This window comes from Lagenorhynchus albirostris, chromosome 5 (assembly GCF_949774975.1).
Source record: "Lagenorhynchus albirostris chromosome 5, mLagAlb1.1, whole genome shotgun sequence".
NCBI lineage: Eukaryota > Metazoa > Chordata > Mammalia > Artiodactyla > Delphinidae > Lagenorhynchus > Lagenorhynchus albirostris.
In genome coordinates, this window is record NC_083099.1 from 17,376,465 (window position 1) to 17,430,209 (window position 53,745).

Consider the following 53,745-nt stretch of genomic DNA (forward strand, 5'->3'; position numbering starts at 1 on the left):
CAGTGGTTAGGACTTCGTGCTTTCACTGCTGAGGGTGCGGGTTCAATCCCTGGTCAGGAAAATAAGATCCCACAAGCCACGCAGCGAGGCCAAAAATAAATAAAATAAAATAAAGGAAAAAAGGGATAAAATATTGCAAGCAGCCTCTTATTTTAAAAAAAAGAAAGAAAAGGAAAGGGAACCCTTGTACACTGTTAATGGGAATGTAAACTGGTGCAGCCACTGTGGAAAACAGTATGGAATTTTCTCAAAAAACTAAAAATAGACCCAGCAATTCCACTCCTGGTATATATCCCAAAAAACCGAAGACACTGATTCAACTGATATATGCACCCCAATGTTCATAGCAGCATTATTTACAATTGTCAAGACATGGAAACAACCTAAGTATCCAACAATAGGTGAATGGATAAAGAAGATGTGGTATATATATATATATGTATATATATATATATATATATATATAGTGAAATAATACTCAGCCATAAAAAAGAATGAAATTTTGCCACTTTCAGCAACATGGATGGACTTGGAGGGCATTATGCTATGTGAAATAAGTCAGATAGAGAAAGACAAATACTGTGTGGTATCGTTTATATGTGGAATCTAAAAAATACAACAAACTAGTAAATATAGAAAAAAAGAAGCAGACTCACAGATCTAGAGAACAAACTTGTTACCAGTGGTGGGGGGAACATAGGGGCGGGGGAGTGGGAGGTAGGAGCTATTGGGTGTAAGATAGACTCAAGGATGGATGGAAAAACATGGGGAGTATAGCCAATATTTTTTAATAACTGTAAATGGAAAGTAACCTTTAAAAATTGTATAAGAATAAAAATTTTTTTTTAAAAAAACACAGCAGACACTACCCTTTCTGATGCTCCAGTCCTGGAAGTGGCTCTTGCAGTAGAACTCTAGGCTGGGGAAGAGACTCTTAGCACAGTGTAATTCAGGAGACAGCCTAGCAGGAAGGGATGGTGGTAACATAAGGACTGAGGGCTTGAGGTGGGCGAGGAAAGAGAGTGGGCGTGAGGGAGAGAGTCTGTGGAGGATGCTGCCTGCCCACCAGGGGTGGTCACGAATGTGCCTGATGCCCGTGACCATGGCCAGGATCCGTGGCAGCTGACTTGACCAGTGCCACCACTCCTGAACCTTCTCCTCCTGGTGCTCCCTGGATGGACTGGAAACGTCCTTGAACCTGAAGTGAACAACTGTTTGACCCTCCTCTGAGTCCCACCTCCCTTCTCTAAGAATGGCCAGGATGTAAGAATCAAGGCAGAAAAGTTTTACTAGCCTTGAAAAGAGTCAAAAAAGTCTGCCAGCCAGAAATGATGTCCAATTATCTCTCAGCCTGTTTGTCAGTCAGCATTTACACAGCTCTCCATAGTCACAGCGTGGGGAGCTGATGGCAGTCAGCAGTTAGCAGTCGGAACAGAGAACAAGACTAGGGTCATGGGTCCTGTTTTCAATTCTTCTTAAGATCCTGATTCATAGCCTGAATGGATCAGCCCCGAGCCCATTGCCTACAGGTCCAGGCCTCCTGCACAGTTGCAGGGCCGAATCCAAAACTTGACATCAGCTCCTCCTGGCCTATCAGGCTTGAGTCTGCAGCTCAACGGTTTCTCCTTTCCTCTCATGAGTCCTGGCAGACACAACAAACAAATCAAATCCTAAACAAATGAGAATGCCAAAGCTTACTTGACCATTCAAAGGTCAATGCAATTATAAACATCTCTGTACTTTCGACTGACTGCTTCATTATTAATATGAAAGTAAAACTTGTTCTGAGCTCTCAGTGTGGTAAGTGTTCTGTAATGGCATTTACTGATATGGCCCTGATATAGAACACTTGGGAACAGATATAATAAATAAAGCATGTTACAAGTATGCTTACTTTAGGTTTGATTACTTTCCAGTCGGACAAGCATGGGTTTGAACGCTGCTTTGCCACTTGTTTGAAACGCTTCAATTCTCTGAGCCTCAGCTTCTGCATCAGAAAAACAAGGATATTACACCAACACCTAGGATTGTTGCAAAGATTAAATGAAATAAGATTTGAAACAGGTCTAACAGAACATTTGAAAATGTAACACGTGAAAATATAACATTCGAAAATATAAATAGTAGCTATTATTTATGCTGTGTTAAATAAAAGTTGCAGCATGATGTAATCAGAAGATCCAGATAAACAGAGGGACTCTTAAAAAGTTTTTTTCTTCCTTTTTGCAGTCAACAGTGTTCATTGGTTACATACGCTGTACCAGACACCATTCTAGAAGCAGGAAATACAGTAAGGAACAAGACAGGTAAGGTCCCAGCTCTCCTGGAGGTTACCTGAGAACGGCAGGGAGACAACAGAAAAATAAATAATTCATAAAGAAGATAATTTCAGATATTAAACAGGGTGATACAATAAATAGACAGCAATTGGTGGGTTATCAGGGTCTAATTAGGGAATAAAGTTCATAATTGAGGTGACACCTCACAGAAGGAGGAGCCACAGGAATGTGTGTGGGGGGGGAAAGATAGAGGAAATGTCAAGTGCCGAGGCTTGAAGGGGGATCAAGCCTGGTCTGGTTGGAGAGAATGGAGACAACTTTTCTTAGAGTGTAAGGAGGGAGAAGGAGAATGGTGTGAGATGAAGTTGGAGAGCTAGGCAGCACTTTTGAATTCCTAGCTCAGCTCTGCCACCAGCAAGCTGTTATGCCTTCGATAGAGAGCTTGAGCTCTTGGAGCCTCGGTTTTGCCATCTGTAAATTGGGGGGAAGTGGTGGAACTTGGCATTGTTAAGGTCATTTCAACTCTATGATTTGCACAGTATATAGATTGAATGCTGTGTTACTCTTTCTATGATGACAACACTGGGGTCAGTTATAACTCTTGCAAACTGCCTGGTTTTGTTTGTTTGTTAGTATTTTGATCTTTAGGAAAGGGTTACCCCGTAAAACCAACCAGGCCCCAAGATGTGGAACGCTTTACTCCCCTGATCTCAAAGCATCCTTTGAATTAGTTGTGCCCAAAAGACTAACTGACCACAGATGGTTTTTGGTTCCTGGTTTTGTTTTCGGCAAACCACTAGCAGCTTACAGACAGTACCAGGAACCTAGTTTTCAATTTTTTATTTTAATTGTTCTGTACTGTGTCTTCTTGACATGTTTCCAAACAACTGGGGAGCATGTATTAAGACACACAACTGAGTTTAGGAAAACTTTAAGACAGTTTCTGTTTTGTTCAATAGAATTAACTCACATGGAAAATCATCCTGAATGGTCACATGAGTGTTGAAATGCTCTTTGTAAAGCTTCATCATCTGGAATATAAAGAAAACTTTAACAATTTTCTAGTAGTAGTCTCTTTGAGGTTTGAATATGCAGTTGGTCCACCACCAGGACAAATTTACCTTTAGGAAATGACAAACCATTCACCATCATCACCAGTGACATTGCTAATTTAAAGTCAGAAGAGACAACTAAATAAAATTCCAAGCCATCCAGATCAAGATGGTTGGCACTCATCTGAGATGCCTCTAGGGTAACAAATTTACACCGAAACTATGCTGATCAAATTAGTAACTAACTACCCTGCTTAAGAGGCATTTTTCAAGTCCTGGTAACTTCTTTGGTGAACTACTCCAGAACTTAAAAAACAACAACAAAAACTTTCCAAGTTCTCCTTATGCCTAACCTGAATCCGTTATATTGACTTCCAGGTTGTTCCCTCCAATTCTGCCTATGTGGTGGAAGGTAAGCTGGTGATCTTGGCCTGTTAACCTTTTACAATAAATAGCAATAACAAGCAACACACATAATGTTTACTAATCTAGGTTCTTGACAGAGTACTCATTTAATACTCACAACAATCCCATGAGGTAAGTACCGTTATAAACCCTACTTTACAAGGAGGAACACTGAGGTGCAGAGGCCAAACTGAAGCAGAGCTGAGATTTGAATCCGTGGCATTTGACTCCAGGGTCCGTGCTTTCAGCCACTCCACCATTTTGCCTCTCTCATAACCTACCCAGGTTGCTCTTCACAAATCTACCTCTTTTTTAATTTAAGTGATTCATGAAGAGAAACCAGAAACCTTCTTCTTTTTTCTCTCATAATTTGATAAATAAATGTATCATTTCCTTCTTCCTGAATGGAAGCCTAAGATCCGTGCTTTGTCTCAAAACGTTCAGAAAGTGTGTTTGATTTATTCATGCTTTGTCCTTAATGGAGAAAAAACCTTGCTGGGTCAAACTAAGCCCATGCATCTCCCACCATCTGATTGTTTCAGAAAGTGCGATCCAGCACTGGAGTTACAGTCGGAATTCTGCCTGTCCTCTGGGAGAGCACAAGAGGCCACAAGATTAAATGCACAGCTGAGGCTGGCAAAGTGGATTGAAGAAACCTGATGTGTTGTTCAGGTTTATACAAAAGCTTTAGAGACAATCTGGCTTTTCCTCTTCATTAAAATAACTGCTCTAGGCAAAGAGGTGGTAGCTCAATATTTCTGTCTATCTGTCTATCTACACCTCACACACACATGCACACGCACACGCACACAAACACACACATCTTCTTTTTTGTTTTCCTTATTGTAACTACAGTTATATTGTGATCATTTCCCGTTTAGTCTCCCAAGTGTCCATCATAAATAGAAGAGCCCACTCTCCTCATTGTCTGTGTCCTCAGCAAAATTCCAAACTAGAAACCTAAAATAGAGAATGTATATAATTTAAGTATATGAAAGATTATATTTGATATCTATCTATCTATCTATAATGGAACTGTATTTCAGGCCACAAACTTAGTGGCATAAAATATATAACTTCGTTTAGTCTCTTTATAACCATACTTGGTATATCTTATGTGGAAACAACCTCAGTCGGAAGTTTCCCTCTCCCTTCTAAGTTGCTGGGCCCAGGTATTGGGTAGCAGGGGGCATCTGGTCTGGGTCATTGTCTATCCAATGATGGCTATTCCTCCAATGAATAAAATCCTCATTCCTGTCTTTTATCCCATTGCCCATGCAGGGAGGCTGCAAGGCTCCCAGGGTTTGGCGCTGTCAGAGGTCAGGGCATAGCTCTGTGAGGCTGCCTGGGGCCATGTACCCAGCACTCCGGCACATGCAGGTGTTCCAGGTGACCCTGTGTCTGGCTGCCTCCCCAGCCTTCGAGTGGGTTGGAGGGGCAAGGGAGTATAGATGCTCACCACTTTCAGTGCCTATGATCTCATCCGTTTTTTTTTTCCACCCTTTTCTTCACCTTTTGCCCCAGGCCTCAGCCTGGAGGAGGAGCAGCCCTTGGTAACCCCCTGTCAAGGCACACTAGAGTTTAGTTAACCTCCCCTCACCTCCTCTCCAATTCTCTTCTTTTTGCTCGCTCCCTAAACTGTGGATCTTTGGGGAAATGATGAGTTGAAGGGAAGACTCACTCTCTAGGTTTTTTTTATGATTGAGCACTTGCACTTTTGAGAGCCCAAAGACTTTCTCTGCTATAGGAGCTTTAAGCTGAGGTCTGTGTCTCATTGACGGCAACAGGCAAAAGGAAATGGAATGTGAGATACATTGGTCTTTTCATCCAGTCATGTGTACTCATTTAGGAGTATGTGATAAAGGCCTGTTATATGTATCCCAACATGATATATACATATATGTATGTAATACGCAAGAAGTGTATTTACACATATAGGCATGATTCACCCATGTGGTTTTAGTCTAGGGATTGTAGCTTTTGGGAAAAATTAAACCGTGGATAAATACTTCTATCCAGTTTTTTTTTTAATTAATTAATTTATTTAGTTTGGGCTGTGTTGGGTCTTCTTTTCTGTGCGAGGGCTTTCTCTAGTTGCGGCGAGCGGGGGCCACTCTTCATCGCGGTGCGCGGGCCTCTCACTGTCGCGGCCTTCTCTTGTTGCGGAACACAGGCTCCAGACGCGCAGGCTCAGTAGCTGTGGCGCACGGGCTTAGTTGCTCTGCGGCATGTGGGATCTTCCCAGATCAGGGCTCGAACCTGTGGCCCCTGCATTGGCAGGCAGATTCTCAACCACTGCACCACCAGGGAAGCACTTCTATCCAGTTTTTAAATATTTAAGTCACAGCATTTTTTATTTATGTTTTTAATTTAGGGTTTGTAGGATGTTGGGAGAAATGGAGAACCAGAAGAGTAGAAAGATGATAGATAGATAGATAGATAGAGATGTAGAGGTAGATATCTCATCACCAATTGCAGAAGCAAGTTTCTGACTCAAGCATGCTGTGATAATCAATGTATATAACCCTAGTCATGTCATTTAGCTTAACTAACAGTCTCATTTTCATCATTAAGAGTTTAAAAGGGCTTCCCTGGTGGCGCAGTGGTTGCGAGTCCGCCTGCCGATGCAGGCGACACGGGTTCGTGCCCCGGTCCGGGAAGATCCCACATGCCGCGGAGCTGCTGGGCCGGTGAGCCATGGCCGCTGAGCCTGCGCATCCGGAGCCTGTGCTCCGCAACGGGAGAGGCCACGGCAGTGAGAGGCCCGCGTACCGCAAAAAAAAAAAAAAAAAAAAAAAAAGAGTTTAAAAGTGTTCAAATACATGGCAAATATAAGATCACAGATTTCAAGTAATGAAGTTGACTGTGCTTGAAGTTTAAAATATTGGCTTATTCATGAATAAGACATTTTAGAACACTAATCAGACATAAAGAATTCCCAGTCCTTGCACCAGATGCCACAATTCAGTATGTTTTTCTTGGTATGAAATTGCCTTCAAGATGACTCAGACACACTTAGCAAAAAGTCAGATCATATAAGATCTTTCTAACAAACTGTGTGAAAGGAGTTATTGAAAAGGAAGCAAATCAATCTTTGATTGGATTGGGCACACCTTTAACTTATCACTACTAGTCTAAGGCGAGAATTTAATTTTTATTTCTCCCTAAACATGCAAAGAGAAGTATTCCTCCTGTGGTAGTTTTTGATTCCCTGTGTGGAGGAGACAGCTGCTTAGAGAAAAGAGACCCGCATCTTTCTACATAGTCTGAACCGTGAAGGGACAATATTCCTCTTCCAGGTTGTTGGACAGGAGCCTGTTTTTGTTCCTGGATGTGTAAACATATTGTCACTGTAAACCCTAAGTGATAAGATTCATGGAAAAGATATTCTCAGGGGTTACCTGGGACAGACAGTAGGTGGAATCCTAGGGGAAGTGGCCTGAGGTAAGTGTGGCCACATTTAACAAGTAAAAATACAGGATGCCCAGTTAACTTTAAAATGCAGATAAATGGTGTAAATATTGCATGGAACGCCCCTACCAAGGTGGAATCATGTGAAGACAGGAAATGGCCCCTGGGCAGGGACTCAACAACCAAAAGAGTAAACAAGTGATCACTGAGGCCATTCTAGCCTCAGAAAATAGCGGAGAGCCAAATTCCACCAAATTCCTGCCCCCACACACAGGAGGCTGGCAAACTGAAACAGTAATGCTAACATGAGCCTACCTTGGAATTAACCTGAGCAGGTCGGCACGGCATCCAAGCAAGACCAAAGTGGGACAGAAAAGGAACAAGGGGCCTGTGTACCTAGGTTGCTGCGTCTGTCATGCCAATTTGTGTCTTTTCATTAAGTTTTCTTTAAACCATGGTTTATAACCATGAATTCAATTTCTTTAATAGTTACAGGACTATTCAAATATTTCATATTGGATGAGCTGTGGTAGTTTTGTACTTTTCAAGGAGTTGGTCCATTTCATCGAAGTTGTCAAATTTATGCATGTAGAATCCTTCATAGTATTCCCTTATTGTCTTTTTGATGTCTGCAAGGTCTGTAGTGAGATCTCCCTCTTCATTCTTGATATTGGTGATTTGTTTCGGCTCTTTTTACTTTGTCAATCTTGCTGGAGGTTTGCCAATATTGATTTTTTTTTTTTCAGAGAACTGGTTTTTTGTTTCAATTATTTTCTCTATTGTTTTTCCATTTTAAATCTCATTGATTTCTGCTATTCTCATAAATATTTTCTTCTTTCTGCTTGCTCTGGGTTTAATTTACTCTTCTTTTTCTAGTGTCTTAAACTGAAAGCTTAGAGACATTTCTTCTTTCCTAATATGTTTCTAATTCTATAATTTTCCCTTGAAGCACTATTTTAGCTGATATGCTATGTTTCATTTTCATTCCATTAAAACTATTTTGTAATTTACCTTGTGATTTCCTCTTTGACTGGTGGGTTTTTTAGCACTGTGCTTTTTAGCACTGCTTTTTAGCAGAAGCCTACATCAGTGTCTACACAGGCAAAGGTGAATGGAGAGGTGAAGCGAGGGGTCTCCACAATCCCTGTGCAATGCCGGAATCCCACTCCATTGAGGAAAATCCTCCCTCTTTTGTGTTGGGGCGCTTTTGAAGGAACTTTACCCCTTTCCCATGGCCGGCTGGGTCCAGCCATCCAGGGCCAGCAGCCCTCTCAGTGGTCTGTTATGTCCCAGGCCCTGGGATATTTATTGTAGCTAAAGGCGATGAGGTTGGGGTGGGAGAGGAGGGTCCAGGTCAGGGACTGGAGAGGCGGGGATGGGCCAGGGCACATCCTGTGGGTCCTGTAATTACGTGTAAATATCTGTACAGTGGGCTGCTATCTGCTTTCTCTGTCCACTGGGTGTGCATTGATTTAGACTTCTCCACTTGGGGAGACTCTGTGAAACCGTCTGATGGTTTGTGTGGAAGAAAAGATAACCTGTCTCCCCGCACACTCCCCATTGGTGTCAATTGAATAAATGTACTTAACTCCAAAAAAAAAAAAAAAACATTAATTTTCAAATATTTAAGGATTTTCCAGATACCTTTCTGTTACTAAGTTTTAGTTTAAATCAATTATGGACAGAGACCATAATTTGTATGATTTTAATACTTTTTAATTTGTTGAGGCTTGTACTATGGCCAAGAATATCATCTATATTAGTGAATGTTTTATGTATACTTGACAAGCATGTGTATTCTGCTGTTATATCAAGTGTCCTAAAATTACCAATTAGGTAAAATACATTGATAGTGTTTTTAGGCCTTCTATATTCTTTTTAGTTTAAAACTTTATTTAATTTTTTAACTGAAATACAATTTAATACCATAAAATTCACCATTTTAATGTATACATTTCAGTAGTTATTAGTATATTCACAAAGTTATACAACAATCGTCACTATCTAATTCTAGAACATTTTAATCACACCAAAAAAAAATCCCATATCTCTAGCAGAGTCATTCCCCATTTGCCCTACTGGCAACCACTAATCTACTTTCTGCCTCTGTCACTTTGCCAGTTCTGGACATTTCATATACGTGGGATCATACAATATGTGGCCTTTTGTGTTTAGCTTCTTTCACTTAGCATGTTTTCAAGGTTCATTCATGTTGTAGCAGGTACCAGAACTTCATTCTTTTTTATGGCAAATGAGATTCCATCGTATGATATACAGTTAATCCTCACTATTCCCAGATTCCACATTTGCTAATGCATCTACTCACTAAAATTTATTTGTAACCCCAAAATCAATACTCACAGTGCCTTCATGGTCATGTGCAAACATGACAGAATAACAAAAATTTGGAGTTACCCTATGCTTTAGCTCTCATACTAAAAAGATGTGTCCTTTTCATAGTCTACTTAGTGCCATGTTTTTTTGTTTTTTGTGGGGTTTTTTTTGCTTTTTTGTTGATGATTTTACTGTTTAAAATGGCCAAATGGGCAGAAGACCTAAATAGACATTTCTCCAAAGAAGATATACAGATGGCCAACAAACACATGAAAGAATGCTCAACATCATTAATCATTAGAGAAATGCAAATCAAAACTGCAATGAGATATCATCTCACACCGGTCAGAATGGCCATCATCAAAAAATCTAGAAACAGTAAATGCTGGAGAGGGTGTGGAGAAAAGGGAACCCTCTTGCACTGTTGGTGGGAATGTAAATTGATACAGCCACTCTGGAGAACAGTATGGAGGTTCCTTAAAAAAGTACAAATAGAACTACCATATGACCCAGCAATCCCACTACTGGGCATATACCCTGAGAAAACCATAATTCAGAAAAAGTCATGTACCAAAATGTTCATCACAGCTCTATTTACAATAGCCAGGACACGGAAGCAACCTATGTGTCCATCAACAGATGAATGGATAAAGAAGATGTGACACATATATACAGTGGAATATTACTCAGCCATAAAAAGATCTCTTCACCTCTTGGCGCTTTGCTCCACAGGCAGTTTTTCCCACACTGCTGGGGAGATTGCCTGCAGCAACTCCAGCCTTACACAATCCCTACAACTAGAAATCCTAGAATAAAATAGATACCTTCTCTCCCCCAGTGTCTGTGAGTCATGTCACAGGGAAGGCTAGTGCCCTGAAGGATTAATACTTCTGATTGGTCAGATAGTATCATAGGGAGGTGGGGAAGATCATGGGAGAACTTAGCCCTTCCAGGACCACATGGAATGTGAGAGGCATAGTGCCCCAAAAGGAAAGGAGAAAGAATACCAATCAGGTGAAATCAGCCAACATCCATGCCATCCTGAAGTGCTCTGCTCTCCCTCCTGATGCTAACCCAGAAATCCCTCTTATTCACGCTATTCAAAAACTACCATCTCACGTGCCAACCACCCTGCATCAGTCTACCCAGAGCTCTCAACAGATCACATGTCTGTTTTGCTATTCCCCATTTTCATTGCCTCCTTCTGATTTAGAAGAACATATCAATCATTTACATTTTAATGTGATTTTTTTCCACTAATGTACCATCTCCAAATATTTGGATTGAAAGCCTAAGCAAGTCATTCAAGCCTTTATTCCCAGTTTAAATTAATTTTAGCATAGGCAAACGGGGAAGGAGGCCCTTCCTTGTAACACACCGAAGTCCGGCAGTTGTCCATTTTTCCGTAGGCAAGCCATTGTCACACAGAGCCACCGACATTAAACCCTTCTGCTGATCACACACCAGATCACCAAGGTAGGAAAACAGAATCTGACAGCAGCCTATGCCCAGAGAATTCCTTCCACAAACAGTCATAAGGTTTCTTTTAGGCCTGGGACACAGAGGCAGTCACTTTCCACAAGGGGATTTTCTAGGACTCAGAATGATCTTACGTTCTCTGTTTACCCAAACCAAATAGTTGGCCGGACCACATTTCATCTCATGTTGCCATATCTGAGCAGCCCTCTTAAATATCCTTGCACAATTCTTTTTTTTTTTGTTTACTTCCTCTCTCAGTCTTAGCAAAAACACTTCATAAGCCCTCACCTTAGTCATTTTTGACCACTTAATGCCTCTTCTTTTATCTGCAAAGTAAATCTTTTGGACAAGGGCTGCCTACAGCTATGAAAGAGGGGAGAATTATATTGGCAGGATGATGGAGCAGTATCCCAGATGCTACAAACAGCAAGAATAAATGGAACACGACATTTCTTTCCCAGCACTGGGCAGAGGAGGCTATTATTAAATTGACTAAGAATTCATGCCTGGAGCGGCAGCCACGCACGAGATCTCCACTGCTGGGCCAACCTTTGTTTTTTAAATACATTCTGCCCACAGGTGGCCCAGTGTTTCCTCCAAATTGTTTCTTGTCCACAAAGGAGCTCACCCCTCACCCTCCCACTTTCCACCCCAAAGTGTTGCAAGTTCTACTTTGACCCTACAAGTAAGACAAAAGTGTGGTTTTCTAGCAGAAGGAAATGCACTATATATTCCTCTATTTCTTCCACATGCTTCTGGTTGTATTGGCATTGATTCATGTAGAGAACTTATTCCCCCGGGGAAAGACTTTGCTAATACAGGAATGCTAAACGATACACACATCAAGAGTTTATTTTCTTCATTCCGTTGGTGACATTGGCCCCCATGGGCCCATAATCAATAGGTGCTTGCTATTTCCTTGCTGTAAAACACTTTGCCAAAAAATATTGCCTTCCCATGCTTAGGGCAATGTTTCTCTGTCAACCAATACCATTGTAGCTGGGGTCCCAAGGCAGCTTAGGCTGTGTTTCCAGGAAAATTCAGGCCTGTCCAGGGACCTCTGGAACACTGTGGTTAAATAAGAGGAACCCATGTGTAGGTCGTTTTGCCTGCGGGTCCAAGAAGCTAACAGGAGGAAACTCCTAAAAGAAGAATTGGTGTGTGCGCTAATGTTGAGTGGGGGGTGACTTTGAGTACAGTGGAGGGCGCAGCGCTCACATTGCCCTCCGCATCGGTCTTCCTGATGCCCTCCACGCTTAGCTTTCCCCTATACCCCCTCTCCCCAGTCTGGCTAGAGCTGGGGAAGTTGAAGCACAAAAATAAAGGAGAGGCTGTATTGTTGGGCCACTCAAGATGGCTGCTCTCTTGCTCTCTGTACATCCCCTGCTTGATCAGTCCCTGCTTCACTCACATGACTATCCAATCCTCTTAATTATAAGGCTTAATTGGCCCTGGTAACTTCTGTGCCCACCTGCCGTCAATTCCTATAAAGGGCAGCCTCCTTCTCCCCTGCGTAGTGAAGGTTTCTGCCACATCCTGCCTACGTTCTGCTGCACACTGGTGTGGTGTCGCTCCAGGACCCTTTGTGTAAGATGCCCCTGTCCAATCAACCCTTGAAATGTCTCTCACTGTCTCTGGGCTCTTTCTTTGGTCCCAAGTCTGGGCAACTAAAACAGTTGTGGGCCTGCGGGGTGCAGCGCAATAGAGATGTTTCACTAAAATTTCTGGAGAGCAGAAAGACGCACTCCCTTGTGGCCCGTGTTACAGGCCGTAACACAATTGGACAACAGTGTACTTTCCCCACTTCAAAGGGGACAACCTGGGAGCCCCCATTGCCATCCGGAGCAGTAGAAAGCCAAGGCCACCTGGCATAGCCCAGTGCTACCTGGATGGAGAAGTCTAGGAGGACATCGCAGGGAACAGTCGCAGGGAGCAAAGCCATGGAGAGAGGCTATGATCATGTCTCACTGAGGTTGCCATGATCCTGCATTATTTGGGAACAATTTAGTGGGGAGTCGGGAATGGGAAGGATGTGTATCTAGAATTCCTGGAATTCTGTGATTAGAGTCTCAGTCAATAAAAAATAACTTTATTACTAATTCTGTAACCCTATTTTCCCCTATGTTTGGTGTGGGGAAATGAGATGCACAGTTATGATAAAAATGCATTTGTTCGATCGTTTGTACTTCTTTTCCCCCAAAGATAATTTTGACTTTAAGTTACTTTATTTTCTAGGTCCTAAATGATCTGCCATTTGGGATCGGTCTGGGTTTTCGTTGGTCCTGTAATGTACACCATTTCCAAGAGGCCCCTAGAAGTGTGGAAAGTCAAGGTAGGTTCAGAGATTATGATATTGGTTTCAAATAACAAATATACTTCCACTGGGAAAAAAGAGAGCGGCCAAGTCTTCAGCCAAGCTTCTACTGGGTGTCCCTTTTATAAAACTGCAATTCGGATGCCTGCAATTATTTGCATTTTTGTTCCTAATTGCTCCTACCATTGGTGCAGCCAACCACTTTGGGGTGCAATTACCCCCTCGTGGGAGCAATTACAGATGAAAACAGTTCTGCACGTGCAGCTAATTGTGACAAAACAAAAGGCGGCTGGGGAGGACAATTTGCCTCATTAAGTCACAACTCCAGCTTCAAACGCGTGCCAGCCCCCAAAAGGCAGAACAGTGAGACGGGGTACGAACACCTACTCTGGGTGTTATAAGCTGGAGCATTCCTTCCACTGTTTACTAATGTATTTGGGGAGGGTTAGATTGTAGACTTCTTTAATTAGAAAAGAACAGCTCAGCTCGGCTACTCGTTGGCCTGGGGCTAAAATGGGTTCTAGATACCAAATCAAGCCCAAGAGCCCTCTAAGCCCTCAGACTCTCAGATAATGCCAGCTTCTAATGAAATTCTTTTTTTTTTTTTTTAACAAAGAACACTGACATATCCGTCCCACTGAACTATAATACACATCCAGGTGTCCCTCCCCACACCAACATAACAGCTTCAGCTCTAGTATTGGGAGTGAGTGATGGTTTAATGAGCTGACACATGCGGTCCGATGACCAGGGGCAGCGACTCTGATTGGCAAACTGTATCAAGCATTCTACCCAAACCATTCTAGGGTTTCCAGGCAGCCCTCACAGCACACAGTTGTTAGATCTCATTGCCTGATTCAAAATTTAGATTAGAAACGAAACATGGGAGTGTATCTAAGTCCACCATCACCCTGCGTCCCTTCTTCTGTCAAATTTACAAACGCACACATATCCTACTGGACCCTCAGCTGTTTTTTCACGGGAGGCAGTTAAGCACACAGGTTCTGGAGACAGGCTAGCTCAGTTTCCTGCTCTAGAAAATGAGGACAGTAATAGCTCCTGCCTCGAAGGTTTAAGACAGTGACTAAAAGAGCTAATACATGAAAAAACAGAGACCGGTGACTAGCACCCCACACGTTAGTTGTTTTTATCATTACCGATGATATTTTCTTTTCCCCAAAGGGATTTTTTAAAATATATCTTTATTGGAGTATAAATGCTTCACAATACTGTGCTAGCCTCTGTTGCCCAACAAAGTGAATCAGCCATATGCACACATATATCCCCATATCCCCTCCCTCTTGTGTCTCCCCCACACCCTCCCTATCCCACCCCTCAACGCGGTCACAAAGCACTGAGCTGATCTCCCTGTGCTATGCAGCTGCTTCCCACTAGCTATCTATTTTACATTTGGTAGTGTATATATGTCCACGCCACACTCTCACTTTGTCCCAGCTTACCCTTCCCCCTCCCTGTGTCCTCAAGTCCATTCTCTATGTCTACGTCTTTATTCCTGCCCTGCCACTGGGCTCATCAGTACTTTTTTTTTTTTAAGATTCCATATATATTCGTCAGCATACGGTATTTCTTTTTCTCTTTCTGACTTACTTCACTCTGTATGACAGACTCTAGTTCCATCCACCTCACTACAAATAACTCAATTTCATTTCTTTTTATGCCTGAGTAATATTCCATTGTATATATGGGCCACATCTTCTTTACCATTCATCTGTCAATGGACACTTACGTTGCTTCCATGTCCTGGCTATTGTAAATAGAGCTGCAATGAACATTGTGGTACATGTCTTTTTGAATTATGGTTTTCTCAGGGTATATGCCCAGTAGTGGGATTGCTGGGTCATATGGTAGTTCTATTTTTAGTTTTTTAAGGAACCTCCATACGGTTCTCCATAGTGGTTGTATCAATTTATATTCCCACCAACAATGCATGGGGGTTCCCTTTTCACCACACCCTTTCCAGCATTTATTGTTTCTAGATTTTTTGATAATGGCCATTCTCACTGATGTGAGGTGATACCTCATTGTAGTTTGGATTTGCATTTCTCTAATAATTAGTGATCTTGAGCATCTTTTCATGTGCCTCTTGGCCATCTGTATGGCCATCACCATTCCTTGGTGAAATGTCTACTTAGGTCTTCTGTCCATTTTTTTTTTTTTTGCGGTACACGGGCCTCTCACTGCTGCGACCTCTCCCGTTGCGGAGCACAGGCTCCGGACCTGCAGGCCCAGTGACCATGGCTCATGGGCCCAGCCGCTCCGCGGCATGTGGGATCCTCCCGGACCGGGGCACGAACCCATGTCCCCTGAACCGGCAGGAGGACTCTCAACCACTGCGCCACCAGGAAAGCCCCATTCTGCCCATTTTTTATTGGATTGTTTGGTTTTTTGGTATTGAGCTCCATGAGCTGTTTATATATTTTGGAGATTAATCCTTTGTCTGTTGTTTCATTTGGAAATATTTCTCCCATTCTGAGGGTTGTCTTTTTGTCTTGCTTATGGTTTCCTTTGCTGTACAAAAGCTTTTAAGTCCCATTTGCTTATTTTTGTTTTTATTTCCATTATTCTAGGAGGTGGGTCAGAAAAGATATTGCTGTGGTTTATGTCAAAGAGTGTTTTTCATATGTATTCCTCTAAGAGTTTTATAGTGTCTGGTCTTACATTTAGGTCTTTAATCCACTTGGAGTTTATTTTTGTGTATGGTGTTAGGTAGTGTTCTAATTTCATTCTTTTACATGCAGCTATCCAGTTTTCCCAGCACTACTTATTTTTTTTATTTTATTTTTTCGGTATGCCGGCCTCTCACTGCTGTGGCTTGTCCCGTTGCGGAGCACAGGCTCCAGGCATGCAGGCTCAGCGGCCATGGCTCACGGGCCCAGCTGCTCCGTGGCATGTGGGATCTTCCCAGACCAGGGCACGAACCCATGTGCCCTGCCTCGGCAGGCAGACTCTCAACCACTGTGCCACCAGGGAAGCCCCCCAGCACTACTTATTGAAGAGGCTGTCTTTTCTCCATTGTATGTTCTTGCCTCCTTTGTCATAAATTAGGTGACCATATGTGCATGGGTTTATCTCTGGGCATTCTATCCGGTACTATTGATTTATATTTCTGTTTCTGTTCTACTACCATACTGGCTTGATTACTGTAGCTTTGTAGTATAGTTTGAAGTCAGGGAGCCTGATTCCTCCAGCTCTGTTTCTCAAGATTGCTTTGGCTATTTGGGGTCTTTTGTGTTTCCATACGAATTGTAAAACTTTTTGTTCTAGTTCTGTGAAGAATGCCATTGATAATTTGATAGGGATTGCATTGAATCTGTAGATTGCTTTGGGTAGTATAGTCATTTTCACAATATTGATTCTTCCAATCCAAGAACATGGTATATCTCTCCATCTGTTGGTATCACCTTTAATTTCTTTCAACAGTGTCTTATAGTTTTCTGCATATAGGTCTTTTGTCTCCTTAGGTAGGTTTATTCCTCGGTATTTTATTCTTTTTGTTGCAGTGGTAAATGGGAGTGTTTCATTAATTTCTCTTTCAGATTTTTCATCATTAGTGTACAGGAATGCAAGAGATTTCTGTGCATTAATTTTGTATCCTGCAACTTTACCAAATTCATTGATTAGCTCTAGTAGTTTTCTGGTGGCATCTTTAGGATTCTCTATGTATAGTATGATGTCATCTGCAAACAGTGACAGTTTTACTTCTTCTTTTCCATGTTGTATTCCTTTTATTTCTTTTTCTTCTATGATTGCCATGGCTAGGATTTCCAAAACTATGTGAATAAGTGTGGTGAGAGAGGACATCCTTGTCTTGTTCCTGATCTTAGAGGAAATGCTTTCAGTTTTTCACCATTGAGAATGATGTTTGCTATGGGTTTGTCATATATGGCCTTTATTATGTTGAGGTAGGTTCCCTCTATGCCCACTTTCTGGAGAGTTTTTACCAAAAACGGGTGTTGAACTTTGTCATAAGGTTTTTCTGCATCTATTGAGATGATCATATGATTTTTATTCCTTAATTTGTTAATGTGGTGTATCACATTGATTGATTTGTGTATATTGAAGAATCCTTGCATCTCTGGGATATAACTCACTTGATCATGGTGTATGATCCTTTGTTGGATGTTGTTGGATTCTGTTTGCTAGTATTTTGTTCAGGATTTTTGAATCTATGTTCATCAGTGATATTGGTCTATAATTTTCTTTTTTTGTGATATCTTTTCCTGGTTCTTGTATCAGGGTGATGGTGGCTTCGTAGAATGTATTTGGGAGTTTTCCTCCCTCTGCAATTTCTTGGAAGAGTTTGAGAAGGATGGGTGTTAGCTCTTCTCTAAATGTTTGATAGAATTCGCCTGTGAAGCCGTCTGGTCCTGGACTTTTGTTTGTTGGAAGATTTTTAATTACAGTTTCAATTTCATTACTTGTGATAGGTCTGTTTATATTATCTAATTCTTCCTGGTTCAGTCTTGGAAAATTGTACGTTTCCAAGAATTTGTCCATTTCTTCATGGTTGTCCATGTTATTGGCATATAGTTGTTTGTAGTAGTCTCTTATAATCCTTTGTATTTCTGTGGTGTCAGTTGTGATTTCTCCTTTTTCATTTCTAATTTTATTCATTTGTGTCCTCTCCCTTTTTTCCTTGATGAGTCTAAGGGTTTATTAATTTTGTTTGTCTTCTCAAAGAACCAGCTTTTAGTTTTATTGATCTTTGCTATTGTTTTCTTTGTTTCTATTTCATTTTTTTCTGATCTGATCTTTATGATTTCTTTCCTTCTACTGACTGGGTTTTCTTTGTTCTTCTTTCTCTAGTTGCTTTAGGTGTATGGTTAGATTGTTTATTTGAGATGTTTCTTGTTTCTTGAGGTAGGATTGTACTGCTATAAACTTCCCTCTTAGAACTGTTTTTGCTGCGTCTCATAGGTTTTGGGTTGTCGTGTTTTCATTGTCATTTATTTCTATGTATTTTTAAATTTCTTCTTTGATTTCTTCAGTGATTTCTTGGTTATTTAGTAGTGCACTGTTTAGCCTCCATATATTTGTGTTTTTTACAGTGTTTTTTCCTGTAATTGATTTCCAATCTCATAGCATTGTGGTCAGAAAAGGTGCTTGATATGATTTCAGTTTTCTTAAATTCTCTGAGGCTTGATTTGTGTCCCAAGATGTGATCCATCCTGGAGAATGTTCCATGTATACTTGGGAAGAAAGTGTATTCTGCCACTTTTGGGTGGAATGTTCTATAAGTATCAATTAAATCTAACTGGTCTACTGTGTCATTTAAAGCTTGTGTTTCCTTATTTATTTTCTGTGTGGATGATCTGTCCATTGGTAAAAGTGAGGTGTTAAAGTCCCCTACTATTATTTTGTTACTGTCGAATTCCCCTTTCACAGTTGTTGGCATTTGCCTTTATGTATTGAGGTGCTCCTATGTTGGGTGCATAAGCATTTATAATTGTTATATCTTCTACTGGATTGATCCCTTGATCATGTGTCTAATTTTAGACCTAAAATTAGACCTAAAATGATCTAAAATTAGACCTAAAATGATCTAAAATTAGATCATTCCTTATCTCTTGTAACAGTCTTTATTTTAAAGTCTATTTTGTATGAGACGAGTATTGCTACTCCAGCTTTCTTTTGATTTCCATTTGCATGGTATATCTCTTTCCATCCCTTCAGCATTTTCAGTCTGTATGTGTCCCTAGTTCTGAAGTGAGTCTCTTGTAGACAGCATATATATGGGTCTTGTTTTTGTATCCATTCAGCCAGTCTGTGTCTTTTGGTTGGGACATTTAATCCATTTACATTCAATGTTATTATCAATATGCATGTTCCTATTACCATTTTCTTAATTGTTTTGGGTTTGTTTTTGTGGGTCTTTTTTTTCTCTTGTGTTTCCCGCCTAGAGAAGTTTCTTTAGCATTTGTTGTAAAGCTGGTTTGCTTGTGCTGTATTCTCTTAGCTTTTGCTTGTATGAAAAGCTTTTAATTTCTCCATTGAATCTGAATGTGATCCCTTCTGGGCAGAATAATCTTGGTTGTAGGTTTTTCTCTTTCAACACTTTAAGTATATCCTGCCATTGCTTTCTGGCCTGCAGAGTTTCTGCTGAAAAGTCAGATGATAACCTTATGGGGTTTCCTTTTATGTTATTTTTTGTTTTTCCCTTGCTGCTTTTAATATTTTTTCTTTGAATTTAATTTTTGTTAGTCTGATTAATATGTGTCTTGATGTGTTTCTCCTGGAGTTTATCCTGGATGGGACTCTCTGTTCTTCCTGGACTTGGGTGACTCTTTCCTTTCCCACATTAGGGAAAATTTCCACTATAATCTCTTCAAATATTTTCTCAGACCCTTTCTTTTTCTCTTCTTCTTCTGGGACCCCTATAATTCAAATGTTGGTGCATTTAGTGTTGTCCCAGAGGTCTCTGAGATTGTCTTCGATTCTTTTCATTCTTTTTTCTTTTTTTTTTTTTTTTTTTTTTTGCGGTACGCGGGCCTCTCACTGCTGTGGCCTCTCCCGTTACGGAGCACAGGCTCACGGACGCGCAGGCTCAGCGGCCATGGCTCACGAGCCCAGCTGCTCCGCGGCACGTGGGATCTTCCCGGACCGGGGCGCGAACCCGGGTCCCCTGCATCGGCAGGCAGACTCTCAACCACTGCGCCACCAGGGAAGCCCTATTCTTTTTTCTTTATTCTGCTTCTTGGCAGTTATTTCCACCATTCTGTCTTCCAGCTCACTTATTCGTTCTTCTGCCTCAGTTATTCTGTTATTGATTCCTTCTAGTGTATTTTTCATTTCAGTTATTGTGTTGTTCATCTCTGTTTGTTTGTTCTTTAGTTCTTCTAGATCTTTCATAAACATTTCTTGTATTTTCTCAGTCCATGCCTCCATTCTATTTCTGAGATTCTGGATCATCTTTACTATCATTACTCTGAATTCTTTTTCAGGTAGATTACCTATTTCCTCTTCATTTATTTGGTCTTGTACGTTTTTACCTTACTCCTTCATCTGTGACATATTTTTTTTTGCTGTCTCATTTTTTCTTTCCTTTTTTTTATGAGTGGGGTTTTGTTCCTATCTTACTGGTTGTTTGACCTGAGGCTTCCAACACTGGAGTTCGTAGGCTGCTGGGTAGAGCTGGGTCTTGGTGCTGAGATGAGGACCTCCAGGAGACCTCACTCTGATGAGTATTCCCTGGGGCCTGAGGTTCTCTCTTAGTCCAGTAGTTTGGACTCAGAGCTCCCACCACAGGAGCTTCAGTCTGACCCCTGGCTTGTGAACCAAGATCCCACAAGCCATGCAGAGAGGCAAAAAAAAAAAAAAAAAAAGGGGGGGTGGGAGAACAATAACAAAGCAAAAAATAAAATTAGACTAGGAAACTAACAGATATGTTAGAAAAAATATAAAAATATAGATGAAACAACAACCTGGAAGGTAAACAGAGACACAATAGTAAAAAGGAGGAGGAGGAAAAATAGAGGAGGAAAAATAAAGGTGTAAAAGTCCTTGGCTGTGGAAGGCAGGGCCTAAGCAAGGGTGAGGTTTGGGCAGTGGGCAGGGCCTGTGCTTAGGACCCACAGGGCTGGAAAAGGCCCTGGGTGTGTGGATGGTGGGGCTTAGGCTCAACAGAACAGAAGGGGCCCAGGCGTGCCTCCCGCCTCTGGCCTCAGAGAGTGGGGGACCCCACATGAGAGCTCAGTAAGTTTCCTGGGCTCAAGTGGGTGGGACCAATGCCCTCTGCTCCTCTCCCACTCCTCCTGTCCTGGAGGGTCCCTCCTGCCTACCTTTCCTGTTCTCCTTCTCCCCCCAGTCTCCCTCCTATGCTCCCAGGATGCACACAGCCCAGAGGGGGCCTCTGAGGGTGTAGGACCTGGCCCAAGAGCTGGGCAGACTTCTCCAGCTGAATGGGCAAGGGGTACGCTGGGTGTGCTCCCTGCTGATCCGAGCCCCCAAGGGTCCCCTCAGGTGTGGGAACCCCTCCCCCATCTCAGCCACGCCCTCAGAGGCACCAGTCCTATCAGCCCTCCACTTCTCCTCCCCCCTCAGTCCCCCCACATCCTACAGTTTGCTTGGGGGTTCTTCCCAACACCTTAGACATTGAGGTCCCCCACCAGCGACCTGCAGGTGCCCTAGTCATGGGGAGACACGAACTCCATGTCTTCCCACACAGCCATCTTGATTCCACTCCCTACCTATGATATTTTATTGCAATTGTTGATTTCTCAATCCATCTCCTCTCTGAATTTTTAAGAAATTATCCCAAACTTAAGATAACCATCTAGCCTTTCAAGTAACACTCAAGCATTATCTGATATGCAGACCTAAAGGGAAAGTAACTTTTTTTGACTTATTACTTTCTTTTCTTTTTTTTTTTTAATTTATTTATCTATTTTTGGCTGTGTTGGGCTTCACTGCTGTGCGCGGGCTTTCTCTAGTTGCCGCAAGTGGGGGCTACTCTTCATTGCACAAGTGCATGGGCTTCTTATTGTGGTGGCTTCTCTTGTTGCAGAGCACGGGCTCTAGGCACGTGGGCTTCAGTAGTTGTGGCTCACAGACTCTAGAGCGCAGGCTCAGTAGTTGTGGCACACGGGCTTAGCTGCTCCGCAGCACGTGGGATCTTCCCGGACCAGGGCTCGAACCCGTGTCTCCTGCATCGGCAGGCGGATTCTTAACCACTGCACCACCAGGGAAGTCCCTATTACTTTCTATTGATTAGAGGCCAGGTTCAGGAAAGTTAGATGTTAATTTGTAGAAGACTGATAATTTGCAAATGATTTGTATCTTTGTAAAGGGGCAAACTATTTCTTTCCAATCAAAAAATAAACCCACAGTGGTATGAGATTAAGAGATACAAACTACTGTGTCTAAACAGATAGGCAACAAGGATATATTGCACAAAAAAGGAAATATAGCAATTATTTTATAATAACTTTAAATGGAATATAATATATAAAAATACTAAATCACTATGCTGTGCACCTGAAACTAATAATATTGTAAATCAACTATACTTCAGTATAAATATGTTATAATAAATAAATAAACTCAAAGGTTAAGGTTTTTAGGTTGCTGTAGGACATTAACAGGTTCTGTACTGGACTTTGCAATCTTATTCCAGCATTTTCTTTTTCCCATTGACAAAATTTAGCAGTTTTTCCTATCCTCTTTTGAACCAGTTTTGCCATCTTGTCAATCTCATGGTTAATGTCTTAAATCTTTGGCACATCCTCATTATATTTTTCCAAGATCATGTTTTTACTGTTTTTCAAAGTGAATGAAAGATTCTTTAAATTCCATAGTGCTTTATAATTTTCAAAAGTTTCATACACATGATTTCATATAATACCATAATAACACTTTTTTTCCCCTACCCCTATATTGCCCCTTCCTGCTTCTCTCTCCCCATTGGTAACCACTAGTTTTTTCTCTATATGTGACAATCCATTCTTTATTTTATTCACTAGTTTGTTTTATCTTTTAGATTCCACATATAAGCGATAGCATACAGCATTTGTCTTTCTGTCACACTTATTTCACATAGCAAAATACCCTCCAAGTCCATCCGTGTTTTATCAAATGGCAACATTTTTCTTTTTTTATGGCTGAGTAGTACTCCATTGTATGTATATGTATGTGTGTGTGTGTGTGTGTGTGTGTGTGTATAATGTCACAGTTTCTTTATTCATTCATCTATTGATGGACATTTAACATGTGTTGGTTGCTTCCATGTCTTGGCTATAACAGTGCTGCTATAAACATTGGGGTGCATGTATCTTTTCGAATTAGATCATGTTTTTACCTTTTTAAAAAAAGTATTCTTTGCCAGAAGCCAGGAGCTCCTTACAGACAGCCATCTTTGAGTCCTTGTCCTGTGTTTCTCAAACTTAAATGTGCATCCAAGTCAACTGAGGATTCTATAAGTCTAGGGATGAGGGGATCCTGAAATTTAGAATTTCTAGCAGCTGCTGTTGGCCTTAACCCTGAGCACAATGCCGGGACTTGAAAAATGCAGGTGCTTAGAAAATGTTACTGTAAACATCAACCTGTATGAGTAGATGACATGTCTTACTCCTCATGCTACCTCCCTCCAATACCTAGCCTTTATTTTCACAACTTATATGCAATAATACAGAGGATCTAATTTTGGTGAGGACACAGTTGGTACACCTTGCTTATCACAATGACCCGGTTAAACCAGAGTTTAGTGAGAGGGTGAGGGAAAATGGAAGAGGGCTCACCAACAATTGGAAAACGTAGTCAATTTGGATGTCAATCAGGGCACCTAGGATGGGGAGGGTGCTCCCATCCCTACAGAGTACGTCACCACAGGACCCTCAGCAAGAGGGTAACACCAGCAGCATTGTACAACCTCATTCCCCACAGGCCAACTGCATCTCCCCTTAGGCAATTTGGGCTGCAGAGAAGTGAATCATGGCCGCCGCACCTACACTTTGGGGGCTTCTGACCTACAGAGTGGACAGTGTCCAGCTCCTGTTGTCTTTGGGCCTCTCACCTTCACATGCCATCATGTTTATACAGTTATGGGCAGTAAACTCTCTACTACTAGAAAAATAAAATAATCGAGTCCCTCCTCTGTGGATTCAGGAAGGATTATGAATGTCTACCACAGCGGTTCTCAACCCTGGAGGTACGTCAGAACTGGAAGCTTGAGTAAAAACACGCTTGTGCTAGGGTCCCACCTCCAGAGAGCCTGCTGTAATCAATCTGGGGTAGGACCCGAACAAGAGTATTTTTAATATCTCACTGCGTCTTTAGGGGAAATAACAGCCACATTAGCTGCCCTGTCATTTAGAAAACTGGGAAGTTGTTGGCTATCGACTTCTTTAATCGTCCCAGCGGCACTAAGGCCAAGTGTCTCTAGTCATCTTAAGAGCATTGCAAGATTTCAAAGAAAATGGTCTTACTTCTCTGTGCTTTATAATGTGAATGTGTTAAAACTGCTTTTGAGAAGAAAGCACTAGGTGGTACAAAAGGTGACATGCGATGTAGATGGCATGTGAAGCCTGGCAAAGGTGTGACTTCCCCAAGCACCTGGGAAAAAAAAGGAAGGATGTTCCACCTGAGGCTGAATCTAAAAATCCACACATAATGGAAACAATGAAACGACTAAGAAATTGTAAATCGAAGATTATGAAGTTTTCTTTGGTATTTTTTATAAAACACTTTTTTATTGAAAGAAAATACTTCTAAAAATAAATTACTTTGGAAAAGTTATATGAAGTAAGACCATAAAGTTTCACACTTCTGCACCCTCGTTCCCTCCCCGTCACTGCTTCTCATCCTTTACCTGGAATCCGACTGCTGGCTTAGAAAGGAATGAAGGAGAATTCAGCCTGAAAGATGACCTGCATCAGTACCTCTGTTCATGAAGAGGATGCCTTTGGACTTTGCCCATCCTCATCCAGAAGGTTTCTTCCAGAGGCCAAAACAATTGGGAAGGCATGAGGGACATTGAGAAATAAGATCTAACACTATGGGAAATGTCATTAAATATCAACACAAATGTTAAATACAGATACCTCTTTGTAAAGATTAGAAGAAGGAGGAGGAAAAGGAACAGAAGAAAAGCTAAAATACAGAAGACAAATGTAAACAAGCCATGACAAGTGAATAGTGGCCGCCATGTGTTTGTACTGTGTGCCCGGTACCTTATATGTGCTATTTTATGGAATTCTCAAAAGAGCCCAATGAGGCGGAGTCATTATCTCCATCTCTCAGATAAGGTCTCTTTTCTGTAGTGGCGGCTGAATCAGCATCTTTCCCCTCTTGGACAATTTTAAATCATTTCCAAATTTGATGTCAGGAAGGGAAGGGCACATCAGGGGTCTCAGGCTAGCTGCTACTGGGGGGATGGAGAGGACCCTGAGCATCTCAAGGAGAGCAGAGCCCTGAGAAGGAAGGAGGCTGGGACCCTGAACGGGCCCAGGGAAAAGCAACAGACCAGGAGCACCCACACTGGACAATGAGAAAGAGTGAGCTTTTTTTTTTTTTTTGCGGTACGCGGGCCTCTCACTGCTGTGGCCTCTCCCGTTGCGGAGCACGGGCTCCGGACGCGCAGGCTCAGCGGCCATGGCTCACGGGCCCAGCCGCTCCGCGGCATGCGGGATCCTCCCGGACCGGGGCACGAACCCGTGTCCCCTGCATCGGCAGGCGGACTCTCAACCACTGCGCCACCAGGGAAGCCCAAGAGTGAGCATTTTGATTCATTCATTTGCTTATACATTTATTCGTTCGTCCATTCAACAACCACTTACACAGGTTACTATGTGCCAGACACTGTTCGAAGTGTTTTACAAATATCAGCTCACTTAATACACAAAACAATATTGTGAGGCATGTGCTAATATGATTCCCATTTTACAGATGAGGAAATTGAAACACAAGCTAAATAACTTCCCAAAATATTGTTGTTAAGCCACTGATTAGGAGTTTTATTTGCTACAGCAGTGAGGTTGCCTTGACTAATACAGTATCACTACGTAGATATTTTCTGTTCAGACTTAAAGATATTGGACTTCAAAGATATTGGAAAGGAAGTTCAAAAGACAACTCACATTTTGATGTGGCTCAGTTCAAAACACTGATGAGAAGGATGAGTTTATTTGGATGGTGTAGGGGGTATTAACACATTGACTATTAATGATCTTTTTGAAAGTATCTATACAAGTTTATCTACAAAATCTCTTGTGAAATGCACTGTCTTTTAAATAAAATAAATAAGTTTATCTCTCAGATTCAGGTGCCTGTGTGTTCTCATCTGTTAAATGAAGGGTAGGGACGGATAAGCTTGGAAGTACCTTCCAGCAACCCTCAGCATCAGCATTAAATTCCCCCTGTTGAGGCCATCCCAATATGAGAAATTTAACTTAAACTAGGAGAAATTGCTTTTCATAAAGAGTTCATAAACTCAAGGCTGAATCCAAGTCATTGATCCCAGTCTTTTAACTCTGAGCCAGGAGCAGAAGGCATGAAGAGTCTGTGTAAGAACGTGAGCATTTACAGACACCAGCTAATATAAAAGAACTGTAACTACACTTTAATTTGGCTATCCTTTGTTCGAAAATCACACGGTGTATGATTCTACGATAAATAAAGTGATAAGTAAAGCACTTTCCTCGGAGGCATGGATACAGTACTGCCACATCCTGGAAAGGTTTCTATGAGAAAATGTCAGATCAACAGAGACGATTTGACCTCCTCTCCTTTCCATCATTTTCTACTCCCTATTGTTCTCTGTCCCTTTCGTTCCTCCTCATTAGAGCCTCTGGATCTCTCATTTTGCGCTTCCATCATTTGACATTGAATTCACCTTTCCTTTTGACAGGACCTGCTGCTTTATATATTTTTTTTTTGCAACTCTGCAAAGATAAAAATCTCATTTCTTAATGAAAACTGAGACTCAGATACAAAGTATACTCAGGAATTGGTTGAATTGGCAAAGAAAAAAGGAAATTATTGAAAGAGCTGGATAACTGACCCGAGCCCAGACCCAATGTTAAATCAGGCATAACTATTCTCTTTTTTCAAACCCAGAGCTGAACCAAAATCACTCCTTTTGGAAGGTTTTGTGAAACTTAATCAACACTACCGTGGGGTATGTGAATGATGACATTTACAACATCAATGAAACAACCTGCACTGTCACTGCCCTGAACCTAAACCAAACTGGAGCAACCCTGGGTGTAACTAGAAGCTAAAACCCAAGTGGAACGTTTTAAAGTTCTGCTCCATGTAGGGCTAAGGCAGCAACCACCGTTAATTTTATCGGTTTGACTTAGTAGTGTCTAAAAATAGACAGATCTGCACATTTGATTTTACCCTTCAGGCAAGTGGGTTCTTACTTATGCCACAAGCTACGGTTATGTTCCCAAACACAAGTTCATGTGCCCGACACACAGTGAGGCCAAACAAACCTAAACGTCGAAGTTTGGGGCAGAGAAAGATTTATTGCAGGGCCTGGCAACGAGAATGAGTGGCTTGTGCCCAAGAAAACCCTGAACTGCCCGAAGGGTTTCAGCAAAGCATTTCTAAAGGCCAGGGGTGCGGGGTGGAGGGAGGGAGTGCTCAGGGTATGTGATCAGCTTGTGAAGAGTTCTCTGGTTGATGTTGAGGTAACAGGGCGGTTAACGTTATCCATCCTTAGGTGCCAGTAGGTCAGGGGGCCATGTGCTCATGGTCATCAAGTAGTTAATCTCTTCCATTTGGTGGGGGGGTTAGCATCTGAAAAACTCAGGAAATATGCATGAGATACTATTACCTAGGTACTTCAGAGAGGAGCTAAAGCAGAGGCTATGAGGGAGGGGTCTGTCCCAGGAAGGCACTGTAGGGTCCTGCTCAGTTACACTTAGATACCAAATCCTCTCTCTCTCTCTCTCTCTCTCTCTCTCTCTCTCTCTCTCTCTCTCTCCTCTTCCTCCGTCCCTGCCTCCCCCTCTCCCTCTGCACCCCCTTTCCCTCTATCCTTCCCCCTTCCTCTTCACCACTCTCTCTCCCTCATTCCTCTTCTCTCTTCTTTACCTTTGATGAGTGGAGAGGGGTGAGCAGGGATGTCCTCCAAGTTTCAACCTTCTTACAATTTCTCCCTTAAGGGACCTAATTCATCTCACGAATTCAACTCCTTATCTCTGTCTATGATTTCTACTTTCTGTCTCTAGTTCTATCCTTTCACCTAAATTCCAGGTCTACAGGACACATTCATATAGAGGATGTTGTACATTGTCTCCAAGAAAACTGCATCAGTTCTTTCCCCCTTTGAGCGGTACAGCCTGTTCCTTCACCCCCGGTGAATCTGGGGGGCCTGTGACTGCTTTGATAACAATAATGGATGTGATGCTGTGAGACTTCGAAGACTAGGTTTTAAGTAGCCTTGCAGCTTCCACCTGAGCCTCTTAGAACACTAATTCTAGGAGAAGCCAGCCCTGGGGGAAGCCAGCCACCATGAAAGAATCCGACTACCCTGAGACCGCCATGTTGTGAGGAAGACCACACCAGCCACAAGGAGAAGCCATATGGAGAGCGATGCCCAGCCAGTCCCCGGTGGCCCAGACACTGCAGTTCAAGCACCAGACAAACATGAATTAATAAGCCATAAGGGGCTTCCCTGGTGGCGCAGTGGTTGAGGGTCCCCCTGCCGATGCAGGGAACACGGGTTTGTGCCCCGGTCCGGGAGGATCCCACATGCCGCGGAGCGGCTGGGCCCGTGAGCCGTGGCCGCTGAGCCTGCGCGTCCGGAGCCTGTGCTCCACAACGGGAGGAATCAGTCCCAAGGGAACACTAGCCAGTAGAGCTTATCAGGACCACAGAATTGTGAGAGATACTAAGAAATGTCTGCTTTAAGCCACAGAGTTTCAAGGTGGTTTGTTATGCAGTAATAAATAACCAGAAGAGACATCTAACTTTCATTCAGTTGCTGATTCTTTCATCTAGCAATTGTCCATTGAACAATTACTTCATGTGCAACAACTTGCAAGGTACCAGGCATAAGCAACGAATAAGACAGATCCAATTCTTACTTCCATGTGGCTGACAGTCCTTCCGAAGGAGAGATGTTGAACAATCATTGATCCATCATTTCAAACTTCTAATACCTCCTCCTCTGCTCTTGTGCTCAGCTGGTTAAATTTTCTCATTTTTCATTGAGATAACAGAAATAATGAGGGAGGGACTCCTTCACTTAGGGACCTAGGATGTAGACTCCTAACATACCAGCATCTCTGTGGAACTCTCCACCCACCTTCTCTCTTGTTTCTCGGAATGAAGTGTCCCCGGAGATCACCACAACCACTTGAGCTCTGGATTCCATCTCCTTCGCGATGACTTCTCCATCACTTTCGTCAGAAAGCAAACAAGCTATAGATGATCTCGACCAAGTCCTTGGCTTGAAATACCATCTTTCGGCTGATGGCCCAGGGATCTGTATCTCTGGCCTGAATCCCTGCCCAGAACTACAGACTGGTACATATCCAATAGATACACCACCTGCTTGGTCCCTCCACTTAGACATCACCTGAGGTATCTTAATAAGCTTCTCAAACTTAACATGATGCCCACAGAACTCTAGATGTTCTCCCTCCCCTCTCTCACATTCTTCTCTGTCCCAGTAAATGGCTTCCTCACAATTCCATCCCTAAGATAGGTTAGTGGTCCTGGATTCCTCTCCTTTTTTCACTCCCGCCTCCAATCCAGCTGGAACCCCTAGTGTCTCTACCTCCAAAACATACCCTGAGCCCACCCTTCACCTTCAGCCTCTCCATCTCAGTTCAGGCCCCCATCCTCTCTCAGCAGACCACTGACATTTCAAGCCTCCTTATTTCCACCCTCATCCCTCCACCACGCATTTTCCTTACAGCATCCAGGGTGTCCGTTAGAAATATAAATCGTATCACGTTATTCCTCTGTTTAAGGGCTTCCATTGTGCTTAGAAAGCTTGTGTCTTCGTACCCTTGTTTCTAAACTCTGTGTCCTTATTTCCGTGATCTGGCCTCTCAGACTTCATTTCACGTGACTCTCACCTTCATCCACCACATCCTAGCCGCAGGTCTTATTTCCCTCGTTGGGACAGGCCGAGCTCACTCACCCCAGGGCCTTTGCACCAGCTCTTGGCCTGGCTGACTTGCTAGTCAGCCTTCAGCTTCAACATCTCCTTCTCAGACTACCCAGTCTAGTATGCTTTCTGACATTGTTCATGATTATGTATTTTTTAACTTATTTTTTCCATCGCCCTGCACCTAGAGAGTAACCTCTGTGAGTGTAGGTGTTTTGTCTTGTGCGCTGCCACCTCCTCAGCTCCCAGAACAGTGCTTGGCCTATAGTAGGTGCTGAATAAATGTTTGTTGACTAAATGAATGAAACGATCACTAGTGTGATGAGAATGATGAAGAAGAGTGCCAGCTACTATGGGAGCAAACGGTGAATGGACTAACTTAGTTTCAGGGGTGCGGAATGGGAACCATCTTCCTGAGAAGGTAGCAGTTTAGCGAAGACCAAAGGAGAAAGAGGAGAAAGTCAGATATCAGGGGGGCAGGGAGGAGAGCAGAAGACCATGCAGAAGATCCCTGAGGGCAGGAAATGCCTGGCTCCTGGGGAATCTGAGAGAAGTTCTCGGGGAAGGAGGCTGGCAGACAAGGCTCTGGGAAGGGTTTTCATGCTTTCAGGTCACTCATCTCCATCTCGCCTAGACCTGGCTCATTTTTTGCCAATCCAGGGTCTTCATGAATGTGCCTTTTCCGGGGGTTCCCCTATTCTCCCACAGGGTCCTGGAACCCTGAGGTTGCCTCTGCTTCCTCTCACTCAGAACTTCATGCCCCTTGGTGGCTGGTGGGGGGATCCCTGTCCAGTTGACCACCCTCTCAAATCTCTCTCACATCTGCTCTGTGGTCGCCATTCCCATCACCCACGTGGCAGAGAGGAAGAGCTTTGCCTCATGCCGGTCCTCAGGCCTCTGTCTCAAAACCTCAGCAGCCTTCCAGGGACCCCCTGATTCTAGCCCCACCCACACAAGTCCTACCAAGCTGTAGCCCGCACACTAAATCTTCCTGGGAAGTGGGCTTCATCACAGCACTTCTCCACCCAAAGACTTCAGTGGCCCCTTAACTCCGGCAACACCCTCTCTCAACCCCATCACCAGGCTCCACACCTCCCATCCAGCCCGATTTCCCAGCACCCCTTCTAAGACTCCTTCTTCACAGGGCAGTGAACACACCCATATCCTTCCCTCCCGCATGTTTGCACACGCCCCGGCATGACCTCCTTTCTTCTCTCAGCACCTTGAGCCCTCTTCCTCCTTCATAAGACATCTGCCCATCACTCAGTATGTGGCCGGTAAAGAGCTCAGAGTCTAGAATCAGATTGCCCAGCTCCACCTCGCACCTGCCGTGGAACCGTGGGCAAGCCAGCCACTTCGCCTCTCTGTGCTTTGTCTTCCTCATCTGCAAAATGGGAACAATAGTAACCAATTCATCAGGCTCTTGTGCAGATTATATGAGTTAATACATGTAAAGTACTGAGAACAGGGCCCGGTACGTTGAAAGCACTAAAAAGCGTTTACTATTATTTTTGTTGTTGTTATTATCACTCCACCTTTTCTGTCCTGAACTCATAGAGCACGCAGGATAATCCATAACACAAATTTAATGCTTAATTTTATACCAAATTGTATTTTTCCCTTTTGTTTCCGGAGACCCCTGGTAGGATCCTCGTTTCTTTGAAGACAGAGAAACAACTAAGGCTGTGTTACGTACCAGCAGCCCCAGGGAAGGCTGGGATGAATCAGACAGAGTCCTGGCCCTCAAGTTGCTCACAGGCTAATAGAAGGAGACCAGCCTGTAATCATCATTCAATACCATGGGGCATGGGGGTGTGATAACAAGAAATGCATGGGAACTCTGGCAGCACCAAGAAGGGGCTTTCTGGAAGCAAGGCTGCCCGAGCTGTAGGTTGAAAGAATGAGAATCAGATCTGTAAAGTAGGGAGTGGAGGAGACTGGAAGCATTTCACACTGACCCACACCAGCTGAGTCTCCTTTCCTTTCTATGGAAGTACTAGCTCAACATCCAAAAAGCACTGAAAAGGATTTTAAACTCTACTGAAGTTTTAAAAGCAGGGCCTAAATCAAACTACATTGCATAACTCACAGCAACTTATCCTAAAATCCCTCCTCAGCCATCCGTGCCCGTCTCACAGCAGCCACTTAGAAATCTCCCCTGGCTCCTTTCCACACTCTCTCTTTGCAAACTTTCTCCACAAATTCCTCCAGGGTTGGCTGGTTCCCTCTCCCCTCCCCACTTCTGCTCAGCTCTTCAGTAAGGAGACACATTTAGCTTTCCTAGGCCTCCTTCAATTCATCTTTTCTTCTCAGCAGCAACAGAAAGCCAGGCTCCAAGGCCTCCCTGGCAAGGAAGGAGGAGACTGCAAACATTTATTGCACTATACTTTCTCTTCTGCCCCATCACAATCCTCCCTAGTGAAAGGTTTGCTCTCCTCTCAGAAGAGGACGTCTCGCATCCAGGTCACCTTCCAAACTCATAACCCACCCAGCAAAGTCCCCCAACCCTTGTCTCCTGTTGGACTGAGCCAGATTCTCCTCTGCCATCCGTGAGGTGGGGTGGGAGAGGATGCTGAGGCTGCCTGTGAGGACTGGGTCCTTCAGAGTTTCTTCTAGAGCAATGACTATTGAGCTTTTCTGAGACCCATTGTAGGAAATACATTTTACATTGCAGCCAAGTGCACGTATATGCACACAGACACACACACAGCTGAAACGAAAGCTTAATAAAACATTACTTAACCTTCCCGCGCTATCTTCTAGTCCATGTATGTCATTTTAAAGTGGGAATAAGCATCAGCTTTTAGGGATACAAAGTATTTACAGCTAACATGACATGAGGTCTGGAACTTGCTTCAAAATAGTTGAGACAGAGGGCTGGGGTGTAGATGAAACAAGATTGACCACAAGCTGATAATTGTTGAAACTCGGTGAGACGCACGTGGTACATGGCGGTTCATTATACTGTTCTCTCTAATATTTCATATATTTGATATCTTCCATAACAAAAATTTAAAACAAAACAAAAATATTGGTCATGCCCCACTAAATTGATTTCACAATCCACGAATAGGCCAAGAACTACAGTTTGTAAAATACCTTCTAGAAAATCCAGGAGTTTGAAACTAGATGGCAGGGGAGAATGTCAACATCTAAATTTAATCTAATACACACACACCCCAGCCCCCAAACCAGGTCTACTTCTTCTTCTAAGATTGGGAGGTGGGGTGTTTGCTGAGTTTTGTTTCTCCTCAGGGTACCGTCGTTTTCAGATGTCTCTCTTTGACAAACAGGAAACCTACATGGCAGTTATCTCCACCCACCAAGTCCGTTTCTCATTAGCTGAGATCTCCTGGACACGGGAGGATTTTGCCCAAGGCCCTCAGCAATCCTGTCTAGGACCAACCCAGTCGTATTAGGAGCAAATTAGGGGACACTGTCTGTGAGCAAAGCCCTGCAGAGACTCAGAGAGCATCCTGGACGGGGCATGGAAACCTGCTCATCCCTCTTCCACGACCAGCTTGTCACCACTTCTGGCTCCTCAGGTGCACCTTGGTGCCTCCCTGGTATTCTCTGAGGAACTCCATGGTCACTCTATCCTCTTCTTCCTTTTTACTTAGTTTAGTAAAGTGAGATTTCAGACGACCCTTTGGTTCGTGGCCAAGTGTAAGGTTGTTTATTATCTGTTGGTCACAAGGCACTCTGAACTAGCTTCAGCTCTGCTTCTCCAAATCTCTCCATCGCACTGTGCTGAGTGGACGCTGCAGACACCCCTCGTGTCTGAAAGCACACGTGTGCCATTTCCTGTTCCCTTTGGTCTGCAGCTATGAACTCTGTATGTTACCAAACCAAACTTGGGCCCACCCGCTTGTGCACAGTAAAGCCAACCTACCAACACCAGCTGTGGTGAAGGAAAGTGCAGCGTGTGTTGTAAGGCGCCAGACAAGGAGACCAGGGCAGCTCGTGCTCAAAAACCCTGAACTCCTTGATGGTTTTCGGGGAACAGTTTTTATAGGCAAAATATATGGGGGAGAGGACTGAGGGTGTGTGACCTTCCTCAGATTGGTTGGTGGTGAAGTAATGGGGTGGTGCACCAGGAATCTCAGTCATCGGCCGTTTGGTTCCAACCAGTCTGGGGTCCACTACTTGTGGCCATCCTCCACCTGCATGGGGGCCTTTGTTCCTGTAGAAGAACTCAGAGATGTGTATCGGACTGTTATGTATATCCCTGGAGGGGGAACCAGGACCCTGCCCCATCACTGTGCTGTTGTTTCCTGACTGTCTTTCCTTTGTTTCTGCATTCCCTCACTCCTCTAATTAGTAACTGAATCTGCCCTTTGGAACTCAGGGAATGTCGAGGAGGCTGAAACCTTTTCTCTACAAACAAGAAACGGGGGACATGGAAAGGCTTTTGTTCTTAGGGTGTCCTGCTCAGTTTCATATCTAGAAACCACACTTTGGTGAAAAATCTTTCCATAGCTGAAGCAATTCTGCCACACAGAAAAACAGAGGCTTCTAGGGTTTGAATCCACAGTGTTGACCCTGAAAGCCCGCATTTCTCTCCACCAGAGTCCTGTCGTCTTTATAACTCAAGATTCTCTTCTCCCATCCTGCCCACAATTCCTCACGTTTTTAATAGTAAATAATCCCTACTAGTAGTTTCTAAACCTTTATCACTCGAACCACTGCAGGAACCCAACACTACTAGTATCTGTACGGATTAAAAAACTAATATGGCAGTGTAGGGAAAACACATTGAAGAGTTGGTAGAGACAGCCATAGCAGTCCTGTAGGGTGTCTGCTTCAAGTAAACAGAAAGGAAGGTGATTGTTACATTCAATCTAGACAGTGAGCGTAACCAGAAGTAGTGCCATTGTGCTCATCAGTTGGTGTTCCCTGAATGCTTTATAATGTTTATATTTGATGTCAAGTTGCCAGCCTCTCGTGTTATGGTCTCCATTGTGGAGGTTACTGCCTTTATGAAAGCTCCTGGTTGGGGAAGGGTGGGTGATGCCTATTGCCTATAATATAGAGAGTGGTTTCATGTCCTGTCTAGACCAGAGGGCTGTTGAGCTTATTCTAAGGCTCCCTCTACCCACCTCCTTGGCTCTCCTGAATGGCATTTTCTGGGCACTGGTAGACCTGCCTCAGGTGGGTCCTGGCCGTGCGTGGCCTGACTGTATAACTGCAGTACCAGTTGACCTCTTAGATCTGCTGGGTGGGGGCTGGCACGTGGCCCCATCATCATCATTCCTAGAAGCCATCAGCGAAAAAGTCCAGTCTCAAGTCCTCCAAACTCTAACCAGTACGTGGAAGAGGAGGCCCCAAAATACACTATTGAATTATTCTGGGATTATTTAAACAAGATTTCAGAACAGTACTCCTGGCTATAAATGCATAGACTACCTTCTAGAAGAAATTACAAACCATCTCCATTCCCATAAAGTGGACTCCATTCCCATAAAGCTGACTTTCTTCCTAATAACGTACGTACGGCGGTTAGAGATTCGGGTGGTGACCTTCATCAGCACGTTGGGAAATGTGGCAGCCCACCATGGTGGGATGACAGTGAACCCTCTTTTACTCTTTACTGTGACTCCTTGCAGGTACCTATTCCCTATAACCAGCCCTTGAGCCACCACTGCCAGCTTTCTTGGAGATGTCCCCTATTGCAGAACCCTCGTGGAGTGTCTGTTCCTCCATCTGGCTAAGAGAAGGAGAACTGACCCATTCATGATGGCTCTGAGGATTAAAATTCCACACTCCAGTCCAAAAAAAAGAAAAAAAATCACACCCACGTACACACACTCATGAAGATACTTCTACAAGCTGTGACACGGCTGCTTCTGTTGCTTTAAGGGGATACTAGTCCAGCCTTGCTGGGTCAGATACTGGGCCTCTGGGGTCTCTATACCCTAGAGGAGGGGACTAGGTCTGGTCTAGGACAAGGTCATAGTACAGTCCCATGGCTTCAGGAAACCCTGCTGTCCGAGTCTGCGATCACTATGGCAGACACTTGCCAGGTGGGGTTGCTAGGTAACGCCGCAGAGTGGGATGAGTAGCTCGCTGAGCAACTGGGTACAGGCATCCTCTGTACTGTGTACACTACTCGTACCACCCATCCCTGGTAGCTACCTCTGACTTCCTTTCTCTTCTGGAATGGATCTGCATTTCAGAAACTGTTCATGGGGGCTCAGATCGAAACAAAACAAAACAATAAAATTGCCTGCAGCCTGTAAGCCAACGAGGGAGTGGACCCTCTCAGTCTCGGGCAGTGGCCATGGGCAAGCTGGATTGTTTATCAGTGCAGCCGGCCCTGGGTTAGACATTTCCCCAAAGGTTGGTTCCACAGCTTGGAGTGCTTCAGAATGGGTTCCAGCATTTCCCTAGGATTCTGAGGTGCTGCTCCGCAGAGAGAGTTTGCTGTACTGAGTCCATGCCATCTACTTGGCGTGCTAACTCCATCATTAGATGCACTTGGTGATGGTGCCCTTGAAGCTCAGTTTGGGGGGATATTTAACTCACTGGATTGCTGGACCTCAGGGCCAAAGTCTAGGACAGCTTCTCCCTCTTTTGCTGGCTTGGCCACAGAGTAGCTAAAACCAAAGGAATAAGGCTGGGAAGGACTAAGAGTTTAGAACCTATGTTTTCTCCTTTTCCTTTGCAGCTCATGACAGAGAGTCGAGGACCTAAAGAGCAGGGCCCCACGATAACTTTCGAGAGCCCTAGGTACTTCTATCTTCATGGGCCTCTTCCGCCATAAAAAACATTTTAAATTGTATTTTACTGATGGATTGCTATAAAGGACAAATATGTTAGTATAATATACGAAAATATTTTCAACCTAAAAATTAAGTTTCTCTTTTGATTTTAGGAGAAATTAAAACATTTTTATGGACCTTTAAAAATATTGTGGGTCCTGGGTACCGTGCCTGTTTTGGGCTTAATGGATGTCAAGTCTGGTAAGAGGTCCACTGAGTACCTGTAGATTGATAGGAAGATGAAGGGCAAGAACACGATATTCAGGAGGGAGGTTTGCAGAAAATCCTTCACTGTGTCTCCTTCCATCTGCTTCCTGCTCTCAGCCGTGATGATTTCAGAATCTCCAATTCACTCTGAAGGGTGGGAGAGAGTATGTGGAGGGCAGCATCATTTCCCACACACAAGTCACCACAACACTGTAGTAACAGAGGATTACAGTTTCCAATTTTAAAGAAAAATTTATTTAAGCACACTAACAGAAATATCAAGAATAAATTTTGTCCTTCACTACAAACATCCCTGCCGAAGTCCTAGCATTAGTCGTGAGAAAGACTGTTTTAAAAGATGTTTACAGGGCTTCCCTGGTGGCGCAGTGGTTGAGAGTCCGCCTGCCGATGCAGGGGACACGTATTCGTGCCCCGGTCCGGGAAGACCCCACATGCCGCGGAGCGGCTGGGCCCATGAGCCATGGCCGCTGAGCCTGCCCGTCCGGAGCCTGGGCTCCACAACGGGAGAGGCCACAACAGTCAGAGGCCCGCGTACCGCAAAAAAAAAAAAAAAAAAAAAAAAAGATGTTTACAAAGCTACCTTCAGAAACTTGGGCTTTGCTGTCATAATATTTTTCAGCTGTCGATGAACTGAGTCTCCATACTTATGATCCACCGAGTCACAAATAGAAGGACATAAGATTGGCAATTTCTCCTACAGTATTTCACACTTGTCAATTTCAGAACTTATCACCTAGAGACAATGTATTACAATTTTCTTAGTCAGTGTGGTTCTAATTCACTTTCCCCTACCTTATTCTACAGGTCTGCAGATGGCCAAAATCTCAGATGGAATTGTGAAATTTTCCTATTCTTGTCAAAAGATATTTTTAGTTCACTTTCCCCTAACACAGAAATGCCAGGCAGCACATTTAGCAATGGACTGTGTGTGTCCTCGAACGAGAATGGAGTGTTACAAAACTAGAGATGGAGAAATGCTCTTAATATTGCCAAGCGAACTGAATTATTATTGTTGGAGAGGAAAAGTAATTTTCCCTCTACCCTTTTAGGTTCTCGGCCAAGACTCCCTGTAATTAAAAGACAGATTAACAAGAGAAAAACAAATTTAATTACATACCTAGGGGAGCACCACAAAGATATAAGGCCCAAAGCCACCCAAGCAATTGAGCCTTGCGTACCAGCCTGAGCTAAGGAATGAGATAGGAGCCTGGGGCTTCAAAAGGGGAGGAGGGGAATTCACAGGAGGATGCGAAGAGCAGGTGTTCGGTAAACAAACATTGCCCTGCCACACAGACAGAAGTCTCTCAGATGATGAAGTTCTCTCTTGTAGTAGCTCTCTTCCTGGTACAGGCTCCCTTTCTAATTTCTTTTAGGCAGTTAAGGGGGAGGCGGGGAGGGTATAAAGCTTTTCCTGAGTCTGCTGGGTCTTGAATGTCTTCAGCTTAAAATAATCCACCTGCCAAAGTGGCACATTCTGGGGTGGCTTATTCTGAAGCCCCCTCATTATCTTAGAGTAGCAGTAGGCGAACTACAACCCGTCAGCCAAATCCAACCCACCACCTGTTTTTATAAAGCCCAGGAGATAAGAATGGTTTTCATATTTTTAAATGGTTGAAAAAAAGACAAAAGAAGAATATTTCGTGACGTGAAAATTATGTGAAATTCAAATTCCAGTGTCCATAAATAAAGTTTTATTGGAACACAGCCATGTGAATTCATGTACAGGTCGCCTATGGCTGTTTTCATGCTAGAGGGCAGAGTTGAGTATTTCCGGCAGAGACCATTTGTCCCACAAAACTTAAATGTTTACTCTGGGGCTTTTTATAGAAAATGTTTGTATGTCCCTGAATTAGAGCCTAAGAATTCTTACATAGGATCACAGCCACCACATTCCTTCTAGTAATCACAGTGCAGGAACTCTTAGTCATGACTAATATTACTACTTAACCTCTGTTGACCTCTTACTGTGTGCCTGGCCCTGCGCTGCGTGTTTTTATCCGTTATCTCATTTAATCCTCGCAACAATCCAGTGAGATGGACAATGTCATGGCCTCCACTCTATAGATGAGAAATGTGAAGCTCAGGGAGACCAACTAACTCACCTAAAGTCTTAGCAAATCTCCTGACTGGGATCCAGATCCAAGACCTTCTAGCACCAAAGTTCATACCTTTACCTCTGGTGTCATTGTCACTCCCAAGCCTCTCCCGGCGTCATGGATGTTTGCCACTAGTACTCCATTTCTTTTTTTTTTTTTTAATTGAAGTATAGTTGATTTACAACGTTGTGTTAGATTCAGGTGTACAACAAAGTGATTCAGTTATACATATATATTTTTATTGAGATTATTTTTCCTTATAGATTATTACAAAATGTTGAGTACAGTTCCCTGTGCTATACAGTAGGTCCTTGTAGATTATCTATCTTATATATGGTAGTGGGTATATGTTAATCCCAAATTCCTAATTTATCCCTCCCCCACCCCTTCGGTAACGATAAGTTTGTTTTCTATGTCTGTGGGTCTATTTGTGTTTTGTATATGAGTTCATTTGTATCATTTTTGTTTTAGATTCCACGTATGAGCGATATCATATGATATTTGTCTTTCTCTGTCTGATTTACTTCACTTAGTATGATAATCTCTAGGTCCATCCATGTTGTTGAGTGCCCTATTTCTGAGTAAAGACTTCCATAAAACTTCACTGCTTACTGCAAAGTAAGGCTTCCTTTTATTTGTCCTAATTTGCACCTTTTCCACCTTCACAAGGGAGCTCTGGGTCTGGTAAACTTGCTCTTGGTGAGTGTGCGTTGATACAGCCATAGCCTCTCCTGTTATGTGTATTTGACTCCCATCTGCCTCGAAACCTTTTTTGGGGGCAGGGGGGTGTCTCTGATCTCTGCATATGGGAATGTCCTCTGCTCTTCTTCAAGCCTGCTACTGTTTTCTTTAACTGCAAAAACCAGAGCAACATATGATATTCCCAGGTTCAATAAACTGGCAGGATAGGGCTTCCCTGGTGGCGCAGTGGTTGAGAGGGGACACGGGTTCGTGCCCAGGTCCGGGAAGATCCCGCATGCCGCGGAGCGGCTGGGCCCATGAGCCATGGCCGCTGAGCCGGTGCGTCCAGAGCCTGTGCTCCGCAATGGGAGAGGCCCGCGTACCGCAAAAAAATAAAAACAAACTGGCAGGATAATGTTTCTTTTCTTTTCTCATGTCTTCCTTAATGATTCCCACCATTTCTTTGTTGTTTTGTTTCATCTTCTTGGGGCCACGGAAGCAAGAGAGGGCAATGTTTTCAGTTTACGGTACCTTCTCAAGCACATTCCTGGAACATAACTTTGTTTGTCCTGCGCTAAGGATTCTATACATTGTTCACATTAGTTTTCTCTGAATAGTTTGAATATCATTTTCCTGCATAGTTCACATTCTTTTAGTTCTCATTCTAAAGGGAAAGAGAGGCACAGGACAAGGTGTGTGTGTGTGTGTGTGTGTGTGTGTGTGTGTGTGTGTGTGTGTGTGTGTGTGTGTGTCTGCAGTGGAGACGGCTGCCCAGTGAGGTGGAAGGCCTACATTCCTTTACAGGAACTGGAGCTTCCAAACATCTTTCCAAGAATACCAGATATGATCTAATCTCTAAATTGGAAGTCAGCAGACTGTTCCCATGACTCATGACTCCAGATACATCTTTCAACAATCAGGCCTTCACTTCATGGCGGTGGGAGTATCTATACCTAAGCAGTGTGGATAAAGCAGATCTTTATGAAATGCTCCCATTTCTTCCAAAGAGTAGGAACAGATATATTTAGATTTATTTATTTATTTATTAACATCTTTATTGGAGTATAATTGCTTTACAATTGTGTGTTAGTTTCTGCTTTACAACAAAATGAATCAGTTATATATATACATATGTTCCCATACCTCTTCCCTCTTGCGTCTCTCTCCCTCCCACCCTCCCTATCCCACCTCTCCCTCCCTCCCACCCACCCTATCCCACCCCTCCAGGTGGTCACAAAGCACCGAGCTGATCTCCCTGTGCTATGCGACTGCTTCCCACTAGCTATCTACCTTACGTTTGTTAGTGTGTATATATGTCCATGCCTCTCTCTCGCCCTGTCACAGCTCACCCTTCCCCTTCCCCGTATCCTCAAGTCCGTTCTCCAGTAGGTCTGCGTCTTTATTCCTGTCTTACCCCTAGGTTCTTCATGACATTTTTTTTCTTAAATTCCATATATATGTGTTAGCATACGGTATTTGTCTTTTTCTTTCTGACTTACTTCACTCTGTATGACAGACTCTAGGTCTATCCACCTCATTACAAATAGCTCAATTTCGTTTCTTTTTATGGCTGAGTAATATTCCATTGTATATAAGTGCCACATCTTCTTTATCCATTCATCCGATGATGGACACTTAGGTTGTTTCCATCTCCGGGCTATTGTAAATAGAGCTGCAATGAACATTTTGGTACATGACTGGAAAATATATTTAAGAAGATAGGACCAAAATATATTTAGATTTAGATATATTTTGGTCCTATCTTCTTAAATATATTTTCCAAAACATATATTTCTGCCAGGCTTATAGGTAAATGTTCATGTAAGCATTATTTCAAACACCTCGGCATAATTGCCACTTGGTAGTAGGGGGCTTGACCCAGACACAGTGCCTGACAGTGCATTTCTAGGTTCTCCAGGGTCATCAGTTTCACAGGCTGTGTGATTTGAGATGTCATTCATCAAGCTGGATGAGAAAGATGGTATAATTACTGCCTGGCAATTTTTCTAAAGAATGAAAGATTCTGGGCTTCCCTGGTGGTGCAGTCATTGAGAATCTGCCTGCTAATGCAGGGGACATGGGTTCAAGCCCTGGTCTGGGAAGATCCCACATGCCGCGGAGCAACTAAGCCTGTGCTCCACAACTACTGAGCCTGCACTCTAGAGCCCGCGAGCCACAACTACTGAGCCAATGTACCACAACTACTGAAGCCCATGCACCTAGAGCCCATGCTCCGCAGCAAGACAAGCTACCGCAATGAGAAGCCTGCGCACTGCAAGGAAGAGTAGGCCCCACTCGCCACAACTATAGAAAGCCCGTGCGCAGCAACAAAGACCCAATGCAGCCAAAAATAAATTAATTAATTTTTTTTTTTGCCTTTGTAATTAATTATTTTTTTAAAAAAAGAATGAAAGATTCTTTCTGAACATTCATGCAACTTTTTCAAAGTTTGGATGAATGTTTCTCATTACTTCTCTGTGACACTCATGCTTATTCTGTCTAATCAGCTAGTGCCTTCTGAACTAACTCCTCTCAGTTCCTTTGAAGAACCTCACAGAAATTTCATTCACCTTCACTATCCAACACAATTCCTAGCCTATTTTTGTTTTTTTCATTTTCTTTCTTCCTCCTTTCCTTCCTTCTTCCCTTCCTTCCTCCCTCCCTTCCTTCCTCCCTTTCTTTCTTTTTTATTTTATTTTATTTTTTTTTTGAGAAAACCAAGTCAGAAATACATAGAACTGAAGGCAAGAAAATACTTTTGGGATAAGCCTCCCCAAGTGTGTGTTATCTCTGTCAGATGTGCTTGGCACCCTTGCTCAGCTCCGATGAGCATCACCACTGTGCTGGGTTCTCCCATGTTCCCAACACCTCAAGGCAACTAATAAAGAAAGGTGGTCCCCTTTTGTCCCCGCATAATAAAAATAAATTATAAAAGATTAATAGTTAGGACATTGCCTCAGGATTTATTTTTATAACCATTGTAATAAACAAATATAATAAATTCATGTATGAAGATAAACAAAATACAAACAGAACACATTTTACTTGCTAATCAAGAATCTTAAAGAGTAGAATCTTATCTTACCTAGAATAAAGATTCTAAAATCAATATGTAATTTTAAAAATCACATATAATCTAACATACTCTTTTATCTTTTTTTAAATTGAAGTATAGTTGATTTACAATGTTTCAGGTATACAGCAAAGTGATTCAATTCTACATTTATATATATATATATATATACATATATATATATTCTTTTTCAGATTCTTTACCATTATAAATTATTACAAGATACTGAATATGGTTCCCTGTGCTATACAGTAGGTCCCTGTTGTTTATGTACTTTATACACAGTAGTGTGTATATGTTAATCCCAAATTCCTTATTTATCCCTTCCCGCACCCCTTTGGTAACCATAAGTTTATTTTCTATGTCTGTGGGTCTATTTCTGTTTTGTATATGAGTTCATTTGTATCATTTTTGTCTTAGATTCCACATAGGAGTGATATCATATGATATTTGTCTTTCTCTGACTTACTTCACTTAGTATGATAATCTCTAGGTCCATCCTTTTTGCTGTAAATGGCATTATTTCATTCTTTTTATGGCTGAGTAGTATTCCATTGTATATATGTACCACATCTTCTTTATCCATTCATCTGTCAATAGACATTTAGGTTGCTTCCACGTCTTGGCTATTGTAAATAGTGCTGCTATGAACATTGGGGTGCAGGTATCTTTCCAAATTAGAGTTTTCATCTTTTCTGGGTATATGCCAAGGAGTGAGATTGCTGGATCATATGGTAACTCTATTTTTAGTTTTTTAAGGAACCACTATACTGTTCTCCATAGTGGCTGCACCAACTTACATTCCAACTAACAGTGTGGAAAAATTCCCTTTTCTTCACACTCTCTTTAGCATTTATTATTTGTAGACATCTTGATGATGGCCATGCTGCCTGATGTGAGGTGATACCTCATTGTGGTTTTGATTTGCATTTCTCTAGTAATTAGTGATGTTGAGCATCTTTTTATGTGCCTGTTGGCCATCTGCATGTCTTCTTTGGAAAAATGTCTATTCAAGTCTTCTGCCCATTTTTTGATTGGGCTGTTTGTTTTTTGATATTGAGCTGTGTGAGCTGTTTGTATATTTTGGAAATTAAGCCCTCCTCAGTCACATCATTTGCAAATATTTTCTCCCATTCTATAGGTTGTCTTTTTGCTCTGTTTATGGTTTACTTTGCTGTGCAAAAGCTTTTAAGTTTAATTAGGTCTCATTTATTTATTAATCTAATATACTTTTGAAAATAAATCATATATCCCATAAAATACACAGCATACATAGCTTTGTGCCTAAAACTCTTTGCAACATGTGCAGGAATGTAGAGAATAACATAAAGAGTATGTATGCCAAATGTGTTTACAGCATTTTAATTCCATAAGAAGGAGATAGTTGAATTGGATTCACAAAATGTACATATATTATATCTTCTCTGATTAAAAGATAATAATAATGTTAAAAATCTGCACGTGGCCATTGATAGACACTGAAGTCACAGCCCTGCTCAAATACCCTGCCATGTGGAGTCAACCTTAACCAAGGACAAAATGGTAGTTTAAGCATATTTCAAAGGTCTGAAGGTAATGGCCAACCCAAACTTTGGGTACCTCTAGTCCATTGATTTTCCAGCATTCCACATAATTTTCTGAGATCGGCCAGCCCCCTTGGTCATCTCCACATCTCATCAGTTGTCTGAGACAGGACTGTGCACAGACTGGAGAAGCCGCTTCCTTCAGCACTCTTCCCTGTAGCCTCCCCTTCCCAGTGCACACTTCCATTTGCAGGGCCTGCTTCTCCTGCTGCCTGCAGCTGAGGTGTTAACCTCAGCTCAGCTTCCTGTGTGCTTTGTGAGTGGACATTCCTCATTCCACCCACCCCCCCACAAGAGATTAGCAAATTTTGGAATTATTAACTCCTATTCCTTACTTTTTATTAGCTGAGCCAGAAAGAGGAAAACTAGAATTAAGTATTTATATTCCTAATTCACACACGAGTCGCTGGGTTAGACTGTCTAGGAGACACAGTTCAAATCTGGATTGCTGAGGACCAGCTTGCACGTCTCTCAGGAGGTCAGAATTCCACAAAAAGGGGCTTGCCTCACCTGGCTTTTTAGAACTGGTACAATTTCGTCAATAAAATGGCACATATTGACAATCGGTTTATTCAAATTTGGTGCAGATATCGTGTCTCAGAGCCAGGCTCAAAACAGGTCCTACAGGAGATAGCCTGAAACTGGACTAAAGCCTGGTGAAAATAAGAACAACCAGCCACATCTGAAACTTGTGTCAGGGTAGAGAGGCCGTAAACCTGGCCAAGCTGGAAAAGGCAAATTAATGCTTTTAGCCGGGTCAAAAATAATTGAGGAACGTGAGTCTCTAATCTTGGAATTACCTATACTGAATAAAATTCTCTGGAACTGGATAAATGAGAGTATGTGAGCCTGAGCTGTCTGCACATGCAGAATGTGCAGTTAGATGACTGTGAAGGAAAAGAAAGGATGAAAGGTTATGAATCCCAGGGTTGTATCATTTAGAGAAGACCTTCATATCCCTTTTAAGAATCACAGAATGTTAGCTGTCACCTATAGACACAATGTGGATGGGGAGCTTCAAACATATTAAGAACCCAGGGAACCAGACAATCTTACATTAGAACAGTCGAATTGCAGAGAGCCATTGGAACAAAGAATTTCTACCATCAATGTTGGTAGCACCCTGTTTAATTAAAATACAGTATGCATTTGAACACTTATAGGTTTAAAAAATTCTCAACTACAAAATACCACAATAAAAAGGGTAGAAAGAAGAGGTTAAAAATGCAACCCTGTGTTTTGTCATATAGTCATTCTGGTTTCTACAAACTGGATAAGAAACAAATTGAAATTTATCAAAGATACTTACACATTTCCAAAATTTCTATTTCTTATTAAAAGTGTTTGTTTTTTAACAAAAAAGAAGAGGACTCACAGATATAGAAAACAAAGTAGTGGTTACCACTGGGGAGTGGGGAGGGGCAATGCAGAGGTAGGTGAGCGGGAGGTACAAACTACTGGGTGTAAGATAGGCTTAAGGATGTATTGTACATCATGGGGAATATAGCTAATATTTTGTAATAACTGTAAATGGAAAGTAACCTTTAAAGTTATAAAAGTTTGTTTTTATATCCTCATTAACTGATTCCCTAGATCAACCTCATTGTTGATAGTACTATGGTATACAGACAGGGAAATGTAGTCATAAATGTGTAACAGTTGTACCTAAAAACCTGGTCCAAACCATAACATTTTCATACACTATGCTCATCAAAATGTAGTATCACATGTCATAATCTGCCCAGTTTTAGAAAGAAGACTGTTTTTGTCAAATTGCAACAACTCTTTTTTCTTAGTTGAAATCTTATTTTTAAAACATTTGATGCTTAACATATTTCACACAATCTGTTGATTGTTCAGTAAGGCACTTCAAGGGCAAACTTAATATCCAGAATTTAGTGTTGTATAACATAATCAAAATTAGACATTTTCTTTAAAAAATAACTGAATCAAAAATTAACTTGCTACTTTAATATCAAAAATTCACTCAGAGATATGGTTTCTCTGATTTTTGTTTAGCAAAATCCTTTCCAGTATTAATATTACTAATACCTCTATCAATTACTTATTTGGATAATGTCTTAATAAAATGCAATTTAGAATTCTGGTCCTGGTAATGGCAGAAAGCTTGTGTCAGACTAATCTTCCTGCATATTTTTTAGACAAAATATAAAAAACTGCTTATTGGGCTTCCCTGGTGGCGCAGTGGTTGAGAGTCCGTCTGCCAATGTAGGGGACATGGGTTCGTGCCCCGGTCCGGGAAGATCCCACGTGCCGCGGAGCGGCTGGGCCCGTGAGCCATGGCCGCTGAGCCTGCGCGTCCGGAGCCTGTGCTCCGCAGGGGGAGAGGTCACAACAATGAGAGGCCTGCGTACCACAAAAAAAACAAAGAAAGAAAGAAACAAACAAAAAACTGCTTATCATAAGGCATCAAAGAGCAACCAAACTCTGGCAGACACTGAAGAGGTTAAGGAGAGAGCCACATTTATACAGATTTGCCCTGAAAGCACACCCCAGCCTAAACTCTGAGAGTGGCTAGAATTCCAAAGGAAAACTGCAATTTTGTTGGCTTGAACTGTCAAAGAATGGGGCTCAAAGCTGCTAAAACATCTGGAAAGTAAGGAAGGAAATCTCAGGATGAGAGAGACAGACAGAGGGGGAATGCTAAAATCTGTGTAAAAACTTCCCTCAAATCCGTGGCTGATTTCTGAACTCTCCATGTATGGGAGAGACTTCAAGGAGCCCAGAGGAAAGCAACAGCCAGAAGGTCATGGAGCTAAGCACGTATTTCTTCTGCTGCTCAGCGTAGGGAGGCTGGATTTAAAATTTGAGTCCTGCAAAATTGGAAGAACTTGAAAAATACCTTAACCTTTCCATTGAAATTCCAGAATTACTTTATGAAAAAAGTAATGAAAAATGACTATGTCACAGTACTGGGGGATTTGCCTAGGAATACAGGCAAAGCCGAAAGAGAACTGTGCTCACCAAGTATAAAACCAAGTCTATAGAAATTCAAGGTGATGAGTCAATAATTAAACTGGTGACTAGAACAAAAATCAATACTATCAGAGGAAAACAACACAATCCAGAGTCTCTATATCATGTCAGTAAATAGGTCCAATATACAATTTAAAAGTTACTAGATAGGTTGTTTCAGTCTGGGTCTAATCAGGGGATAGAAACCACACAGTAATTGTGACAAAAAAGTTTAATATAAAGAATTATTAAATTATGACAGAAGAGTAATTATGAAGATGTAAGGAGAACTAAAAAGGGTACTCTGGGGCTGAAGGAGAGTACTCAAGGAAGAACAAACTTGGAAGGGGTTTTCCTACCTAAGACTGGGGTTCAGACCTCCTTGGAGAAGGAGTGGTTTCGAGACAAGAGATGGCAGAGAATCTTACTGGTGGCTCAGTCCAGAGCTTGTCCACATCAGCAGGCAGCAGGAAGCAGCCTTCCAGCACACAGGCAAGCTGATACTGGCAGATGGGAACACAGAGGGAGTCAGTGTTAGAAGGCTGCTTGCTGGCAGAGTGAGGCAGGCTGTGTGCAGTGTCCATGTTTAGAGGATCTTGGGAAACAACTCTGAGGTGCAGGCACGCCAAGGCAGTCGGAGCACCACTGCCAGCACAAGGTCTGAATCACGGTGGTGTCTGCATCAGGAAGACAACAGGAACCAATTCTTGGGGATGTAGGCAAACTGACACTAGTGGGCGGCAGCACAAAGGGAATTGGGGTACCTTTCCCAGTACAAGGCCTGAAGTGTGCTATTGTCCACATCAGGAAGGCTGCAGCATGGTGGTTACCAGGCCTGGGATAGGACTGCCAGGTCACCAAAGGACTGTGTGCTCTAGGCACACACTTGGGGCACTGCATCACTGGATATTCACACACACACACACACACACACACACACACACACACAATACTGCTGGACTCTGCAGCAGAAGCAAGTGAAAACAATGCAGCATAGCAGAACCAGGAAGAGAATTGCTCTTTAGCCTGCAATGTGCCTCTAGCCTCCTCCACTAATAAATCTTAACATCGGGCTTCCCTGGTGGCGCAGTGGTTGAGAGTCCGCCTGCCGATGCAGGGGACACGGGTTCGTGCCCCGGTCCGGGAAGATCCCACATGCCGCGGAGCGGCTGGGCCCATGAGCCATGGCCGCTGAGCCTGTGCGTCCGGAGCCTGTGCTCCACAACGGGAGAGGCCACAACAGTGAGAGGCCCGCGTACCGCAAAATAAAATAAAATAAAATAAAGCTTAACATCATACTAACTATATAAAGAAGTGCTTAAAGAGGCAGTCCATTTTCACAAAGCAAGTACAAAGAGTGAATTTGGAATTACGAGACAATAAATTGATAGGCACGCATGCAAAGAAACAGGAAAATGTGATCTAAAGCTAAGAAGAAAAGCCATCAATAGAAATCAACCCTGGGATTAAATGTAGGAATTAGCAGACAAGGACTTTGCTGCAGCTATTATAAATATGTTCGAGGGCTTAAAGGACAAAATGTCACAATGACTGAATATCTGGGAAATTCCAGCAAAGAACCAAATAGAAATTTCTATACCTGAAAATGAAACATCAGAAATGAAAAAATTACTTAACAGCATTGGAAGTAGGAGAAGAAGGGCTAATAGAAATCATCAAATCTGAAGAATAGAGAGGAAGACTTTGAAAAAAAATTAAAAAGCCTCAGTGACCTATGGGAAATATCAAGGGGTCTAATATATGTGTAATTGGAGTGTCAGAAAAAGAGGAGATAGAAATGAGGCAGAAAAATATATTGAAGGAAATCATGATGTAAAGCATCAGTTTAGAGATCCAAGAGTCTCAGCAAACTCCCACATCTAGTAATATCATAATCAAATGAAAACTAAAAATAAAGAGAAAATCTTGAAATCAGCTAGAGAAAAATGACATATTACGTACCGGAGGAAATCAACACAAATGACAGCTCGCTTCTGATAAAAAGAGAGAGAGAGAGACAGAGACCAAAAGACAATGAAATAGTATCTTTAAAGTGCTGAAAGAAAATAAAAACTGCCAACGCAGACATTTTTAGATCAACAAAAGGTTGTTACTAACAGACTTGTACTACAAGAAATATTAAAGGAAGTTTTTCTGGCTGAAGTGAAGCCACACCAAACAGAAATTTGAATCTATGAGAAGGAATGAAGAACATGGGAAACAGTAAATATTTGGATAAATATAAAATACCACTTTTTCTTCTCTTGATTTAAAAGACAATTAATTTTAAGGCAAAAATTTATAACATTGTAAGGTTTATAATCTATGTAAATGTAAAATGTATGACAATAATAGCACAAAGAATGGGGTGGCATAAATGGAATCATACTGTTGCAAATTCTTATATTTTAAATGAAGTGGTACGGTATTAACTCTAAGTAGACTGAGAAGTTAAGATGCAGTAATCCCTAGAGCAACCAATAAAAAATTACAGAGGTATATCTTAAAAATGGAGGAATCTAAATGGAATACTCAAGTAGACTTGATAAAGGTGGAAAAGGAGGAACAGAGGATGGGACAAACAGAAAACAGCTAGCAAAATATAGACCTATATCCAACTATATCAGTAAGTACATTAATCTTAGCTGGATTAATACACTCCAATTAAAGGCACAGAACTATTCGGCTGGATTTTTAAAAAGCAAGACCCAACAATATGCTCTCTACAAGAGATAGGTTAACACCCAGTTTACCACTGAATAGATGTTTCTAATTTGTATATCATGAAATTAGAAGTAGTCCTGGTTTTAACTAAACAGGCTTAAAGTATTTGGTAGTTCAATTAAACTGTTCCTCTAAGAGTCACAACCCACTGAATGTATGGAATTTGGGGATTTCATGAGATAATTTTGTTTCAGCTCCTGCCACTTGATCATTTTGTTACATAACTTCCTGTTCCTTCTATAACTATATGGATTAATACATCATGTTTAAATATTAGACATGATCTAATATTTAAAACCACTTCTTAAGCATATAAAATCACAGTTTGAAATTCTAATTGTCTTTAATGAAGACAAAAATGATCAGTTAAAGATACAAAACAAATGCTCTGAGATTATATTCATTCAATGAGAATCCAGTGTTCCACAGCGGCACTGTTTGCTAATAAATTAGAGAGGCAATGTGGAGTGGTCAGAGACAAAGGGGCACAGGAGTGCAACAGACCTTGCATTTGACCCCTGTCTCCTCCGCGTACTGGCTGAGAGACAAGTTAGCTAAGTTTTCATTTTCTCACCTGCTTCCTCTTCTCCTTAGGAGGTTGATCAGGGGCCAGACTGTTGAGGTTCTAACCAAACCACCTTCTCACTAAGTAACTCTGGGCAAGTTACTTAACCTCTCTAGGCCTTAGTTTTCTCATTTGTAAAACGAGTATAATAATGGCACCAACCTTATACAGTTTCTGAGGATTGACTGAGTGAATATTTGTAGAGCACTTAGGAGAGTGTCTGGCACATAGAAAGCATTGCATAACTGCTTGCTAAATAAAATAAATACCTCCTTGTTGGGTTCTTATAACAATTAATTAAGATGAGTTAAATAAATCACTTAGACCACTGTGTCTGACAAACTGAGTATCAATCCACAGTAGTTGCCATTACTGTTACTGGAGGTCCTAAGGATGATCGTTGCTAAACATTAGTAATTATCTCACTAGTACAGGTCTTACCAGGCGCTGGGGAGAAGTCTTGGTTTGCTAATTAATAATGAGTTGATGACCTTTATAAATAGTTTATAGACTATATAATCAAGTATAAAAAGGGTGGTAAGGGAAAATTTGTTTACAAAGAGACCCCCTAAGAAGTTAAAAAATAAAACTTGGGGGGGGTAGATAATGCTAATAGATATAAAGTTGTAACTGTCAAGACTGTTCAAAGCTGATGAAAATGTTAGTGAAGAATTAAAGCTTTAGAAACTGTTACCTTTGGAGTGGGTATAATTTTTTTTTAACATCTTTATTGGGGTATAATTGCTTTACAATAGTGTGTTAGTTTCTGCTTTATAACAAAGTGAATCAGTTATACATATGCATATGTTCCCATATGTCTTCCCTCTTGCGTCTCCCTCCCTCCCACCCTCCCTATCCCACCCCTCCAGGCTGTCACAAAGCACCGAGCCAATATCCCTGTGCCATGCGGCTGCTTCCCACTAGCTATCTACCTTACGTTTGTTAGTGTGTATATATGTCCATGCCTCTCTCTCGCCCTGTCACAGCTCACCCTTCCCCTTCCCCATATCCTCAAGTCCGTTCTCCAGTAGGTCTGCGTCTTTATTCCTGTCTTACCCCTAGGTTCTTCATGACATTTTTTTTCTTAAATTCCATATATATGTGTTAGCATACGGTATTTGTCTTTTTCTTTCTGACTTACTCCACTCTGTATGACAGACTCTAGGACTATCCACCTCATTACAAATAGCTCAATTTCGTTTCTTCTTATGGCTGAGTAATATTCCATTGTATATAGGTACCACATCTTCTTTATCCATTCATCTGTCGATGGACACTTAGGTTGCTTCCATGTCCTGGCTATTGTAAATAGAGCTGCAATGAACATTTTGGTACATGACTCTTTTTGAATTTTGGTTTTCTCAGGGTATATGCCCAGTAGTGGGATTGCTGGGTCATATGGTAGTTCTATTTGTAGTTTTTTAAGGAACCTCCATACTGTTCTCCATAGTGGCTGAACCAATTCACATTCCCACCAGCAGTGCAAGAGTGTTCCCTTTTCTCCACATGGAGTGGGTATAATTAATGGAAGCGGAAATCAAGCTTTCAAAGACCTTGGTCTACTGACTGGCAGCAGCGACATCCCCGGAGAGCCTTTCTAGAAATGCAGAATCTTAGGCTCTACCAGAATTAGAATTTATAAGATCTCCAGTTGATTCTGAAGCACTGTTGTAGAATATTTTCACTTTCCAGTTTTTCCCTGGAGTTTAAGTATACCATATTAATAATATTGCGATTGGGGTAATATTATGTCTCTTTAGAGTGATACATTTTTCTCTGATGATATGACTTTACAATTTGGCTACATACCTGATTTTATTATGTCCCGGGGACAAATTTTTCTAATCAAAAGCCACTTGTGGTTTTATAATGCAAATCTATGTGAAAGGAGTCACCAAGCAGGTTTTATAGTAAATGTCACTGGAATTTCTCAGTTTCATTACCTCAGGGATGCATGTTTTTGGAAACTCATCTCTAAATCACTAGAGTTTGGAATTTTATCACTTTTCACAGTTCACCCTTGCTTAGCCTGAAGATGAGAAATGAAAGATGAAAACAGGGCCCTGATTCACGCCTCATCTCCTGTAATGAAGTCACAAATCACTGACTTTTAAAATAGAAAGTTTCAAAACCAAATATTTTATTTGGATGTATCTGGAGAGCTAAAATATTTCTACTGAAACTCTCCGTGAGAAAACATTCTAGATATGAAACATCTGTTTTTGGTCATTTCAGTTAAAGACTAATATTTGCACAGGTCAGGGAGGCCCGTGGTGATATTGTGTTGTTCTAAGTACAATATTTCCATGATGCAGTATTCCTGAAGGATTGGGTAGCAGTATTCACCCTGCTAACATAGTTCAAACATTCCCAACATATTTGCGAATATGTATATCTGCAAATATCAAAAAATAGCTTCCTCACTTCCTTCTTTCTTCTTGGAAATAGATGGTGAGGGTCGGGGGCTGGACACAGCTATGGAAACACACTGGGGGCTCAACATCAGGGGCAAAGTGCCTGGGAAGAGTCAAGGGAGAGCCGAGTATTGGCCTTAGTGTTTGTTAGGAGGGATCATTCCAAGCAGTGGCCCTTTCATAGAATCCCCCGGCCCAGAGTGAAGATGACCAAGGGATCTGCCATTAACTTTGAGTGGGGCTGGGGGCCATCAGTCTGAAAGTGACACCTTAGAGGGTATAACTAATGTGGCTTGTGCGAGTACTGGAGCTCTCAAGAGCTCCAGTGATCAAACCTTTAGGCTTTCAACCTGGGCTACACAATGGGAATCACCTGGGAAGCTTTACAAGTTATTGGTGTCCAAGTCTCACCCCCAGACATTCTGATTTAATGGTTCTGAGGTATGACCTGGGCATTGAGATGTTTTAAAGCACCTTGGTGGGAGCTTCCCTGGTGGCACAGTGGTTAAGAATCTGCCTGCCAATGCAGGGGACACGGGTTTGAGCCCTCTTCCGGGAAGATCGCACACGTCACGGAGCAACTAAGCCCGTGCGCCACAACTACTGAGCCTGTGCTCTAGAGCCCGTGAGCCACAACTACTGAGCCTGCGTGCCACAACTACTGAAGGCCATGCACCTAGATCCCGTGCTCCGCAGCAAGAGAAGCCACTGCCATGAGAAGCCAGTGCACCAAAACGAAGAGTAGCCCCCACTCGCTGCAACTAGAGAAAGCCTGCGTGCAGCAACGAAGA

The 53,745-nt window shown here is 42.3% G+C and overlaps 1 long non-coding RNA gene across 1 annotated transcript; it reads right to left on the reverse strand.

The window, feature by feature from the left end:
- Positions 1 to 577: 577 nt before the first annotated feature.
- Positions 578 to 47,730, reverse strand: LOC132520379 (uncharacterized). The gene is made up of 4 exons (XR_009540541.1): positions 47,611 to 47,730; positions 3,250 to 3,310; positions 1,895 to 2,334; positions 578 to 1,642 (listed from the first exon to the last, which is right to left on the reverse strand). It is a non-coding gene; the product is annotated as an uncharacterized LOC132520379 (long non-coding RNA).
- Between the last annotated feature and the right edge of the window lie 6,015 nt (positions 47,731 to 53,745).